The sequence below is a fragment of the Sphaeramia orbicularis genome, chromosome 3 (genome assembly GCF_902148855.1).
Source record: "Sphaeramia orbicularis chromosome 3, fSphaOr1.1, whole genome shotgun sequence".
Taxonomy (NCBI): domain Eukaryota; kingdom Metazoa; phylum Chordata; class Actinopteri; order Kurtiformes; family Apogonidae; genus Sphaeramia; species Sphaeramia orbicularis.
Genome location: NC_043959.1, coordinates 45,511,903 through 45,583,991, shown reverse-complemented (window position 1 = coordinate 45,583,991; position 72,089 = coordinate 45,511,903). Strand labels below are relative to the sequence as shown.

Genomic DNA, 72,089 nt, shown 5'->3' with positions numbered 1-72,089 from the left:
CCTAATATTGAGCCTCACACTGAAGAGACTGTGACTGGCTGTGCTGTAATGCAAAAGAAGCAGAGTTAAGTTTTCTTGTTTGAGACGTGGGATGTAAACAGAATGTGAATCCAGAGATCAGCAGTGCGCCTCTTGGCCTGTGGGGTCACCTACCTGACAAAGACGCCGTGCTGATTCTGACAGCCCTCAGGCGCTACCTACCTCCATAAGGTCTACAGTGGACAGACAGGCAAACACAGCATTTTGAGCGACTTTGAGCCCAGAGGCACACAAACACAGGTCACAGCTCAGTTAGAATTATCCTCATTATGAGTAAAAACTGCAGTGAGCAGCAGAACACAGATGATTAAATTAATAAAAAGATTAGCATGGTTGCAAATATTTAAAAACTGTCTAGTCAATATTTGCATGTTCATTTCTGCACGGGACAACAACAACAACCAGTTCTCTGACACACACACACACACACACACACACACACACACGATCAGAAGTTCAACAGAAAAAGTGTAGTTGTAACATCAAAACGTGTTAAAGCATTTTTAAAGGAAAAGGCCGTGTATGGTGAAAAGAAAAGATAAAAAGACTATGTTTACTCTCTTTGTAGATTCCAGGGAGATCTCTCATTTATCTCTCTCCTTAAACACAGTGGTTCACCCTGCTGCTAAAAGCCCACCTCAGCAGTTTCTCTCCCTCTCCTTACCCTTTAATATTGATGATTCTCACAGGATAAAGTAAGTTAAGTGGAGATATGGTAATCCCTCCTCTGCTTGCTGAACTCGTTTGTTTACTCTGGGGTGACTCTGGTGATGTAGCTACGCCTTTCTAGTCGCATATAATTTCACGTTTAGCAAACGCTCCCCTCTTTAATGTGCCCACTATCAAGGTCATGAATAGCTAAATTTCTTCAGCCTTTGGAATTAATTATTCACAGATAAAAAGCAAACGAGGGTTTCCTCTGAAAATGTGTTAGCATTGCTCACCTCTGTTGTCAAATATATTCAACCATGTTCTCACAGTGGGAAAATACTGAAACATGGAAAGAGTAAATGAAGGTGATGGAATTTATCACAGGCGGAAGGTTTTGGTTATGGCTTTGCGACTGTTAAGATCTACAGAAAACCTATATAGCATGGTGGCTTGAAATCCAATATTCTTCTCTTGCCTGCTTTTCAAAGAATGAAGGATTTTGTGTTCAGTCGCTGTCAGAGTAAAGAACAAACTAATTCAGCGTGTTCATGTAAGAGGAGTCTTCACCTGAGCATGAAATAAGGATAGACCAGATTTATTTTGTAGTAATAGGAACAATTATTGTGGATGGAATAGGTGGATTCCTACTCAAGGTTATAGCAGTGATAGGCCAGGACACCCCTGTGGATCCACTCTGCACAAACATTGGAAATGGACTGTGAATTCACCTAGATTAGGCCATAGCTTCATTGTATAGTCTGTTTGATAAGGGATTAAACTCAGTAAATCCGTTACTTCATATGGGACTCCGTGTTTAAGTTACCCTATGCATTTTTTAGCTGTTATTCTCTTGCTTCTCACTTTACTTTCTTTTTTTCCAGGTTTGGCGGTATCGAATTGATTTAAATACTGCTTTTTCATGTTACCGTTAGCTGCAAAATATGACCAAGAACATGAGATAACTATTTATTGATGTATTTAATATTTATGCACACAAATGCACATAAAATATAAGCAGCTCATATAAATAAAATCATCTCCCCAGCAAAGCTTTTGCCACTGGAGTAAGACCAATCCATTTCAGTCAGTGTTTGCTATTAAATTTCATCTTCACAGCTATGCTATCAAATTCACACACACTGCTTTCTCTTTGGATGAATTACTTGTACAGTTTAATTACTCAGTCTCCATACCCAAGCCCACCTACCATCGTCCTACCTCTAATCAAACTAGAAGCGAGCTACTTCCCACTGCAGCCCCATCTCTAATGCATGGTTGCTTTAAGCAAGACTGATGATAGCCAATGAGGTGGCATGAATGAGTGAAGCAATATAAATGATCTGGAATAAATGGATGTTTTCCAATCCAAACAGGAAGCAAGAGGAGTCTGTGAAAGCTTGGAATCAATGACACCACAACTATTCGATGTATACTGGTTTAAACTGTGAATGCTGAATCAGCCTGGCAGAGATGAGATCCCTGATGTATATCAAAATGTGACTTTAATCAGTTTGCTTACCTGATGTTCCCTTCCTTTACTCAGATTGCAATACACACATTTCAAGTGTTGGTTTTCAGATACAGTCTCACTTTAACCACTGAGTGCATGTCTTTTCATGTCCTGAATTCATTATGTCTGCTTAGGCAGGACCACAGAGCATTGTCACTCTAGAGCTTTAAGGATGGTGTGCAGTGAAAGTGACACCAACTGATTTTAAAGAGAAGAAAGAATCAAAATTCATGTGTGAGTACAGAGGATGGTTATAGTTTTACTAGAATTTATTTGGAAATGACTTGCCAGTTGTGTACACATTGAACATGTTAAAGTGTTATTTGAGGACAGGAACTCTAAAACTATTAAATGAGCCAGACTGTGTACTTTCTGCAAAATGCAGAATAGTGTGAGAATGGCCTGCCCTATGTGTCAATATGTGTATTGTATAAAGTAGACAGCTGTGTATTGTGGTGCAGCATTCTTTACCTCCCCACAGTGAAAGTGACAATGCCATAGATTTCTCAAAGGAACCTGCTGCTTATGTGAGGGATGACAGATACACGTTGTTGAGAGAGTATGTGGAAAGGGTTGCTAATAAGCTTTTCCAGATCAATAAATGACTGCATGCTGCAAATTAAACTGTAAATCTCATCAGAGATGGTGAATAATTCTTATGTCAAGTACAAAGTCTAACAAATGTGTTTGCCTCAAGAGATATACTGAAAATCATAACCATATATTTATTAAAATGAGCCAGTTCTAATGGTAGCACCACTGCTTAACTCTGACTTAGAGAATTTTTTGAAGGACGAAAAGTATAGTACTTTTTTATGTTTAATACCCATACAGGTGGACTTAACCAACTGAGTACTCATTTTATGTCTCTCTTGGAACAAACTCTGGCATGATAACAGAGTATGGCGTCTATTAGCTGAAGCATGAAAACCAGATTCTATGGCAAGCTGGAAAGCACGAAGCACAAACAGAGTTTGATTAACCATGCACTACCCTCTGTGATATGAGTTGCACTGAGAAAATAGTAGTCCTGTATCTTGTTACGTTTGAAGTTGTGTATTAAACTACCAGAACATGTCTTAACAAGGAGAGCATTAAAGTCATTGTGGTGTTCATGCAGAGTAGACTGTAGAAAGAACACAATATTGTGGTTGTACTTGTAAAGTTATGGCCTTATGACTGGAAAGGAAACAGTTTTTGATATGATCTCACATTAGGAGCATATGTATTTGAAAAACTCAATTTCTCAATGCATTAGGCCAATGGTATTGGTGCAACTAAGAGTGTTTCTAGACTTGTGCATTATTCCCCTTTCAAGGATTCACTTTATTTGGAGAAATTACCAATGGCATTGCATTACATTAAGAGAAGATCATGTTCTTAAACGAACCACGAGTACTTCTCACCGTCCCACTTGGGAGTAGCCCTTGGAGCCGTGGTCATGGGACCTAAGAAGAACAACGCTGCCCTGTGGCTTTGAACTGACCAGCAGACCACGAATGTGAACATAGCCAGACAGCAAATTTGGACAGAACTGTGCCTTTTGGAAAGGCTCTACCATGCTCCGTCAGGAGAAAAGAGAAGTTAGCACAATTATATGAATTTTACCATGGCAGTACATATGTCATGTGTTGTCCCACTTACTTTTTGTGGTGCTTGTGATGAAACTCCTTTTGCCTTTCCGCTCTGCGGTGTAAGTCCTGGGTCCAGAGGCCAAATCTCTAGTGGGTAGCCATAAGTCACGTCTGGGTTTAGCACATTGCTGAGGCTGGCTGAGGTTTGCTGAGGAACCACAGCCTAATTCACCCAGCACTGTGAGGAGACGGTCCGTCTACAGCCCAGAGCCATGACCAACCAGTGGCTTTACTGTGGGGCTGCACGCCAGAGATATTATCCCCTTTCCCTTATTACTATATCTTCCCCTCCTTTCTTTTGGGTCTGTCTATTTCATTTTACTCTTTCTATAAATCCTGTTAAGTTTTTATGTTCCATTTATAGGTATTTTCTACTGGATTTCCTTTGGTTAATGTGTTACTTAATGTCCTATTTTTAAATAGTCTCTACAACTGATTAGCACTCGGATCTCCTTGATATTCAGACAGACCGGCTAAGTTGTGCTTTATCTATGACTGTAATAAACACATGTTGCAGGCCTTCACTGCCAAATGACAAGTGAGATAAATGTGTGTGTGAACATTTCACTCAAGTGCTTTACAATACTTGAAAAGATAATCCATTTTCAAGGAGAGAAGAGTGGGCGGGAGAGTTTGGGGTTTAAACAGCACAATAATCTCCCCATATCTCCTCCTCGACACGGCACACTCTCTCTCCGCCACTTACTGTAGATGTGTGGATGTGATAAGAGAGAGTAAACATACTCAGGCTGCATGTTTCAGCACACACACACTATTCTTTCAAATCATTCCCTGGTGCCACCGCAGCTACTTTACAAATAATGGCCCCCATGTGTGCTCAGGCCTCCAAAGCTGTGTGAGGCAGGGGGACTGGGCTCTGTGCCCAGTCTAAAACCCTGTCAAGATCACTGTAAATTTCTCCTCGTTTTCAACAGCTGTAATTTAAGGGCCAGATGTGCAGGAGACTGAGGACAGAGTTGGATAAACAGCTTGTTACATATTTCTTTTCCATTCTTTCTATCTATGGTACAAGGATATCTGTTCGTCACACTCTTTGCTCAGAGCATAATCTTCACTGTCTAATGTTGACAGATAATTTAACCATACCCAGGTGATTTTTTAATCAAACAAAAAGTGCTTGTTTTGAATGTGCTTGGTCTAAGTTTCCTGGGTCTAAAAATCATAGTCGCCCATAAACGCATTGGCAGTGTAAATAATGGTTGCACCAAGGAAAATGTTGTTAAATCCAGAAAATTCATGCTAATTGAAAATATAATGGAGGATGAAGGGACACTGTTGGACTAGGTGGGAGGCCTGAATAATGCATGTAGACTGATCTGCACTGAATCCTCTCATGTTTTGGCAAGAAGGGACTGCATACTGCTTAGATGAACTGTGAAAGTCACAGTTTATAAGTTAAAGTGATCGGGTCAGGACATAGCACTGCAGGCCACAGCAGACTGTCGATATGAATAATTAAACAAAAAGCAGTCCAGATTCATTTGCACAGTTACAAATATGTAAAAGTAAAGGTCTCCCCATACCTTATATTTATTTTAAAAGGCGATCAAGACACTTATTATCCGTACACAGTGAATATTATTAAGCATCTCTGTACAATACAGTAGAATCCTAATGAACCCTGTCTTTGTCTGTGTGTATTGAAGCGTGACCTATACTGAGCCTGGGCCCAACAGGCACATTTCAGTGCCCCCCCACCTCCTCGCTTTCATTTTATCCTGTGGTGCTGCCAGTTTCAGCTCACAGCTTCTACATGCACACAAGATTAATGCTGTTTAATTAAGAGTACAAAGTGACTAATTGGGGGCGCATGTCAGAGGTATATGTGTAATTTGCACATCAGTTATGATAAGTTTAGAGAGATCCCTTGTGTCAAAACATATTTAATCGTAGCAGGGAATTATAGCATTGATTGCTAATGCCAGGGTAATTACAGATGTAAAGAGACACATGAAAACGCACTCACTGCAACACACAGACACGCCTGCTCACTCATACGCTAAGCATTTATCAATTAGGTCTATGTCTTACTCAACATGATCTTTATCACTCTCCGTTTTGTGTTTTACAGACATAAACAAATTAAAAATAGCCTAGTGTAGACTCTGTTGATCCAGTCGACATCATTTAAATATGACTATGAAGGCTATTTAATAAACATTCATTACATGCTCATTTGAAACAGAAAATAGCTGTGTGTAAAATTATTCATTAGACAAACTACATTTACGTTATGTGGAGGCAGAATCTAGTGTTTACGTTTCTTAGTTTTGTGTGAGTCATTTCAATACTGTCAAAATGAAGGAACTGCGGTTTCTGTTGAACAGAAGCATTTTGCAGCCTCAATAACGCCATAGATTTATATACCACACATATGCACACACACATACATATGACACACACACACCCGAGCAACCCTCTGTCTGGTGTATGTGTGCTGTGCTTGATAAATTGTGTACTTGTATACTGTACACGTGTGTGTGTCTGTTTGTGTGTATGCATCCTGTAAAAATGGTTGCTACATCGGCCATGGCCAGACAGTCTGTGGCCACACAGAGAGACGCAGCAGGAGGGCGACACCTCCCTACTTTACAGCCTTCTGAGGATGGAGCCTCATTTTCTCTCGATGTTGGCTTCAGTCTTTATTTTTCTGCTTATACTACGAGCACTAATATTAGCTCAGCCGGGACTACTACTCGATAGAAAATGCTTTATGCTTGTTAAAATAATTGCTCTCAGTTTTCCAAGTCATAAAATTGCCTTTGTAATTCAGTAGGGAATGTATCTTCTGAGACCATCACTCTCAGGCCAGAGCGATGGCAACAGTTTTAATTAGTGGCATCGAATTTCCACAGAAATGAATCCTGGGTGCAGCACAGAGCAGTAATTGTTGAGGTAATAGTCTTATTAATTCTGCCACACTTAAAGGGGCAAACAGTACCTCCAAACACCCCATACACCTCTTTGGGGGCATTTTCGTCGTTCCAACTTAATGGAATTCCAATTCACTGAATACATGGATAATCATTTCTGCGCTTTCTTGCTGTTGCTCTCGCTAGCAGGCTGGTATGGAAACATGCAGTCGGATGTCGACAGAGACCTGCTGCGCTGCTTACAAAGGCCATGGCTCTGTTAGTCCTCGTGAAGAATTCCACCCAGAATTCCACTGTGCCACAGGGCTCCTAGCTGTATGCCGGTTGCTACAGAGGGCTTTCACAGGCATGGACCCTACTGGTGTAATCCTATAATCCTACTGCACAGGGGTCTCAGAACTGAAATGGAAAGTGGGGTGGGGTAGTGCGCTTTAATTAAGATCTGAAGGAGGGGCAATAATGTTGATGAACAGAGTGCATACACTGTAGAATGTATTTATTTAAGACCCTGTTTATACCATTTGGTTACAGTAGACATAGAGCCAGATAACTTACCACTGTAGTTGAAGAACAATCAAAAAATACTGCTGATACTGAATATTTAATTTATTGTCAGGGACTTAAAAAAAAAAAAAAAAAAGCCAGTTCCAAAAGTGATTGTTGCAGGCCAACACTCAAAGGGTCCGTCCTTAATGAAAAGCCTACTCCTCAATACAAATCACCTTATTTATTTCTTTTGTCCTTCCTTGTTGCATCTGATTTCATTTCCTTCAGTTAGCCTGCATTATTGCATCCTCTCCTATGCTATTGATTTTGGTGAATATGGTTATTACAACATAAAACCTCGGAGTCTCCATCCATTTATTGTACTGTGGGAAGCAGACAGACTAAAAAAATGACAAACAGAGAGAGGGACAGTAGTAACCAATCTCATTTCCAATTTACATTCACTTAAGTTGGAAAACATTCATTTCTGTGCAGACAATCAATATGAATTACAGAATAATTGGAACGTTATTAATATAGCAATATTCCTTTGTGGATGTATATTAGCCTACTGTGAGTGTCTGGTGCCAGCATAAAGGGGGAAAAGATTATTAGTTCTTTACAAATGCCTGAGCTATCCTTGAAAACATATTAAAATATACAACATTTACTGGACTGTTTTGCTTGTTGTTTTATAATGTGTATGCCCTCACCAGTAAATAGGATTTAGTCTGTCCCCCAAAATGTGTGCCGGGGCAATTTTGAACCTGGATAAACTGTCAAAGGCCCCCGGGGCCAGGCAACAGGAAGCACCTGGGGTTCTCCCAGAGCTGGCAGCAATGCCAGACCACCTCTAATCCAATCACAGAATGACAGCAGGGTGGCTTCAGCTCTGCCTGATGGATATTGCTCCTGTCAACACACAAGCGCAGCTGTTTGACTGCATCATTTGTATTTCTCTATGTACTTGTGTCTGTGTGTTCATGCCCACATATGGAAAAAGTTTACATGTAAATGTGGATTCATCTACATCTGAAAAAGTCAATCCAAAATGTTGAGTGTTTTGCTGTTTGGTCAATAATAAAACTCCTTTTGTGAGTTTAAGGAGACAGTATTTTTCTGTGTATGTGTTCTGTTTTTTGTTTTCTTGTGTTTTTGCCTAATCCCCCTCTACAGGAACATGCATAAAGGCCTGTTTGGTGCAGATCTTCTGGCTGTCTGAATGTAGCCCAAGTGACAAGCAGCTGTGCACAGAGCATAATGTAGTGTAGCATAACAGCTGATTAGCACCAATTGGGTTAAGTAGTAATTTCAGTTAAAAGCTTTGTCAGAACATAAATGGTAACCATAAATGTTGTAACCTACAAAATAAAACGCTTCAAAATGGCGCATTAGTCAGGCTTCAATCCAAACACCAGTCAAATTTCAGGCCTGATGATGTGAGGAAAGCCCAGAAAACTGCAGAATGTACCAGTCTGTTGAAGAGCATATGCTTCCGCTGTGTCATGATGATGATGACTAAATCAGTTTCCAGTGCACATTTTTTTTTTTTTTTTTTTTGCATTATATTTTTATTGTTTTCCCTTCAGCTGAGTATATGGTTTATTCTTTTTTTTTTTTTTTTTAATTTCCATATAAGACAAACTGATCTTATTCATAAAACTTGTGAAGTGAGTGGATTTTCAGACTTTCAGACTACTCAACACAGTCAATTAAATCTTCAGAATGAAAGAATGATTCAGGACCAAAGGCCAGTGTTCATTCACACTGAAATGCCTTCCTTATCAGAGGACAATGCTGTAATCACATGACATGCACAGTTGACCTGGACAGGAGGTTTTTAAATGATAGATAACATCTAATTACATTTCAAAGGTTCATAAAGTAAGACAAGTGAGAGGAAACACCCCTGTTACAGCTGTGATATGACAGTGTGTGTTTCTGTCTCCCTGTAGAAGTTATATGTGAATGTTTAAGCGAGTGGGAAGGAAACGCTATTACTGGATTGGTTGGAGTCATTCCTTTGGGTTTAATATTAACCATTTGTCTTTGATTGGGTTAATTTTAACCAGTGCCATTTCTAAATAAATATGAAATTAGTTTCTTGCCAAAGTTATATTAAAAGATTGAAATTTTTCCTGCTTTTTTATTTAACAGTAGCTGGTCAATAATACAATCGTGTCTTCAAACCATTTCATAAGGGCTGTCTGTATTTACCTAATTGAAGACCCTGGTGTTGAAAGTACTGAAGTCACAAAAAAGTCTGTTAAATATATTTATGGAGTGGACTTAGCTAAACAAATACAACATGTTTTATGCTCAACTTGAATTGTCCAAAAGTGTGACTTTAGTACTTTCAGCACTAGGGTCTTCAATTCAAATACAGGGTAATGATTAGAACTGCTCACACAACCCAAGTTACCAAAACAATCTTTGGCCTAACCATGTGATAAAGGTAACTGAGCTACATGCAGCACTCAGTATGTAGCATATAATGTAGTATATCTAAAAACGAGTGGGCCTATTTAATTTTTTTAACATGTGCTTATATTATATTAAATGATTCCCATGTAGTTCAAATCAGGAGAAATTTATTTACAGTAACAGTACGTGTTGTTGGACACCTTTCAGTTGTGTCAAATGAAGTATTACTGACATTAATGAAATTTGCTGGTTTTTAACTAGAATGATATGATATAACATGAATAAAATGGACATGAAGACATCACTAAACATGGTGTGAATAAAACTACGTATTTTGATTCATTTCCATCTTAATGAAATACACTGAGTGACTATGTTCAGTCATACAGTGTTTGTAATAAGTGATCTGAAATGTGCAGAAATTGATATGCTCAGCTAATATTTTAACTGATAGTCACATAGGAGCAAATTTTGTACTCTGTATTGAATTATTTTCCCGTTATGAACATTGTTTGCGACTACCTGTAGTAGCCAGGTATACGCTCATACCATCTATTTCAGACCAAATATGATGAAATATAATGACATCTATGGTCATGAAAATTATTAGTTATTTATTTAAACTATTTTTACAGACAGCCACTGACCCTTTCTTGCAACCACAGACAGTCTGGGACAAAGTCTAAGAAATTTAGCTTGACCAACTCATAGTGCGACTGCTGCTACTATCCACGTTTACCTAACAATGACCACGAACTTAGCATGAAATGACACAATAATCAACATGAGATTAAAATAAAAACTAAAAACGCTAAGCATAAAAATACAAAACTCAGCAGACGCAAAATTGTCGTGCAAAGTTGGCCTGTTTTCCCGATTTGTGACCAAATGACATTCTTCTCTTTCCCCCTTGACTTTTTAAATTTTACTGTACGAATAATCACTGCTTTCACAACACATTAGCTAAGCTCCATTTACAGCTGTAGTGGCACAGGAGGTTGATGTGCACTGATGATTTGTACTTGTGTATTTAATAATGTAACATGATATTTAATAATGCTAAAGTCTGCATACACATCAAAACCAAATTGTATTAGATTCATGTCATACAGCGTGTGCAGAGCTGCTGATAAACTTATGACTGCTGAAATCTCACAGTTTATAAGAGCCATAACATAGATGATGGTGGCCCAACCATCAGGAACAATTTATAAGACAGTATCTTGCTCATGCTCAGTTTGAGATTTAGTCAAGAGGAACTACAACCCAATAATGACAGGATGATGTGCTTTACCTGCTGACTCCAGTGCTCCAGATGCCATCACTCCAAATCCAAAGAACATATTTTGTATTATAAAGTAAAGTAAAGTAAATTTTATTTATAGAGCACTTTTCACAGACAGAGTCACAAAGTGCTTTATCAATTCAAATCAGAATCAAATTAAGTTTACAGAGACCCAACAGAATCCTTCAGGGGCAAACACTTGTGATTGGTGACAGTGGCGAGGAAAAACTTCCCTTTAACGGGCAGAAACCTCGAGCAGACCCAGACTCCTGAAGGATGGCTGTCTGCCTTGACCAGTTGGGGTTAAAGAGAGAGAGAGAGAGTAAATGAGGAGAAAAGAGAGAGCGATAGAGATATAGAGAGACTGGGGGGGGGGATGACACATGGAGTACGTTATGATGAATACATAGAGTGTAATCAGTCTGTGGTGGTCCTGGGTCAGGTGGGAGACTAAAAAGCCTTTTTGAACAGGAGGGTTTTGAGGTGTTTCTTAAAGCTCTCTACAGAGTCCATGGACCGTAGGTGTAGAGGCAGGTCATTCCATAGACGTGGTGCCACAGCTTTAAAAGACCTGTCACCGCGTGTGCTAAAACAGGTCCGTGGAACCATCAGCAGGTACTGTCCTGAAGACCTCAAGCTACGAGTCGAGCTGTAGGGCTGGATCAGGGAAGCAATGTATGCAGGGGCCTGGCCATGTAGGGCCCGGAAAGTTAGCACAAGAATTTTGAAATGAAGACGATATAGAACAGGGAGCCAGTGGAGAGATTTAAGGATGGGAGTGATGTGGGTTCTCCTGTTTGTGCGGGTCAGGAGCCTGGCAGCAGAGTTCTGGACAAACTGTAGACGGGCCAGCTCCTTCTTGTTTAAGCATGTAAACAGGCTGTTGCAGTAGTCTAAGCGAGAAGATACGAAAGCGTGAACGATCATCTCGAGCTCATTTGTGGACACCATAGATCTGAGTTTGGAGATGTTGCGTAGGTGGAAGAAACAGTTTTTGACTAGGTGTTTGGAGTAGAATTCTAAAGACATGTCCTGGTCAAAGATGACACCCAGATTCCTCAGTTTTGTCTTTACCGAGGAACTCAGGTCTCCAAGGTGATGTTTGATCCCTGGGATTGCACTATCCGGGGCAATGATGAGGGTCTCAGTTTTGCTGGAGTTCAGCTGGAGGCTGTTATCATTTAGCCACTGCTTCAGCTCTGACAAGCAGTTGATTAAGGAACTCAGTTTGTGGGGCTCAGAGGAGTTAAAGGAGCAGTATATCTGGATGTCATCCGCGAATAGATGATAGGAGACATCACTGTACTGTCGGATAATGTGGCCAAGTGGGAGGACATAGAGTAAGAATAGGACTGGTCCCAGGACAGAGCCTTGGGGCACACCACACATTATGTGTACTTTTTTTTTTTTTTTTTTTTTTTTAAAGCTCGTGGACATTCATCATCATCTGTATAAACATGAACACCAGCTGTGTCAAACACAATGTCAACAACAATATTCAAGATGCAAAAAAATATGGTGAATTCAGCACATTCTTCTAAATCACTTGTATGCTGGTAGCATTTAAAGAGGTCATATTTTGCTAAACCCACTTTTATTAGTCTGTGGTACATTTATTTGTGTATTTGGACCCTAATAGTTCATAAAGTCTGAATTTGAACCCTCCAGGTGCTGCAAAGTTATCTTTATATTCATTTTGGCAAAAATCGAGTGGATTTCTACAACCCATTTTAATTCCTGCTTAATTTGTTATGTTTTATAACTAGTTACGTCACAACATTTGCACATATAAGGTCAAACACTTCCAATGAACATTTCTCTAACTACACCATAATTGTTTGTCAGCAGCAGCGGTTGTAGTCCATTCTGAAAACACGTCCAAACTCTGAGCCAGTTACTTAAAATGTTCAGTTGTTGGTTGAACGGAACAGAGCAGCACAGCCAACAACTTGGAGGGGGTGGGGCATGAAGTGGCTCATTTGCATGTAAAGGGCCAGCGCTCAAAACGACCTTTCTGGTGTCATTACTCAGAAATAGGGTTGAAGATGGAACTGTGGAGTTGAATTAATGAAGAATTCAGACTCAAGTATAGCATTTACAGTTTATGAAGACCACAGGGAAATGTTTTGAAATGCATAATTCCATTTAAAAAGCAAATATCACTCCTTTCAGAAGATTTTTTAAGTGGTTCACTCATCTTTGCATTGAATCTATTTGTTGAAGTCAAATACAATACATCATATCGTAGGATTTTATGTCTGAAAACCCAGCAGCATATAAAAATGGGCCTGACGGTTTTAAAGCATACTTTTGATAGACCAAAATGCAAAAAAAAAATGCATCTGCATATTGTGAACATGCTCTCAAACTTGATATTTGAAAGTCACACTGAAAAAGCTAGGCTCAGGTTTTGCTATCCTCCCGCCCGACGAGTCTAGGGGGTAAAAAACCTTTGACTCACCCAGGAACCCTTGTAATTAGGTGTACTGCTGGATAGGCCTATTGTAATACAAAACTACAAGACTACTTATTCTAAAGTCTTGCAAACCCACAGCTAAAAGGATAATAGCTCAGCCTTAGAATGAAACATAGCTGAGCCACGGAATAAAAGATATTTAGTCCGATTGCTTTACTGAATACAGAAAAAGAATCAAATAGGTGTAAATTAAGAGATTGGTTAATTACACCGACTGTGAGTGTGAAGCAGTTAATAAGAGCAAGTTGAAGACTAGATGATTCCCTGGTGGTCAGAAGGGATTACCTCTGTAATCTCAACTGTCACATATAGTGATGCCCCAAATCTCCCCTTGCTCTGAGGAGCATTCAACCCGTCAAATGAAATGAAAGGGGCTTTAACGAACACCTTTCTTCCACTCGTGGAGTACTCGCATGCACCCACTCTTTAACATGGGCTATGTAGCTCCTGCTCATGTCATGAACACTAAAGCTGGGAGATCAGAGTCCACTGAGGTTTAGGGTGATTCTTATATTCCTTTAAAGAAAATGTGCTCTCTTTTGTGTGTGTGTGTGTGTGTGTGTTTCAGTGTGTGAGAGAGAGACAGCGAGTGCACTCATTGAAAAGGCTGAGTTCCGCTTACTGAAAGCATTAATTTACTGTAAAATGGCTGCTATGAAACCACTCGCAATGTATGGAATATGCATAATGATTTAAATAATTTCTCCCCTCAGATTAAACAAAATAAGATCCTACAGATAAGTCATGTTGAATGTAAACTAAAAAATTGTAACAGTACTGGAAATATGCTAATATTTCAATCCCCAGTTGGAGTTAAGGTACTAAGGGTAGGACCCCTGTTTCTCTTATGCATTATCATAAATCATAGTAGGCCTATTTAGTCATTCAATACCACACTGTCCCCTAGGACCATAATCTGTTTACAGGAGCACTGCAGCTTTGCATAGTACTTTCAAATCCATACCAAATGCATTTTTAATTGGTAAATAAATGCAAAATGCATGCTAACAGGCAATTGTAGCAGTCCTCCTGAATGCTTAAATATGGTTCTAAGCATGATGTTCACATTATGGATTTTGCATCACTGTGTGTTTCCAAGGTGATTTATAATCAGCCAAGCATCCAGTCTGTGTTGTAGCATAATGGAAGGTCTTGAACCAAGCTATGACTTCATCACATTTCAACATGAATATTGACGATTTCATCCAGTCTCTAAAGAAGATTCCTCATACATTTTGTAGAAGATCTATGTAACTTACAGCGTATGTCTTATTTTAAACCACATCCATAAGCAACACACCTCTGTACATTATCAACACTCAAACAGGGTCAATGTCATTGATGTCACAACAGATGAATATACTAACATTTATACACAACAATAACCAACACAGCCAGAGTATTGTCCCAAGTTATAGTTATCTTATCATAATTAAGGTAACTACAAAGCATAATGGGACTTCTTTTTTTTTTTTTTTTTTTTTTTTTTACAATCTACTCATAAAATATATTTTAAATAAAATAAATTCTTTAAATCAGTGTCAGCCAACTTCAGTGTATCTGTTAATCTGTAGTAAATGTATTTAATAATGCATTGCTACTTGATCAGTGTCTGTTATGGACAGATACTTTGTACAGTAATTTGGCTTCTTTTTTCTTTTTTCTTAGTGCCTTGGTTAATTGTTAATTAATTTATTTTTTGATTGAACAGGAGCATGCTGTGAAATGTGACTGCTGTTCCAGAGCCACCCACAGACCAAAGGCCAAGGTACTACACCATGTGCTCTAGCACATGACACTGTCACAGGTAAGGGCATGAGACACGTAAACATCTGTTGGATTGTGCAACACTTCTAACAGATGATGACGAAATGCCATTCAGAGTAATCAAGCTGAACTCCTTTTTCAACTTTTTAACACTTGTCTTCACTGATAGAGATAATAGGTGCAGTTTTCATTTTATTTTATCAATTAAACTTCATAAACAGTAGCGTTAAACTTTAAGCACCTATTTTACACACACAAGTCAGTTTGTCTTTAGATTATGTTTGTTAATAAGTGCAAATGTATATGCACTAAAGTCACAGTGATGTTTATGATATTGAATTTATGAATTCAATGTCTTAAAAGCAGCGTGTTACTATTATGGCACTATAACAATCTCCTGTCAATAACCCTGCTGTATTATATAGAGTATACAGCTTGAGTCCAAAGTTAAATCTATGCTTTTTATTACTTTAATTGAGGGGAAACGGAGAGAGACATTTATTACACGGCAGTAACAGACCACAGTTGCATGATTTTATAATTTAACAACACTTGTGTCTTATATTAATGGACACTTATCATGTTCATGATGAAAAGCTTATTGTAAAAGTAGATTGGTATGAAGTATGACATCACCTGGATTAATAGTAAATGCACTGCCGTAAGGAAGTTGAAATAAAGGTTTGTTACATCAGAAAGGAGCAGGATTGACAGATACCAGAATGTGTTTTCTAAAACTAAAATTGCACTTATGTAGCACAGCTCATTAACTGCATCCAAAATACAGTCGCAGAAAAATTTATTAGACCACCCCTTGTTTTCTTCAGTTTCTTGTTCATTTTAATGCCTGGTACAACTAAAGGTACATTTGTTTGGACAAATATAATGATAACAACAAGAATAGTTCATAAGAGTTTACTTTCAGAGCTGATATCTAGCCATTTTCCATGTTTTATTGATAATATCCAACATCACTTCAGTTCTTACATCAATATCTAGGACATTGTACTGTCAAAAACAGTGCTTTTAGGCGTTCCATGTTTTCTTTTCTGTCTGTTTTAGTCACATGATACACACAGGAATTAGTACTTGATTGCATAACCATTGTTTTTGGTAACATTTGATGGTCTAATAATTTTTTTTCTGTGACTGTTTATAATGAGCATGTTTCCATATGTAAAGATATTGTGAATTTTTTATTTTTTTTTTCTTTTAGTTTGAACCCCACCCCCCACCCGCAGGTATTATTAGACTGCACTGTCTTCAATTGTATCTAAGAAATGGTTTAGGAAGGAAGGAGGCAGTACCATTTGTACACACACGGGCAGTAAATCAATACAACTAAAGATTTAAGATAGTGTTCTTATCATGCTTTTATCACATCCTTATCAAAATATGAGCTCCTTCGGCCTTATGGCTGATCAATGAGCATTGCTACTGAAACACACACACAAGGGCATCCATTCTTATTTAAACAAGTAATCACATGGTTATTTCATTATTTCATCAGTAATGGAATAATAACTCTGGGAATAAGCTCTAAAAATAAAATTTATTAGAAAATGATGTGTCACTTTTCACCTTAAAGTGTGAAATGAGAAATAAGTAAATACTGTTTTTTTTTTTATGTACATGTGCTCATCAAAATACTCAGGGTCACTGTGAACCACATTACTGTAGTATACTGTCTTGTACTCAGTGACACTGTTCTGCTAAGATGCTATCATTACCTTATCTGAAGGTGTGTAAAACTAGTTTTAAGCATGAGATACTGGTAAATGATCAACAAAGACATGACCGTACCATTGTAAACATTCAAGACCAAATGTACATTTAACAATACATAATGACAGATCACTTGAATCATATATCAATGCATGTATGTTCTCCCAAAACATGTCAAGAGGAATATCAGTGATGTTGAAATATTAGCAATTCATTCTTCACGCTTTAATCGAGTATATTTCCATTTATTTTAATATGTTCATTAAATGTAACCTTCAAAAATACAGAATACTGTATATTTTCTGGTGCTATCATGTGACTTATTACAGATTTCAGCGCTCTAGAGTCGTGTTAACCGAGGAGCGAGTGTTTGCATGTGGCAGAAAGGGTGGTAGACAGCTTACACAAACCCAACAGCATATCACCTCGTCTGTCAGTCAAGCAACAGGGGAGGTGAAGGGTAAGGAGGAGACAGGCACGCTGGCTAATCATTTTGTAATCAGGCGTCAAAACAAAACAAAAAATGTTTATCTGATCAGTGCAGGCGGCTGCCAGAGTTGACATGGATGTTTTTTCCTCTTGTGTCATCATGTCAGGGCTAATGGACAGTGGTAAGGAGGGGAGTTAATTACTTTTGACGACGCTCTCCGCTAATTTCTCATTTATATGGAGTCCCTTTTCACCTTTGCCATCGCCCAGGCAGGAAAATAGCTTAGCTGCTGTTTGCACCATTACAATATCTACAACATCTCTGTGTATACCAAAGCATCACAGACACTGTTGTCGCCTTTCTTTGTTTTGTTTTTTTTCCTCATTTATTTATTTATTTTTTTTAAGTGAACGAGGCCAATCAGCATGTTCAATCAGAAACATTTTGTCAAAGACACATCAGATAAATCAGTAATCAATAGTGGAGAACTAACAATATTACATCCAGTTTCTGTTAGTGGAGGCTTTGTTCATGTTTTGCTCATTTTCTATAGATCTCAAACAATTCTGCAGGTTGCCAATCATTGTTTACCATCTCATTATGGTAAAACATATTCGCCCATGGGTTTCTGTTGAGGATGACCAGTACAGTAACTGTGGTTTTTAGTTGTGACACCAACTATTACTTGCATAAACCCAGGTATACACGACACAAAACATAGCAATAAGCTTGATCATGAATTAAAAAAAAAAAAAAAAAAAAAAAAAAAAAATTGTAGTTCTATGTCATACAGTGAGGACAAAAGACCAAAGACAGCCTGGGACAAAATTCTGATTGTCACTGCTGTTACCACCTATGTCAACTTATCAACCAGCAGGAAATGAGCATGAAATGTTGTCCTTGCACTGCAAAAATCAAAATCTTACCAAGTGTATTTTTCTAATTTCTAGCCAAAATATGTTATCACACTTAAAATAAAGCATAATAACCTAAAGAGTAACTTTTCAGTGAGATATAAGAACTTATTTTTAGACAACAGATCTTGAAAATCTTATTTCAAGAAATCTTACCAAGATTATTTTCACTTGTTCCATGGGAAGATTTTTTTGCTTCATTCAAGCAAAAAAAAAAAATCTGCCACGGGTAGGCGTCACTGCACTGATGACGTTTTGTTCTTGTTGTAGCTTGAAATTCAGTAAATGTTATCATTGCACAGTCTGCATACACGTCATACTCAACTTTACTAGATCCATGTTGCACAGCGTGGCTGCTGATAAACTTAAGACTGCTGAAATCTCACAGTCTGCTGGAGCCTTCTGAAAACCTCTTTGACTGTCAGACAGGAAGGGGAGAGAACTTTCTTTCATTGTCTGTGACTGACACTTTGTCATTGCAGACACAGTCACCCCAGTCACAATCTCTGTCACTTTCCTACACTTCAGCCATACTCATGTTGATGCCACATCTATTTGACATAATCCACAACTTTGTTTATAGCCTAGCTTCTTCCTTCATAATTCCTTCAGCTCTTGAATTCTTGTTTGATTGTGACTCTAAGTCTTTTTAATTTTGGTTTTTACTGCTCAAAGTCTCTCTGAATGCTGGTACGTGATAACTAGACATATGAAAAACAAAAACAAAAACGCTGAGGAAATATGGAATATCAATAAAGTAGGAGAGGTGCAGCCTTGTGTACTGTGTATTTTTCAAATGAGCTGACATCAGACAGTGAAAGTGAATGTGGTGTTATTCTGTATCTCAGCTCTGTGGTCTAAATCCATGCTCCTGACAGTTGGCTCTGAGGCCAGGGGACCTTTCCTCAGACCCTTTTACATTATTATATGTTATCCTAATAGAAGCAGTCAGCATACTTAAAACTGTACCAGTATTGGGTATGATAAACGATGGGCCTTCTGGCTGATATATGTGAAAGGGCCAAAAGTGAAGAGGGACATTTTATTCTTGGCTATCAATCTGACTTGGATCTGTGGTCACTACTGAAGAAGGTGGTAATTCATTTTAATAGGGGCTCAGTAGGCTACGAGGGGCCCTAAGGGGTGGTGATGGGTCCTCACCCTATGATTGAGATCCGGAAAGTGGAGCTGTTTTATGGGCTCCTTAATTTAGAGAGGCAGGCACAGCCATAGATACCTTCTCGGTGAGGGAAAGGGGCAAAGGGGCACTTGGGGCTGACCACAGATGGGAGCATTAATTAACCACAGCAGAAAACCTTCCTATGCATTGTCTCTGCATGTGTGAATATCATTAGGGAAATAAAATGTGAAAGATGCTCCCAACACATACTGTCCATGAACTAGGATGCATAGAAGATGGGGAAAAAAAAGACATAATCTGAGGCCACGGAGGTGTATTCATAGAAGTGAATGATTTATATCGGTCATTTATCTTTGATTGGATAGGAAGTGGTGACATCCATATACCTTGTAGGTCATAGATATAAATGATGTTACACAGACAAGCATGTCCCCGGTGTCTCTTCGCAGTCTATATGGGGAATAATAATCGATCTTTCTGCCACAGACTCTTCTAGAAAAGTAGCTGTTGCTTAAGAGACCTTAACTTCACAGCCCTACCTGGAGCTAAACTGTGCCAATGAGGGGTTGATTCTTTTACGAATGCCTCTTAGAAATCCAGAGATTGATGAGCGTTTAAGCATGACACCAATCAATCAGAAAGACAAATCCTCTGCATCACTTTGCGCTGGGTGCTATTCAATGGGAGACAGGCATTCTCCCTGCATGCAAAAGACGTCCCCAATTTGTCAGCGACACAATAACAACGCTGGCAGACCCCATTTGCATCACTGTGTGAACAACAAATGTCATTGATCACAATATTGATTATTGTTTTTTGGAGAAAAGAGATGTCCCTCGAGAGCATTTGAGGCAGTTGAACAATCAGATCCTTAAATTTATCTTCAAAGACCTTTCTGACGGTATCTAAAAATTTATTTTGGTTAAGAATGAGTATTTAGAATGAATTGGCACCTTGTGCTGACTCCTGAAGAATGTAAACAAAGAAAATAAGAATGTGGAGAAAAACACGTTCACAAAAACATTCTCAGGATCTTTCCTCATCTTTTTGTCTTATGAAAGTACCAAAGCAACAAAGAAATTAGTTTGCGATAAACATTTTGGATTATGTAATAAATTAACATCCCTGTGACCTCAAGATGGAGGTAGTTAGAGCGTCAGAGATTAAAGTGATTCCAGACCCTCCTGCTGCAAATTTCAAGTAATGGTTTGAACCCATTCCAAAAAATGTCATAAATTTCCCCTTGCCATAGTGCTGTAAGATGGAGGGATAGACTTTAGTCATTCATCTGTCATTGTTTAAACCCTTTCAGTAGCAGAGGAAAGTATTCATTCTTCATCTATAATGCGCAGGTTTTTACACTGAACAAGGAGGCAGGTTGAGGATTTGAAGACACAGATGTTGTTTTGGTAGTGTTTTCTTTTTCTTATTTTTCACAATAAATCAATGGACTTATTTTTGTGTTTAGGTTATTTAGTCTCCATGTTTGTTATTTAACCCATTTTCAGTTGTACTGGGACAAACACAACTTAAACATGATGTTAAATATAAAATAATTATAGCAAAAATGAAGTAAAACTCTCACATATCCTGTAGTCAACATTCATTTGACCTGTTCTAAACTTTATTTGCTTAATTTCTGAGTGAATACAAATATTTTTTGTAAGAGAGACTGACTGAATGGGTGTGTATTAGTGATGTCCCGATTTTTTTTTTTTTTTTTTTTTTAGGATTAGTTTCGTTGATATTGATCTATACCGATCCGATACCAACTTTTTACAATGAAATTTTTATTTAAATTTGGAGTCATTCTTTCTAGGTTATGCTATTATTTTACTTGAGATCACAATTGGGCTGAATGTGAATCCTGAACTAAAACTGACTCTTAATTTTAGTATAATTTTTGCACTCTCCAAATTCATACTGTGGGACAAATTGGAACCATTGGCAGGCCGGTTTTTGACCCGGGGGCTGTATGTTTTCCGCTGCTGTTGCCGGTCTATGAACAGGTCTGTGCAAGTATTATATGGGGGTGCGTTCTGTGTTGTACGTTAGTGATGCGCGGATCAGTGGGTTACTTGTGGGTCAGGTTTTGGCAGGTCAAAAGAAGTCAATTTATTTGCGGGGTGGGTTGTAAAAAACAGACTCGCGCATCACTACCGAACCTTAAAGTGAAAGTAAAACCTACAGATGTTTTCCTAATTCCTCTAAGCCTCCCGCTGATAATAGCTAATTTTCCTTTTCCCTACCTTCAGAAACTTTAATTTGAGGGAGCAGGACATGTGTTTACACCCCCAGCCCCCCCCAAAAAAAACAACAACAAACAAACAAACAAAAAATGATTGGCGCAATCTTGTGACTATAGCCGATCCGATCTTCTAAAAAATGCCAGATCGGCAGCTGATATCAATCTGTAGATCAGATTGGGATATCTCTAGTGCGTAATAGTGTGTTTCCACTAGTGATGTGACACTCACGAACGAATCGAATCTTTTGAACGGCTCTTTGAAATGAATGATGGGAACTGAGTCTTTGTAAAGAGCCGTTCATTTTTTTTTTTTTTTTTTTTTTTCTAGGGAGGGAGTGTCCGATTGCCTGTCAATTTAGCGTCACTGGGGAGGCACTGGGCAGGAGGAGAAAGTTCGAGCAGAAAAAAAAGAGTGCTTGTGCACTGCGCATGTCTCATGGCAAGAAGTTAGCAAAAAAACAACAGTTTGAAGCGTGAGGTGAGCGTACTGGAGGAGGCGGAGCTGGAAGACTGGTCGAAACCGGAGAAAAGTTTGAAAGTGAGTGAGTGACCACCTGTGAGTAATGAGCCAAAGAAAAAGGAGTAGTATTTGGATGCACTTTTCAGAAAGAAAAGATGGGCACGCAACTTGCAATATTTGCAAAAAAAAAAAAATCTTTCAAATAAATCTTTCTCATAATTTACCGTGATGTTTTTTGTCAAATTCCAGCATTTGCCTAATGTCACCTCTCATGTCATGTATTTATCCCACATTTAACTAACTATTCTTTTTTACGGTAAGATAATATTTACTGCCGCGTCAATTAAACACCTTTAAAATGTTAGGTCAGTCATCACATGTAGCCTATTTAGTCATTAAAACATTGGTGTTTCAAAATAATGCCAAAAACATAAAAGAGCCAGTCTTTTGAACGGCTCTTTTCAGAGAACGGCTCCCTTCAAAGAGCCAAAAGTCCCATCACTAGTTTCCACTGAGTGTATAGTTGGGGTTAGTATGGTACGATATGCTATTTTGTGTTTCCATTGTAAAAAGGGCCCAAATAACTGACCCATACTATACCATTTCTGGGTACCCTTCTGTTGGAAAATACAGATAGGGCGGAGCTACTGCAGGGTCAAACAATAGAGCGTGTTGACTGGGTGGCAGAAAAATGTCACTCCTTGCTGCTGGATGTCCTCTATTGTTGTGATTTGTTATGTCATGTCCTTTGTTGTCGCACCGGTATGACATCACGCAGACATTTGGTCTAAACCCCGCCTACCAAATGAATGAGCGTGTTCCCAGACCTTACCATTCCAAACCATACCAGACCATACTATACTGACTTGAACCACACCATACCATTCAGTGGAAAGTGCTATATGTAAGTCCTTAAAGCTTTGGTGACATTAGGGTCAATTTTGGTCAGAGGTTTGCAAGAGAAAGCCATTTTCAGAACTGGAAAGTTAACAGAAAGCAGACGAATAACCTTCTTCATGTGTCACAGTGTGAAACTTTAATGTCAAATCCTGGTGATGGATTTTCACTGTCATACCTCTATTTGGTCAACTTCAGTTTTTTACCCCTCGGCCAACTTCTGGCCGAAGGGGTATTGTAACTGTTTTATCATCTGTCTGTCCGTCCATCTGTCTGTCCGTCCATCCATGCGTCTGTGTCCATTCAACGACATAATGACATTATCTGTAGGATGCATTTAGATATCTGCACCAAATACTGTGGATGCATCTTGGCATGGAGCAGAAGCCTATTCATATTAGATGACCTTGACCTACTTTTTTAAGGTCCAATGGCCTTGTGTCTTGTGCAGTTATAATATCTGAGTACTTTCAAATATAAATATGTATATAATAAATTTTACACAAATACAATCTAACCAAAATGGAGAGCAGTAACTTTCAACAGAATCTTACACCATATTAGGCTGAGGGGTATTAAAAGTGCACAGCACGTTATGTTCTCAATCCATAAAACATATCCTGAAAAATAAACCCCATAATTCTAACTCTGTCTGTGATTTTGATGTGAATTTTAATCCATCCAGACCAGACACAGGTTACTCAGAGGGAATAAATCTGATTTATTTCTTTTTGTTGTTTTATGGTATTTCAGTATTCTACATTTGGTATCTTTTTCAGGCCCTTTCCACATTAATACAAATATTTGTATGAATAAATATTTTCCCCCTCTATTTTCTGAAAAAATTTGTCTCACATGACACATTACAACACAAAAATGACTTGGTGCGAAGGTTTGGATAAGGAATTATTTTCTGGCAGATGTTAAACTGTGATCAGTGCAGGTAAAACTGGATGTAGCAGATGTAGAAGATCAATTTAAGTTATATTAAAGCAGCGTATGACTTTCATTACAAGTTTTTTTTTGTTTGTTTGTTTTTTTTTTTTAAATTTGTAAAACCTGAGTGATAGCCTAATTATCACTAATCCATTAATCTTTCTGTGCTTACGCACCTGAATTACTTCCCTCCCGGTGAACAACTTCGAAGATGACTCCATCAAAAACAGTCTGCTTGTTTACATACCAAACTGATACGTTACTCAGGCATTTATGGGAATTTTGCCACAAAGTGCAATATGTGAATGGGAATTCCACACAGCAGCAATTTCACTCTCTTTGTGAGTGCTGAACCCAAATGTCACCTTTACCTCCATTCACCAACTATACTCATTCTGTAAAACAACTCTGGTGGACTGTATAATTTTAGATGGCAGTGATCTGGCGCATTTTCTTATCAAATCTCTGAGAAACCACTTTTGCTTGGTCATTGCATGGAATTCCCATTTCCACAATGCACTTTGCAACAAATTTTTAGGTTTTTATATTGTGTAGATTTTATAACAACATATGTACATGTCTGATCTGAACGAAGTCCTGCAGGAAATATACTCATTCACCTGTATTTGATGTTTCAGGTGCGGGACTGGGAAAAGTTAACTCTGGATGTAGACATTTCCTGGTTGATTGAATTGGGTTCTACTTTTAGATGTCTTTGAGGAACATTGTTGATTTTAGTACTTTTTAAATTATTCATGGTGTTTTATTTTATGTTTTATGTCTGTATTTCTGTGGATCTATAGCTGAAATTTCTATTTTTCTGTAATCTTCTGTTGTTGCTGTCTTGGCCAGTACAAATGCAAAAGAGATTTTTAATCCGAATGAGTAATTTTTTCTGGATAAGTAAAGGTTAAATAAAATAATTAAAGGTTCATAACACAAAGCAACATGAACTCTGGTGTGACACCATCATTTTACCAGTTTTTTTCCCCATCCACATAGATATATCCAAACTGGAGTTAATAAGAAACATTACTTTGAAAAGTGTTTTTAATCATTTCTGGTTTTATGATCTAAAATGACATTTATGTGTAGACACAACGTCCAAAAATGAAAACAAATCCCCAAAAAATACCCATTTAGCAATATAACTGTATTGATTTGGACGAGGTGTCACTTTCTGTTTATTTTACTTCAGTACACTGAGGGAAGCAAAATTTTGCATTCAGGTTTTCTGTTATTCATTATAGCAACAGTTTTTCATTATAGTGTTTTGAATTAAAGTAGTGACTTTGTATTTTTGTATTTGACAACTTTACGTGACATCTGAAGGGAAAGTTTGGTTCTGATTAAAAATAACATTATTTTGAGCTGAAGGTTTAGTTTTGACACTGAACTTTGAGAACACTGGCTTCGGGAAATGGATTATAAATTTCAGGAAAACTGTCACTTGAGGAAAAACTCTAATCCTGCCAATTTCACTGTAAGACACTTGTCACGGACATATTTCTTTAGTTTCTTTTGTCAGATGGCTGGCTTTCAACCATTAGCGACTTTGAATATGTGGTGACGAGGGGCTTTTATTACCTCCGCCAAGGAGGTTATGTTTTTGTCGGCATTGGTTTGTCTGTCTGTCTGTTTGTCTGTCCGAGTGCAAGATAACTCAAAAAGTTATGGACGAATTTGGATGAAAATTTCAGGAAATGTTGATACTGGCACAAGGAACAAATGATTAAATTGTGGTGGTGATCGGGGGTGGTGGTGGGGCACTGATCTCCCTTGGCTGAGGTCTGTGCTCTCCAAGTGCTTCTAGTTTTAGAATCAGAATCAGAATTGCCTTTATTGTCATTTGACAGTACAAAGTACATCAAATGAAATTGAGTTCAGTGATTAGGGACATCGGGCCGCTACTCCTTCTAGAACACTACCACAAAACCCTTTTCTTTGAAAATTGCAGTGAAGAACAGAAGATAATGCAAAGCACAAATATAAGACATCATACAGTTTTCACACAGTGCACGTGGACACATGCTGGAATTTTTGCATGGATTTGAAAGGAAATTGGGGGACAGTGTGAACATTACTGTGATGTCACCTGACGACATAAACACACACAGATGCATGCTAATGATAGCAGCTGGATTTCAACTTTATTGAAAATTAAGTAATCAATCACAAAAACGATTAATCTATCATCAGTCTGGTGTGACACTGGACAGCTTACATCAACATAGCTAAATTATCAACAAAACAATTATAAGACTTATGACATGTCAGTGCACGTTCATGTTCTCCCCCCTCCTGCAGTGTAGTCGATGCAGATACTTGGCTAGAACAATGGGTCTGGATGAAGGTTTTGTTGGCTACGCTTCTTTGTCCCTCATTCCTAGAAAAAGGCCTTAAAAGGTGCAGATAATAGTGCTCCTCACATGTGTCAAGGTATAGCAGCTCCACATCAATTATCCACTGTATAAAAGTTGTGGGGTTTCTACTCATCTGTCACTACTCAGTAGAACAAATGATGCAGTCACACCACTTGTTCGAGTCAGTCAGCACTCAGGTTAATGTTGTAATTGAATATGTACGTCACACTGCAACAGTTGCATATTATTAACACACAAAACGAGGGCCAATTGATCATTAGAGCATCAATATGCAGTTTGCATAAAATTATTTCCTTTAAATAGTCTGTGTTTGAGGTGACACAGGGTTGGCTCATCAATAATGCAAATGAACCATTAGGGCATTAAGAGTCTGTCTGTGGTAATGACAGACCACCAGGCATCAGTGAGTTAATATCCAATACAGCATTTCCTGCCACACAGGCCAGTGGTTAGGCTGATTATTGACACAATTCACTGCCTGGACACTTTTTAACTTTTAACGTTAAAATGCAGTATATTGATTCACAGAAGACATAATGTACCTTTTTAAGTGTATACTAATTCACAAAATTGGCACCTTAAAATATAATTTATACTTCTTCCTACTCCTTTTCGACCATGCAAAATTCAGGCTTGTATGTACTTGAAGAAAGATTGTGTTCATTTAAATGTGATTTTGTTTTTGTCTTAATTTGCTTCATTTTGTTTTATTTTGTTTATTTGCATGTTTGAAATAAATAAATAAATAAATAAATAGTAGAAAACACTGTTAACCCTTTCATGCATGAATTATGAGAACATTAATCGAGATAATTTTTTTTCTTGAGTGATTTTATTCCTCTTTAGGCATTAAAAAAACAATGCAATTGAATTTTTTATAGAGCTGCAAAAATGGCCACTAAGCTGGACACCATGCGTTTAATTTATGAAGCAAAGAAACATGTATTTACTGATATACTGTGCAAAAACTATGAAATAAAAACATTTTAATGCTGTTAATCTGATGTTTTCTCACATTTTAACATATTCTAGTAGTCATTACTCACTTCATGGAGATAATATGCAACGAAAAAACGACAAATTTTTGTTGTTAATTACAGTCTAATAACAATAACAAGGAATTCATTTACAGTCATACATGTAAGATCAGGTTTATCAAGAACAGCAAGTTACAGTAATGTTATCAGATGCAGTGAATGGGATGACATATTAGCGTCCAATGTGTTGGCTGATATGGAACTAAAACAACAAAATCCATGAATATACAAAAGAACAGCTGTAGAATAACTGTTCACTGTAAGGACCACTATGCATGAAAGGGTTAATAGGCAGACCTCCGCCACAATGGCTAAATTCCCCAGAGAATATCAAGATTTTATTATTCATTCTGGAAGACAAGGGGCCAAAGATACTTTAAGTTAAAATTTAAATAATATCCATTTACAAAATATTTGACCTGAACATTTTGTGTTCATGATTTTAACTTATTTAATGTACTATACATTGCAAATTATTATTATGTAGTATTTTGTTAGGATGAATATTGTGAACTTTATGTATCTTAAGTCCAAACAAAGTCCTATTTGCCCTTTGAAGCTAAGCCATTGCAGTATATATGGAGATAAAGTACAATAAGGCCAATGCTAAAATAAATAGCTTTACAAACAGGCAAAACTCTGGAAAAGAAATGTGAAATTATTTATCTTGTATTTCTTTCTTAAAGATGCCATTGCTTGGTATAATCTTTATCTTCCAACTGTAAACATGTACAGACGTAGTGTATGCAACACACACTCATATAGACATGCATTTGAATGAGGCGTCACTAAATCTCCCCATTTTCTCCTTTGTTTTAGTGTGTTCTGCAGTAGGATGTATGATTTTAAAGGACATTGCAACAGAGGAGTCACTGAATCATTTCACCCACACATTTTCTATAAAAAGCAGATTGCCAGACAGCTCTGACAGGTTTTAACTCGTGACTGCAAGATTGCATTGTTTTATACTGTAAATAGTGAAGGATGGGGCTAAGTCGTTTGGTGTATACTGTATATTGTACGTCCAAAAAATAACCATATCCTAGTCATACAGTGTTAGAATGAAAGTTTAATTGTGAGAATTCAGGGGGAGAATAAAGTTAGATTAATATCTTAAGGTAATATTGTTAGATAATATCCATAAAATGCTGCAATAATTAAAAATTGTAACTAATAAACAGCAAATATGCTCATAAATCATGTTAACGCTCAAATCATGATGCAATATGTGCTTAAAAATAAGCTTACATGTCATTGCAGAATAGACTTTACTGACGGGGAACAGCTTAGAAATAGATTATTTGATCAAAGTACGTTTTAGTGTCTTTCACATAATGGTGCAGAATCCACATTCATTACTTACATCTTTCTTTTTTCCATGAAGAAATCACAAATTCATTACTATAAAGCGTTTATTTCCACTACACAAATTGCCAGTAAAGAATTATCTGGTCATGCTTGTTTTTAAGGTCAGTGAATGCATTTTACTGACGGGAAATGTTCAGGAGTCTTGTGTACAATATCAAAGGAATGTTTACCATTTAATTTCTGTGTTTAGATATAATTATTTACATAAAAATGAAAGCTGATATGCACTATGTAAACTTGAGTCTGTACGCTAGGCATCGTCACAGAGGTGATGTAAATATGCAGTTTATTTGAGATGTCAATGTGATGATGTACAGTGGAAGTGGAATTATATGATCACGTGTCTCCGTCTGACTGGGCCGTATCACTCAACGCTCGTGCTCTGCCATCATCTCTGAACGCATGCACACGAGGGGGCTCGTTAGCCTACTATTACAGATGTGACAAGCCCACCATAATAGCCCAATTATCCCAAAATGCCAAAATTTCACTCCAAAGGAAAAGGAGTGTGTTGTGATTAATGGTAAACACTTAAGGGGAAGAGTTAGACAACGCTGTTGGATAGGAGAAAATATGTATCAGGCTGCCACCACTACAGATGCTTCCTCCCTCCTGACAACTGCAATTCATTTGAGATGCTATTAACATGCATAATTATGCTAATCAAGCAGTAATTAAGTGCCAATTCATCAGAGACCATTTTTTGTCTGTAATTTCATCAAGGGTGGTTGTTGGAGTTGTTTTTTTTTTTCCCCTTGCATATTTCTTTATATAATATTGCCCAAATGAGATGTTCTCATTCTATCTAACAGCCCCTTTGCTGTATGTTTTTGAAGTTTGTAAACAGGATGGGGGACATTGCGTCCTCTAACACATGCACATTCTTTGCATTTCTGCAAGAGGTTCATAAAACCGTAGTGAATGATACACACCAGTGCAAACACTTCAAAACCTCATAAAGTATCACTAAGTCTTCATGAATGCAGGTATAATGTACACACTGTATTGACCCAGAAATGATAAACCTCAAGTAGGCGATTAATGGTTAATTCACTGTAGAATATATAAACCTCAGCACATGCATACATCTTGTGACTAACAGGACACTATTTCTCAACAACACTTAAGAGTGTTTTGTATTCATTGATGGTACTCTTTGCAGATTGTCCACATTAACCTCTAATGATTGACTTTCTCTTTGTGTCCCTTAATGTGCCCTGAAGGATAAGAATAAACAAAGTCATGTAAAGAAAGTCCAGTACTGCAGTCATAGTCTGTACTCGTCTAAAACAACTTTCCAGCTAATACACAATATATTAAACTCTAACATTATGTGAAGTAACGTCAGAGGGAGTTTTAACATGGTGCTGCGTTCATTTTTAAGGCATTTATTCAGTTTTTCTTTTGTTTGTTTTGAAGATAATACATTTAGATAATACCTTTGTTCATCACAGTCAACAAAAACCTTCATTCCCCCAGAATTATCTCCCATGTTTCTGCCCTTCGATGGGACACGGTGACGCTGTGTCCACTCAGACAGTGCGGCACATATGAAATGTTATTTGCTATGGCATTCCTCTGTCCAGTTTCACCCAGAGAGTCAGACAGGTGTTCTCATCGGACATGAAAGCCTCTGGTGATGCATGTCAGTCTTGATCACCCATGACGACACCCTGAGGTAAGGAAACTGCTTCCATTCCTCTGACATGGAACTCTTTTGAGTTTCAGCACTTTTCTGATAGTTTTGGCAGCCTGAATAACCCTTCAGACATGCAGATGGACAGCGACAGAACTCATGTTGTAGGACTTGTTTGTCCTTAAATATTCCAGATTTCTTTTTTTTATAGTATGATAGAATTGACCATTTTTGCTTTCTCTTTGTACCTGTGTGTGTTTTCGACCACTTACACCTTTTTTCTACTGTAATCTAATCCCAGCAGTGTGTCACCTGATGCTCAGACCTGACCTTTGTGTTGGTCACATCATTGTGAACTTTCAACCATGATTGTGGAGCTTTTTACCTCCACCAAGGAACGGCAGAGGTTATGTTTTCATCTGGGTTTGTCTGTCTGTCTGTTTGTTAGACTGTTAGCAAGATAACTCAAAGAGGTATGGACAGATTTGGATGAAATTTTCAGGAAATGTTGATACTGGCACAAGCAACAAATGATTAAATTTTGGTGGTGATTTTGGGGGGGGGGGTCTGATCTGCCTTGATGGAGGTACTTCTCTAGTTTTGTCTTAAAACGCTAATGACGTATTTTAAAAATGAAAAACTAGCGCCATTATCCTCATGGATGTATTTAACACATGTTTGTAGTAGCTTACATGTCCATATACAGTAGCTTCAGGGTTTTTGCACCATGCTGTCATGATTTAATAGTAATATTCCAGACCATAAAGAGCCCAGAAATAGAATCAGAGTATTTCTATTGGCGTTTATTTAAACCAAACATTTTCACATTGGATTTGGTTTTCAGATTACTAAATGTCCACGTATAGAGTTGCCAGTGTTCTGACAAAATATTATTATATGTGGTTTTAAAGATTCTTGAATATATGTGATTATCTTATCTCATACTGACTGATCTCTTTCCTGTCTCTGAATGGACTGGCAACATTTCCAAGCAATAAAGGATCAGTGTGTTTTCAAAAACTTATGAATGACATGACAGTGAGGGAGTTATCTTGGCCTTTTGGGTTCCATCATTGAGCTCCTCACTCTAATACTTCAGCCTCCAAAGTCTTGTCTCATCATACTTGTTTTGGGCTGGAAATGTCACAATGTCTTCTTTGCGGTGACTTCAGATCATCTGCAGATAATTCAAGGGAATTTCTAGTCAATGAATGTGAGGGTAAATATTAAACAACAGCATCAGAGCCAGATAAGACTGCTACATGGGGATTCACTCAGCGTGGAAAGAAAACAGAGAGAAACAGCCTGGTTGATGGTGGTTGGATGTACAGGATGAGATGGGCTCTGAGGTTTGATGGGGCAGAAGAAGGCTCATGCAGACGGCTGGCTGCTCCTTTTGACGGCGTGTCAGGGTTGGCTCGCAAGCTGCTCTGCCGCATCTGGGTGATGCAGTCATCATTGTGGCAGGCCTGTCAGAACAAACTGGTGTGCTGGAGACAGATACAGCTTTAGTGGCTGGATGGGGAGTATGCAACACATGCATCACCCTAACATCGAATATGTTCCCCAAACTGGCAAGCTGGTGGCAAGTTAATGACAGGAACGACCAGTGACATCATATAAAAACATGATTACGCTTCACTAAAGACATCTGAGCGAGTCCATAGATCAAATAGACAGGGTGAAGCACTACCACACTCACTGGCTACTGGCATTACTTTAAACAGGAGCCTTGGTAATAGAATAAAAGTCTGTCTCTAAAATGTTACTGAAAAATATCACCACTAAATACGGGATAAACATTACTCACACAAACACCAAAACCAGATGAGACATTCACAGGGAGAAAAGAGAGTTCATGCACTGCCAAGACAGGGTTGCATCACTGATTTTATTTGTGATTTATTCAAATAAACTGACAGTCACATTGGCAGAATAATGTGTAATCATTAGCAAAGGGTTTACAAATTATTTATGTAAAAGCAAACCACCATCATTTACTTCCACTTTTTTTCATATAGTGTCATTAACAACTAACCTGGAAACCAATAAACGTCACAATTGCTTTCACTTAATTAAAACAATTGATATCATATTGCAAGGTAAGATGTCAGTCATCCCACAGTCTCCTGCCCACAGCAATTTACTGCTAAAACGATAGGAGAGGGGGGGGGGTGACACAAATAATAGCTATTAAACTGTCAGCTAGTGGAGGCTGGATCACATTACTGGAATTACCTAAGATGCACGATTATAAACAATGCCATGCCTCTTTTAACACGCGCATACAGATGTGGGAATACACACAGACACACAAATAAAAAGGGAAAACTTAACATTGTGCAGAAATGCACCCTCTGTGTTTCCTTTTTCCCCCCAAACTATTATTATTTTCACTCTGTCTATTCAGCAGAGTCTAAAAGCAAATCCTAGAAAAGTTAATCCCAGACCCATCTGACCAAAGTCCAACCCAAGTCCAATATTCTCATTTAGAGCCACATCTGACTAAGTCCAGTAGGTTACTTGGTTTGATCGATTGACTTGACATGATATCCTCATGGCTTGTGCTGGCACGATACCCATGATGCAGTCTGTTCAGTTGAAATAGTAATCACAAATGTATTAATAGATGATCAGATGACACTCAAGTATTGCCCATTATGGGGTCTAAATGTAAATACTGCATCACCTCAATCCTATAAGAGAAATAAGAAATGACTGATTTGCAGCTTTTTTTTTTTTTAATCTTAGTGCTCAGTGTTGCATCCTACGGAGCTCAGTGTGGTGCCCGTCTTTATGGCACCGGTGTATCCGCAGACAACACTGACATCTGCTGGATTTAGAGGATTCTTCTTTTCCTTATTGTTGTTTTTTTTTTATATATAAAACTTCATATATGCCACCTTTTATGAAATTCATACATAGCGTCAAGTTATTAATTTAACATGTACTTTTAAAAATTTGCAGAAAGCATGACTTAATTCCTCGTCCTTCTCGTTTTCATTTAACATGGATCAATTGAGTAGTGTTACACTCTTATCAGGAGGACTAATTTATTTATGAACCTGTCATTTGTAATCATTGATTGGGATGTTGTTCGTTACGGAGGTAATGATATGCGGAGGTAAAAGATTCCCTAATTATTGTGTTTGGTCTAATTGAGGCTGTGTGCTTCTGCAAGAGGGTTCAGAGGGGAGCTGACTGCTGCCCTGTCTACCAGACACGCCAGCAGAATGCCGTTAGATTCACAAAGACTGAAATTGATGAAAAACACCCACACACGTATCAGTTACTGCAGAGACTTGTTTCATTATGGCAATCAGTCTGTGTAAAATAGTCTATCACCACTGGACTACACGATAATTGCAATATAATGGCATTAGATAAAGTGAACGTCAGACCTGCAGTAGGCAGATCTAGCCTTAATAAACCTGAGGTGAGACAGGCCAAACCTTCTTCACAATAGTTTTCTTGCATTTTTAATTTCTTGGCAGTCATTGGCAGTCTTGGATCAATTGACCATTCAAGGGCCCGAGATGCATCTTCAGGAAGTGTCATCCTGAAAAGTCCCTTATCTTCCAGCACTGTAATGAATACTGCAGCTACAGTATGTATTTTTTTTTCATTTGCCAGCATTAAAGGTTTAATACTTAACCTTGAGAATTGCATACTGGTATGTTACTCATAAAAACAGCATAGTGTAATTTAAACAGGATTGATTTGTGAAACAGCAGTAAACACTTCAACACCGTATGGCAGCAAAAGCCAAGATAAGTAAAGTCTATACATTCTCTATTTTTCCTTCTCAAAAAGTCAAACAAAAGTGTGTTTGCTTTAGGTTTATTATATTTTGAAGCATTCATCACCATCAATATATCATCAAAATCATTCATCATTGGGGTTGTCTTTAATACTTACAAAAAAAAAAAAAAAAAAAAACAAGTACTGGATGTATTTCACAAAGAGAATCTTAAGTTATACAAACAAGCCTTCAATAAAAGTGCAGAGCTAGGATAAGTTAAATATGTCATTGTGTCATATTTCATATCATTTCTTTTTTTTCTTTTTTTTAGCAAAGAGGAAAAGAGAAACATCCATGCTTAAAGACACTGGTGCCTGGTCTTAAACTGCACAGAAAATCAACAAACATGAAAGAAGAAGACCATCAACAGACTAAATTAATCTACAGATGCAGAAATACAAAATGAAAACTGAAACACATGTTTTTTTTAAAGCAAAAACAAGAAGCTTTGGAATTTGATAGAGTAAGGAATGCAAAGAGCAGCTTCATTAAACATTTCGCACAATGTCACTTTACATCACTACTCTACATTAATCTCGTGTTAACAACATGTGGTTAAACATACATTTACAATAATTACAATCATGTGCTAAACACAAAACATTTGCAGCCCGTCTAACCAATTGCCACGTGGATGCAGCTTGAGTTGATTTCTGCATTCGAATTTCCAGCAGTTTCCAGCAGAGGGTGTAGTATTAAGCATGTTTTTTTTTTTTTTTTTTTTTTTTAATGATTGTTTAGCAAAATCAGCCAGAGGTTTTTGTCCCCACCTGCTCCCGCCTTTCAGTCTGTCTTTCCAAGTTGGGGCTGAGGCCTCTGAGAACTGCAGAGCGGGAAACACCATTCACTGTCAACGCTCCACTGTCTATTGGACAGATATAGTCTGCAGCGTCGTCAGGTTTCCGCTTCCTTAGATGACTGAATTGAGTAAATCCCAGCTTTTTTGGCTGAAATGACATAAAATGGAAATCTATTAATGAGTAATTTAATATTTGTGTGAGAAATGACCTTGTTTATTTTCATGTGTTCTAACCTTCACTTTGGCAGTGGTTGTGAGGGGAACATGGCCTGTTGCATTTCCATACTCTCGTTTCTCCTGAGTGGCCTGAGTCCCCACCAGGGCTGAGAAGGCAGTGGCGAGGTGGCGTCTCAGGAGGGTTTTCTGAGGTGGAATATTTAACAGCAAAGCCAAAGTCTCTGAACTGAAACGAGGCTCCAGGATCTAGTAAAGAGCACAATCACAGCATCCATGACAGTAAATTTACCGGACTAGGCTTAGTGAGCAGGGAAGCTAAAAAAAAAAAAAAAAAAATTAAAAATCAAGATTTACTTACAACCAGGCCACCATGAACACCACTGCCCCGTAGATTGGGAGCATACTCAGCCAGATCTACTGCTCGAAGCCACTCCATTACTCGATGGTTAGACCACTGCACCACTTCTGAGGGAGAGGGCTGTTTCTGAAGTGGAAATTAAAATAATATCTATCATTATACCCCTTCCACCTCACTCACAGCTGAAAGAAATTTTATTAAAGGAAGCTATGCATTATATATTTGTGTTTGTCTCCATCTAGTGGACTTCTGATATAACGACACCTTGTCTAAACGAAGACCATACAGTATAATCTCAGTAAATATTTCATATCTCAGAAAAACTCACAATATCAAAAAAAAGAAGACACGATTATTGAGTCTTTACATTTACAAATACACAAATCGTCTACAACAACCAATTCAAGAGTAAATCCGCTGTAGTTTGTCAAATGGCTGCCGTAGTGTATGCTTTTCGTTATATTCAGTTAATGACGTATTTTCTGTAAAAGTTACATTTGCTTCAGTTTTGCATTCTAATGTAATCCACTTTTTATTTACTCTGAGCTTTCATGAACATCTGCATGTCCAGTAAATTAATTACAGGTTAGATGGAAGTCACATCAATATAGTGTTTGGTCCTTAAACGTTAACATACATTATGTATTATCTGCCACTAGAGGTCTCTGTTAAAGCACTGAAAAAAAAAGATGCCTCAGTAAATGATGTTGTGAAGTAGTGCGGGATCACACCTGAGTTGTTTTCACCACAGCGGATATGAAAATATAGGCAACAATATCTATAAAAATTGTATAAAACATTGTATAACATAATTTTAACCCTTTATCAGGCAAGTTACTGTTTTTGGTAATTTCCACATACACTACGAGACAGTGACAACAACAGTTACAGTGAGGACAGTGAGTCAACAGTCTCAGGTCCAATGTGGTCTACAGGGTCTGTAAGATCCACCTCTGGATGAACAGTGAGTGTACCTACTTTGTTAGGTACCATGAAGTAATGGTATACTCAGTGCCAATGAAAACGCAACACTTGAATGTGTTTTATTGTTCCTGAGCTGCATCAATATGTTTAAGTTTCATCTGTATAAGATAATCCCAGACAGTTTCTTAACAACCTGAGACGGGTTGAGCTATTGTCACGCTTGAATGAACTTGTCTGCATTCATAAGACTTGTTTTTCTCATTGCTCAGCAACGAACTGCTCAATTTCAGGAATTGTGGTCAGTTAAGGAGTGGTCATGTTCTGTATATAAAGGCAAGCTGAAAAACACGAAAATCATTTGCAATAACTCAGCGATGCCTAGACTGACACGTGACCAAAGATGCCATGCTATGGGGCTCCTGGAGGCCGGAATCTCTGCTCGGCAGGTGGCACGCCATTTTGGATGCAATGTGTCCACCATAGTCAGGATGCAACAGAGGCATGAAGAAACTGGCTCAACTGCAGACAGACCTCGCCCTGGACGAGCACATGTGACCACGCCACAGCAGGATCACTACACTGAGCTGCAGCACCTCCGGGACCGCTTTGTGACTTTTGGTTTTGGGGGTCCTTGAGTTTCTTTCTTTATCCTTATTTTTTTTTCAACAAATTTGGATGTGATTTTTTATTTTTACTGTATAGAAATGGCCCATGATTAATTCCAAAGAGCTTATGTAATAAAAATCCTCATCGATTTTAAAAAAAAAAAAAAAAAAAAAAAAAAAAAAGAATCTTCAAGTGTTGCGTTTTCATTGGCACTGAGCATACTAATGTAAGGAATGATGTTCAAAGGGAGAATGTGGATGTGGACAGGGGTCTGGATCAGCACTTATGTTGGTCTAATGTTCTAAAAGTAATGTTCTTTTCACCTTACAAGTGCTTTTCTTGTATTTTTTTTATATTTACTTCTTGGATTTTATTTCATTTTTTGCCATGTATGGGTAAGGAACCAAATTTGGTAACTTCACTGATCTTGATTTTCTACATAATAAAAATGTGTGAAAAATGTCAAAAAAAAAAAAAAAGGAACATATTCTCATTTTGTCCTCCAATAACACACTAAAGCTGAAATATAAAGGGTTAATTCACCTTTAGTGATGTAAATTAATATACAGTTGCAAAATAAATTATTATCCAGGCCCGCACCTCCAGATTTAGCAGTACGTTTTATCCAGGTGCAATACGGGTACTGAACACACTGCAATGACAATACCTCACACAGGACCTATACTTAACATAAGTCATAGTGTTCAGCCAGGGTCAAAGTGCAATATATACTTAGCTCTACTGTTTCCTTTTTGTTTTGTTTTTTTTCTCGGTTGGTGACATGTCTGTTTTTATACTGTATATATATTTACACTTCCTTTCTTCTTTAAACTTTTGCACTACGCATCACCAGAAAGTTGTCACTTACAATTTCGTTGTACATATGTATAATGACAATAAAGGCATTCTATTCTATTCTATTCTATTCTATTAGACCATCAAAAGTCAACAAAAACAATGATTATGCAATGAAGTACCTCCTCCTGTGTGTGTCATGTGACTAAAACAGAAAAGAAAACATGGAATGCCTAAAAGCACTGTTTTTGTCAGTACAGTGCCATAGCTATTGATGTAAGAATTTAAGTGATTTTGGATATTATCAAGAAAACATGGAAAATGGATAGATATCAGCTCTGATATTAAACTCTTATGGGGTATTTTTGTTTTTCATTATATTTGTCCAAACAAATGTACCTTTAGTTGTACCAGGCATTAAAATGAACAAGAAATTGAAGAAAACAATGGTGGTCTAATAATTTTTTCCTCAACTGTATTGTCATTATAACTGCAGGAAACATTTAAGGGTCCAAAGGGGATATGACTGACATCTATTACACCGAATAACAGATTTTATCTGAACATAAACACATACGCAAGTAAACAAGTCAATAAAATGTGTATATAACATAAAGCTTTTTAGATATTTTAATGCAGAAACGTGACATATTTTGCCTTTTATGTTTGTTTTTGTTTTGCTTTACCTCTTCGCCTGGCCTGCGTCGTAGACAGTTGGGGTTGAACTTATTGGCATGGAGAACATGAATGGCACATTTAATACTGAGATGATGAAGTTGGCTGGTCACTTTTAAGGTCAACAGGTCATTCTGATAGGAAAAAAAAAACCCAAGATGATCTGTAGGTAAGATTGCGAAGCCATGGTATTGTTTTTCATTTGTATAAAATTATATGTAAAATCTACAGCAGTTTATATCATCGAGTATCGTAGTATATTTTACTCTATACTGAAATCTTACCACTGTGAGGTATTGAATCATTCGACCGTCGACTCTGGCTTCATGGAACTGGTCTTTATACTGAGGCAAACCAATATCATCTAACCAACCTGTTCAAGAAAATCAAACAAGGTAAGTTACTTCAAATGATGCACATACATACACTGTTAAAACATTTTCATAACAACTCAATACAATATAGTTCAGCCCTTGTTTTAATGTCAGGTCATATTTGCATTTGCACTGCTAAAATCAAAATCTTACCAAGTGTATGTTTCTCATTTCTAGCCTAAATATCTCATCACACTTTAAATAAGACATAATCAACTAAAGAGTAACTTTTCAGTGAGATATAAAAACTTATTTTTAGACAATAGATCTAGAAAATCTTATTTCAAGAAATCTTAACAAGATAATTTTCACTTGCTTCATTGGCAGATTTTTTTTTTTTTTTTTGCTTAATTATTATTATTATTATTATTATTATTTTTTTTTTTTTTTGCTTAATTAAAAAAAATCTGCCAATGGAACAAGTGAAAATTATCTTGGTAAGATTCCTTGAAATAAGATTTTCAAGATCTGTTGTCTAAAAATAAGTTTTTATATCTCACTGAAAAGTTATTCTTTAGGTGATTATGTCTTATTTAAAGTGTGATTAGATATTTTGGCTAGAAATGAGAAAAATATACTCGATAAGATTTTTATTTTAGCAGTGTGTCAAGTATATTTATATCTCACACATTGTTCTTCTTTGCTTGGTCTATGATAAGATACCCAGTAAACTCTATTAGTGGATCTGATTCAAATTAGTACACAGGTAGCACAGTTCAGCAGGGTGACAGTGTCTTACGTGTGACCCAAATGTGATCCAGCTCTGATGACTTTTCTATAACCTTGGTGGTGAAAGCCCTCAAAGCCAGCTGAAGTTTTTTCCTGTGCAGTGGGTGCTTCATTCCCATCTCCTGGTGACAGAGAGGACATTCTATTGTGAAATAAAACTTCTCCCTCCACTTAAAAATGTACTTTGTTACATCACATACTCTGATCCTTAGTGTGCAGAATAATGCTTGTGCAGAGACAGATAATAAAAAGAACAATTTGGACTCATTTTCTGAACTGAGGTTTGCCTATGCTAGCTTAAATTCAGTATACATTATGATCCCAATTTAAAAAAAAAAAAAAAAAAAAAAAAGTTTGGATGTGTAAAATGAACGTAAAAAACTAAATGCAATGTTTTACAAATTGTGTAAACCCATACTGTGCTCTATAATCAATGCAACAAAGAAAACATATCAAATGTCTCAACTGAGACTCTTTTTGGAGATGCATTGCTGCTATCAGATTCAACACTGACTTATCTTTTTTTCTTAGTATTGTACATTTTGTCACTTGAACCATTTGAAGTGTTTTCTGTTTTCCATTGTGAATATGATTATCAGAACATTTTACACTCAATGCCAATTTACAAAAGCATCACATACCCCAGTGCCTTTTAAGATCTGATAAGATCAAACATCCAAAAAAGTCAAACATGAGTTTATTGGATGTTTGATCTTATTGGGTGTTTGGATTGTATTAGATGTCTTATTTGTTGCTATTCATCATTTTATTTAGTGGCACTGAAGAGGGCAAGCTCTACCCAGTATTGGTGTATAGCAATTGTAAATGACAATAAACCTATTCTATTCTATTCTATTCTATTCTATTCTATTCTATTCTATTCTATTCTATTCTATTCGTATACTTTTCTTTTGTTCAGACAAGGTATAGTTTTTAGATGTTACCTTGTCTGACAAAAAATGTATAATTACATTAGAGAAAGACAAAATGAACATCATTAGCTCTATTCTATTCTATTCTATTCTATTCTATAATTATACTTTTCTTTTTGTTCAGACAAGGTATAGTTTTTAGATGTTACCTTGTCTGAACAAAAGAAAAAAGAAAAGTATAATTACATTAGAGGAAGACAAAATGAACATCATTAGCTCTATTCTATTCTATTCTATTCTATTCTATTCTATTCTATTCTATTCTATTCTATAATTATACTTTTTTTGTTCAGACAATGTATAGTTTTTAGATGTTACCTTGTCTGAACAAAAGAAAAAAGGAAAATATAATTACATTAGAGGAAGACAAAATGAACATCATTAGCTCTATTCTATTCTATTCTATTCTATTCTATTCTATTCTATTCTATTCTATTCTATTCTATTCTATTCTATTCTATAATTATACTTTTCTTTTTGTTCAGACAAGGTATAGTTTTTAGATGTTACCTTGTCTGAACAAAAGAAAAAAGAAAAGTATAATTACATTAGAGGAAGACAAAATGAGCATCATTAGCTCTATTCTATTCTATTCTATTCTATTCTATTCTATTCTATTCTATTCTATTCTATAATTATACTTTTCTTTTTGTTCAGACAAGGTATAGTTTTTAGATGTTACCTTGTCTGAACAAAAGAAAAAAGAAAAGTATAATTACATTAGAGGAAGACAAAATGAACATCATTAGCTCTATTCTATTCTATTCTATTCTATTCTATTCTATTCTATTCTATTCTATTCTATTCTATTCTATTCTATAATTATACTTTTTTTGTTCAGACAATGTATAGTTTTTAGATGTTACCTTGTCTGAACAAAAGAAAAAAGGAAAATATAATTACATTAGAGGAAGACAAAATGAACATCATTAGCTCTATTCTATTCTATTCTATTCTATTCTATTCTATTCTATTCTATTCTATTCTATTCTATAATTATACTTTTCTTTTTGTTCAGACAAGGTATAGTTTTTAGATGTTACCTTGTCTGAACAAAAGAAAAAAGAAAAGTATAATTACATTAGAGGAAGACAAAATGAGCATCATTAGCTCTATTCTATTCTATTCTATTCTATTCTATTCTATTCTATTCTATTCTATTCTATTCTATTCTATAATTATACTTTTCTTTTTGTTCAGACAAGGTATAGTTTTTAGATGTTACCTTGTCTGAACAAAAGAAAAAAGAAAAGTATAATTACATTAGAGGAAGACAAAATGAACATCATTAGCTCTATTCTATTCTATTCTATTCTATTCTATTCTATTCTATTCTATTCTATTCTATAATTATACTTTTTTTGTTCAGACAATGTATAGTTTTTAGATGTTACCTTGTCTGAACAAAAGAAAAAAGGAAAATATAATTACATTAGAGGAAGATAAAATGAACATCATTAGCTCTATTCTATTCTATTCTATTCTATTCTATTCTATTCTATTCTATTCTATTCTATTCTATAATTATACTTTTTTTGTTCAGACAATGTATAGTTTTTAGATGTTACCTTGTCTGAACAAAAGAAAAAAGGAAAATATAATTACATTAGAGGAAGACAAAATGAACATCATTAGCTCTATTCTATTCTATTCTATTCTATTCTATTCTATTCTATTCTATTCTATAATTATACTTTTCTTTTTGTTCAGACAAGGTATAGTTTTTAGATGTTACCTTGTCTGAACAAAAGAAAAAAGAAAAGTATAATTACATTAGAGGAAGACAAAATGAACATCATTAGCTGTATTCTGTTCTATTCTGTTCTATTCTGTTCTGTTCTTTGTGTTGAATTCGTTGGTAGGATGAGGTCTCGTGTACCTGATCCAATAGTGAGATGTTAGTTTAAAGTGACATGATCTGTCTTGTTTGATCGTCTCACCTTCTCAAAGTCCTGTGGTGTGGCAGACAACAGTGTCTGACCATTTTCAACCCACTGTCTGGTCAGACTGACATACTGGCCGAGGCCATAGTCCTCTAACCAGCCACACACCTGCTCCTTGGTCCACTGGCTGAATGGAATATTCATATCGCTGTGGGAAAAACGCACACATCAGAAAAACACTTAAATATGTTAAATGTGCCATTCATATAGTCATTTTTACTAAGGTTCTCGGGACTGCAGCCATATAAAGCATTTTGTAAACGCTAGAATTTAATGAAACAGGGAGAGCAAAGCAGCAACAAAGAGAATCAAACTCTTTTAGTAGACGTTAATAGTAGAGGCAATTCGAGTCTTACCGTTCAGAGTCATGAGATTCAGGGGTACGAGTTAGTCGAGGTCCTGCTGTAGCACGCAGTCCCCCTCTCCTAAACTGACCAGCATCTGAATCTGCTCCCTGAAACCCTCCAGACTGGGTTCTTCGAAGTCTACACAAAGTTAAACAATGTGTGAGAAGGTTTTTAGATCTCGTTTCATTCTCAGCATAAACAGTGCAAGCTCTTTTGCTCAGAAATTATGTTTATTTTCTTTTTATTAGTGATTTCACACTCACTTCCCCCAGAGCCTTTTGAAGCTCCTGTTATTCTTCATATACTCTGGTGAACCTATAGTACGTTGGCCAGTCTGTGAATTTGTCCCAGAATGCACCGGAGAAGCATCACTTGAGATGCTGTCATCAGTTTTCTCTGGCTTTTCTATAAAAAACACACAAAAAACATAGTTAATGAACACATTACAAAGTACAAGTGTGACTGTGTAAATATAGACGCATGGTTGAATCCCACAATCAGTATTTTAACGATGTGCATAATTATTATTCCACAGTTTCCTTTTGCTTGACCCATAAAGACCCAAACATCCACTATTGACAAAAAGCATCTACTGACCTAAACTGTGCATGCACTAATCCTATCTATACATGTAAATAATTGGTGTAAAATATAGTTTGTCCTCTTTACATGGTCATCAGATATGACCCATTTGGATGTTTAGAGGCTCTGTAGTTACCGTGGAAACACTATCATCTTCTACAAAATTGATTCACCAGTAAAACCCATGGAGTTGGATCAATGACAGTGGATGAACACATTGGGCTTATGTTCAGTTAATGATAGATTTTACAGAAAAAGTCCCTTTTTCTTCAGTTTTCGCCGTTTCAATATAATAACCTTTGACTTTTCTTTGAGCTTTTATGAACACCTACATAATCAGAGAATTAAGTATAGAAAAATAGAGGAATTTCACTAAAAAGAAATAGCATAATTCAGAGGGTAATAGTATAATAAATCTTGATAAATCACTTAGGAAAGGTTAAATAGAGAGAAAAATTCATTTGGGAACTGAGACTAAAGTCACACTGGGTCCATTTGAGTTAAAATACTTCATAGTAATTAATTTAGACAAAGCCTCATTGTGATTTTGCCAGAACACACAACACAAAAACTCCAAAGAAAGCTATTAAAAACACACAGAAAGAGCTCAATTTAACATGTGCGGTGGTCTGACTTTCTAAGGTGCACAGATTACAGACCACCGAATTCAGCAAATAATTAATTAGGCTAATACCACATAAAAAGATAGGGTTTCAGCTAAATTTTACATGGTACAGTTTTTATGAGCAGCCTACAAGTCATGCTCCACTCTATAGATTAATGTAGCAGAACAAAAATCAGGGAGAGGCTGGAGTTAAAACTGGTCAGTTAAACTGAGATAGGGTGGAGCTGGGATGAATGTGGTCAATCACAGAAAGAGAGAGGGTGTGTTTGGGATGAAAGTCTATCCCACGATCCCTCTGCCCTGTCAGGGCCTCTGCAATTAGCTATGATCAAAGGTACAGTGGTCGTCTGGTCGAGCGAGGTCGGTTTGCTCCAAATATGATCGCTGCCTCATGGGAATTACTGTGCTCACGTCTGCCTCCATATGTAATCAATGACAGGGTATGTTACTGCACACTATCCATCATATCATCAAATAACACCATTTATAGCTTGACTTAATATTTTTGGGTTTACTTTGGCTGGAGTCTCCATCTTCGCTCCCATCTGGAGACCTTTGACTGTGGATTTCACTGCTGCTGCCTCCAACCCCATTCTGCTCTAACAGAGAGGAAATGACAGGCAGCGTCTGACTTCTGGGGTCATTCACACCACTCTGGATAAACCACGCAGATACAGACACAGAATGTCATCAGGCATCACATTTGTACCAAGCAGATGTAAATACTATACATACATAAGGTTTTATTTATTTGAAGTCTTAACTCTGGGAAGCAGAGTCATATATTAAACATACTGTAGAATTGTAAAGGTGAAGATCATTTAGGATTGAATATAATCATGTAAAGCTAAGTGATTATAATAAATGAATCAAGAGTTGAACATTACCTTTTGTGAAGGCCCACATGTTAAGTCATTCATGCTGCTGGATAATGTCTGTGGTTCTGTTCTGAGAAAATGAACACACAATACCCTTAGTAAAATCTGATTCTGAGACATTAGAATTTTCCCTTAGCAAAAAATATTTCATTACCTGCATATGTTGTCCTTCTGGACTGATGAAAGAGATGTTTGTCGTGATGAAGAACTGTTTGTAGAAACCTGTGGATAAAAAAAATAATAAGTAAAAAATAGATACAGTATATATTTTGAAACAACAAGTTTAACTCATAAAGACCCAGTGTGACTTTTATGTCAGTTCCCAAAAGATGTTTTCTCTGTATTTAACATTTCTTAAGTTATTTACAACTATGTATTGTAATATTATTATCTGTATTTTGCAAATTTTCAGTGAAAATCGTGTATTTTCCTATATTTAATTTACTGATCATGTAGATGTTCATAAAAGCTCAGATTAAAGTTGAGGGTTATTATATCAGAAACAGAAAAAACTTAAGAAAAATGGACTTTTTCAACAAAGATGTCAATAACTGAACATAAACCCAGTGTGTGCATCCACTGTCACTGATCCAGCTCCATGGGTTTTACTGGTGAATCAATGTTTCAAACTTTTTTAAAATCATTTTTATTAATATAAAAAAGAATCTTCAATTTAGTTCAATTTGTAGCAAATTGTGTTCATGTTACTTATTATTTTGTTGATTTGCTATTATTTTTTGTTCATTTTATTCATTACTTTGGCTGTTTTTTTTGTCATTTTGTTGCTTTTTTATTGTTTACTTTATTTTAGTAAATTGTTTTATACACACACACACACACACACACACACACAACTCTATGGATTTTACTGGTGAATCAATGTTGTAGAAGAAGACAATGTTTCCACAGTGACTACGGAGCCTCTGAACATCCAAATGGGTCATATCTGATGACCATGAAAAGATGACAAACTGCATTTTACACCAATTATTTGCATGTATTAATAGGATTAGTGGATCAACAGGTATTAAACAGTTTAGCTCTGTAGATACCTTTGGTCGACAGTGGATGTTTGGGTCTTTATGGATTAAACAGCAAAGAATGGTCCTATTGTGACCCATTTTTGTCAGACTGGGTAAATACTGTAATATTCTAATCTACAGAGCAGAGTTTCAATAATTACTATTGTCAGTAGTACTTCTAGGGTGATAATGGTAAGGGTAAGGGTAATAACTATTATTACTGGTTTTATTGTTGTTATGGGTAGTTGTCATTGCACACACGCACACACACATATGCACACACTCACTCCCAGATAATATCAGTATACAACCACCCAGGGTCATTTAACAAGGTCTCTGCAATGCCATCAATCTTGCTTCACTTGTTTATTTGTCCCGCTACCCCACCATATATTACTGGTAAGGGATATCAGTAAATATTAACACACTGTTATGTGTAAATATATGCATTTTGCAAACAAATAAAATATAATAAAATAAAATAAGAAAGAAACAAAGGGCAATTGAACAACTACCTAGTAGCAGACATGTTTTGTTTCTTTTTGTTTGTTTATTTATTTCGAATATAACATTAAGACCAAACCACAAAAAGACTCGCTTAAAAAAAGAAGAAAACATTCAAAAAGGAGCGGGATGAAGTTTAATTTATAGTCTCCCTCCCCCTTACACCATCCTTCTACCTACCCTAAATTCCTGTCAGATCCCATAAGTAACTCAGAATCTTACACATATCAGACTAAATTCTGACATGTCATAATCCCTGTAAAACAGAATGAACATGGTATGCACACCTCTGACTTTAAATCCTCGGATTTTGCGCTGGCAGAGTCTGCATTCTTCATCTGTCCATGCTCTTCTTCTTCACTGCTTATTGATGAAGTCCTTCCATTTGATGTCGAACAAACAGCAGGTGGAGCTATAGTAACAAATGATCACAACATGTTTTCAGCGTCTAAAGCAATGCCATATTTTACTTTAAAATAAGGAAGCAACGTGGCCTTTATTCGTTTTGTTCATAATGTTGTTATTGAGATTAGAAAATGAGACCAGGAACAACGAGTTCTGTTGTGGATTAAGGAGGGAAAAGCTGATTACCTTGCCTTGTGTTGTGAGGAACCTCTCTGAATTGCTTACACTGATTCAAGAGCAGAGTGAGCTCCTCAATACGTCGGTCCTGAAGAAAATGGGATCAAGGTCAACGTAACTCAATTTAGATGTTGATCTAAGGTTAGGAAACACACATATGGACTATCTGCTTCAGTCTATTACAGAGCAATACGCCACACAAACGTCCCTCTTTCACCATATGGCCTTTACATCAAAGTAGTGGATAGGGAGGGGATTGACAAAAGCCTGGCTGGAAATCTTAGTTGTGGTAACCAGCTGTGTGGACTGTGTGCTATTTGAAGTGGTGCCCATGCCTGGTTTTGCCATGGTTCTCTTAATGCATCTCACTCCAAAATTAGGCCTGGCAGATCTAGGCCTACTTAAGTGTGGCTTTGCCTGAAATGGCTCGCCTTGGGGTGTGTGTACGTGTGTGTCCTCACTCGTGTGCCACATGTAGACCCACGTCTGTAAGTCTTTAAAGTCCAAGACTCTCTGGGAGGGGGAATACAAAAGCTCCTCTGTACTATAAATGACTTGAGGGCGGTACCTCTGAGAAACATCTAAAAGAGCTACCTACAATAATAATAGTATTTTTATATGCAGCCCAGTAACACTCTTTAGTAACCTGACCGCAATACACTTTGCACTCGTCTTAAACATAGCCATTTATAAAGAGAAAAAAAAAAGATGTTTTAATTTTTTGGCACCTTACCTTTTCATCATTGGCAGCCACCAGTGTTTTCATTCCACTCCGAAGCCTGTGCAGTTCCTGGTCTAAAAGACAAGTCCATTATTGAACATTAGTCTGTACAACACATGTTTATGTCTCGTAAATTACATATATTGTAAAACCCCCAAACTGGCAAAGAGTTAAAGCAAAAAAAGCGTACAAACATGCTAGCAAGTTGCTGATTTATTCCTCACTAGAGTGCCATCTATACCACATATTTTTAGAGACCCAGCCCTTTTTATCTACTAATCATAGCTTTAGCCATGTCAGCTTTTACATAATTGGACCGACAGACCATAGGCTCTTTCTTTGCAGATATTTGCAGGCACAAAAAGAGGATTGCTGGTGAGTGACAGTGATTACACAAAGCAAGTAGCCCATATTGTGTTTATCTATGACAGACATAATTATGAACACATGAGATATTGTGACATTTACAGTCCATAAAGGCAGCAAAGGAGCCAAAGGGAGGAATGATAGTGCATCAAGTCACTGTGGAAACCAGTTGATGACTGTCAAATTTGCCCCTCAGAGCAGAAGGAAACAAAAGATAAAATAATGGACTTGTCAGGAGCAAAGAAACAAATGGAAAGATCAAAGAGCGACATGGCCCATAGGGTTGAAATGATTTTCATTAAGCGCTGTCAAAGCTTACATTTGGAGTTTAGCCTCTTCCTGTACATCTCCTCTGAGAGAGAAGGTAGAGAGACAGAAACCCATTATAAGACAGTTTATTATGGTTTATTAAGGGCCAAAACAGACTTTTCCCACAGCTGTTACTGCAACTTAATAAATGCAAAAATGACTCATTAACTGTGTCACCTATCAGGCTTGGTAACTCTGAGCGAGTGGCTGTTGGCAACTTAGTAGGAGGCCCGAGGCTGGCTGCTTTGCTTACCTCTCTCCGTGCTTTCAGAGGAAAGACATGGTCTGGCCAGTAGCTGAGTGTGCAAGCTCTCGATCTCTGCGTTCTTACTAAACAGAAGCTGCTGAAGGCTGCCGATCTCTGCCTGTGGGTGTCACAGAGCGAGGAATCTCATCAGAAAGAACATGCAGTTCTGCAAAAGTCTATATGTGCCTCCACATGTCTGTTTAAACAGCACAGATATGAGCTCACATCTATGAAAACAAAGAACCTCCATCAGTTTTACTTAAAAGGGATCCTGACACTTGAAACCCCCTCTTTTATTTCCAAAGCAATCTGTAAAATTTATAGAGCACATGTATAAAACACCCACAACAAAGAAAGATTCTTGGATTTGAAGGGGCTGAATATTAGGCCACTCTGTGGTTTGTTTGGAACTAAGTTACAGAGAGTGGCAATATAGCAATGCAGTAAAGTTATACTGAGTCGGATTTATTTACCAGTGTGTCAGTGTGCTTTGGTTGCATGGGAGAAAATAGTAAATAGCCGCATATACCACATTATATTTGAAATATTTCATCAAAAGCTAAGTCTGGCAATAATATGCTGGAAAATGAAGGGTAGATGAATGAACTCACAAAGAACAATTACAGTATGTGTGGAAATAATATAACATTATATAAGTAAATATTACAATTTGAAAATAAAAGTAATTGGATATTTCTATAAAATCAGTGCTTGCAATCCTTAGTAAGTATCCAGTTGACAGAAATGAAAATAGGATATCTGATGAATGACAAATGCATTGTACTTAACAAGGAATGTATACTGAACAACAAAAGAAACGCAAGTATGTTTCGGTATTGGTTTATATGGGAGTTTTATTATGAATATTGGTTTCATATGAGATATTTATATCCAGCTGTGAAATTTACAGTGGGTCTCTCTTGCTGTCCTTGTAGCACTGAGTTGACGGTCATGGAGATGGGCCAAGTGAATATGGCGATCCTGATTACGGGTGGTCACACGCGGTCTTCTGGATCTTGGTCTGTCCCGAGTGGTCCCTGTGTCATGGAATCATGTCCTCAGCCTACTGATGGTGGACTTGTGCACTTGCAGACGTCTGGCAACGTTGCGAGCCGTTAAACCAGCATCAAGCATACCAATGGCGCGTTCTCTCAGATTATCGTTAAGGCGAGGCATCGTGGTAATGCAGTAACTTTTGAATCTTACCATTTCTTTTTATAGCCCCCGGATAAACAAAGGGAATTGCCACTCCCATTTGTTGCTCCCACTACCATATCACTCAAAACGTACCGCACTTCCGATACTTTGTACACATGCTCAACACCACTCGTGGTCGTGTTTGCCTGCAAACACACGCTCCAATGGTTACAACTCACTTATTGTAATGTGTATCTCAGTTGACAACTCAACAGGACAGCTGAACTCTTGCCTAAATTAACGACCAAAACTTGCGTTTCTTTTGTTGTTCAGTATATATATATATATATATATATATATATACATATATATATATATATATATATATATATATACACACATACATATGCAGTCGTGGAAAAAAATATTAGACCACCCCTGTTTTCTGGAATTTCTTGTTCGTTTTAATTCCCTGGTACAACTAAAGGTACATTTAAGACAAATATCATAACAACAAAAGTAGCTCATAAGAGTTTAATTTCAGAACTGATATCTAACCATTTTCCATGTTTTCTTGATAATAACCAAAATCACTTAAATTCTTACATCAATAGCTATGGCATTGTACTGCCAAAAACATTGCTTTTAGGCATTCCATGTTTTCTTTCCTGTCTGTTTTAGTCATATGATACACACAGGAGTTAGTACTTGATTGCATAACCATTGTTTTTGATGGTCTAATATTTTTTCTCTGACTGTATACTGTTCAGAAATGTCTTTTAGAAACTATTAAAATATTATTGTGATTTGTTGATAATATAAAGATGAAAATGATATAGAAGATTTGGTACAGAAGCCTAACTGTTGTGAAGGAAGTTGCATTTAACAGCTGTTAGTGTGAGTAGATAGGAGAAGAAGAATAGTAATATATCCAACAGACAAGCAGTAGAGACATCAGACAGCAAGAACAGTCAAAGAAATGTGTCAAAGTAATGGGAGGGAATGATATGATTGAAAAAAAAAACAAGGGGTGGGAGTCAGTAAAAGAACTTATGAGGGCTCAACAAGTTATTGGTATGACATAATGGCAAAGTAAACAAACAAGACATAAAAAAAACAGGCTAAAACATTGTTAAATCTGTTTCTACAACACATGTCAAATCAGTGACAGATTTCATAGGGAAACATAGGTGTCCGTGAATGAGAAAGTGTGTGTGCAGAAGAAAATGACTCACTCTTTTGGCTGGAACATCAGATTGGACAGCATTTAGGAAAGTTGAGTGGACAGTTAGCAGTGGAATTTGGGCACAGATTGTGTGTTTCGAAGACTAGACGCTATGAAAGTCAAAACTTAACTTTACCTTTGTTGCTTTGAGTTTCTTCTCATACTGAATTTTCTGATCCTCCAGGTGCTCTACTTTGTCCTTGAGAATCCTGAGCTCCTTAATTAAACTCTGCAACAGAAAGCGTTGGAAAATTAGCTCCGTAATTTCATTTGCAACCTTCAAACAAGCAGAGCATCCCCGCAGCTCGATCAAATACCTGGGTTCTGTTAGTGAATCTGCAGGATGTTTTCACATAACACTCACTCAGTTAGACTGAATAAAATGCATTAATTAGTTTTATACACACTAGAAGCAATCTCTTAATCCCCCTTTATGCTCAGGTCAAATATAAACTATTAACCCAGTTTCACTTTTTTTTTTCCTGATCAAAACAAGGCATCATTGCATCCTCAGCAATGACCTTCTGAATACAATAATAATAATAATAAAAAAAATATTGAAAATCCACACAGCAAAAAGTCTATGGTGTTATGGTGTTATTTAATTATGGGAGTAATTGTGGATTGTTTATGCAGAGAAATGCTGCCAAAGCTGAATGAATAACAAAAATTATAACCAAAATACACATGTAATATGTAATAGCAGGAATATCACACACATGCACTATTGGATGGAAATGAAACTGGTTCATAAGTCCTAAGTATTGATTTTAGAAACTAAATGGCAGGGGTATTTGACCAGTATCCTAACAGATTTAACAATAAGTATGCATTTTACTTAGAAAAAGAAAGGAAAAGGAAATATTTATTCCCATTAGTTTGTGATAGTCTTTTAAAACATTTGCCTGTTCATAAGAAACATACACGTTTTACATAAAAGTCAGCATAAACAGCACATTATGGCCATGGTTGAATAATAAGTTACTCAACAGATCAGCCCTATCCCTACATGTCTTTTTAAAGTGCTGGGATTAAATTTGCACAAAAGCGATGTTAAATTTTAAATATCTATGCATTTATGTTTTTCCAATCCGACTGACCAGCTTATAGGGGTGGTTCTATGAAACTGGGTTTATGTTGGTACCTGACACTTTGCAAGCTTTTTAGACCCAATAATAAAAGTAAAATGTAGACATGTTTCCCCCCAGGATGTACCTAATGATGACCTCAAATAAATGCAAAAAAAAATTATACCTATGCTCTGAGCCATCCCAAAATTAATGATTTTTAATAAAATATCGGGGCCAAAAATCGGACCAAAATTGGGACATGAAAAGCAACCTAGGAGTCAATGCATTAGATCTGGCAAACATGGCTTGAAATGGTCTTATATAGTGCAATAAATAAAGACACTGTGTTAAATATGATGATCCTAGTGGTTTTTCTAATCCGGACATGTAGGTTTTGCATGAATCTGCAGTCTCATTCCAAGTTTCATGCATAACCCCCATGGGTGTAACCCATTGTGTCCACTCACGTTACATGCGGAACTTGCCCATTTAAACACAAATAAATTGCCAGTGATTTTGCAACAGTGGCCATTTTTGTTCGATTTCCAAAATGTACTTAAGAGAGAATAAAAAGATATTCGAAAAAATAGTAGCGTGTAATCTCTGTGTCCTTTTTAGCATGTTACACATGGATTTTTGTATAAAAATAGTATAAAAATGTGTTTTATCTTAAAAATAGTTTCTCTTTTATCTAAGTAAATATTTATTTTTAAAATAGACCCAGAGTGCTTCCAAACTTGCTTCATAATATTAGTCTACATCTGGTTTGAATTGTTGTCCCCCATGTCCTGTTTTTAGGGACCAGTTTCATAGAAGCACCCATAGTCAAAGAAACATCTGACTGTACTAGATTATTGCATAAATCAGTTTGCCTTTGAATGCATCATAAGTGTAAAAGTGACATGACCCATGCGGTACAGTTGGACAAAAATCATGCAGACGGGCCTCGCCTACACTTTGTCCATCACAGTGGCACTGTTGGTCTGCATCTGAGCTATTCTCTCCGAGGCTGTGTGCGCTCCCATCGGACCCATCTGAAGCCTCTTCTACTGTGTTCATTACTCCAAGGCTTCTGTCAGAGGAAGGACCAGGGTCTGAGCCCTGCCCCTCAGTGGACCCAGAAGGAGATGCTTCTACAGAGCTGCTGTCAGTGGGGATCTCCAAGGCTTTTTTCTCCTGGATCTTGTTATTGATCTCCTTCTGAAACCTACACATCTGCTCCTGCAGCTCGCTAATAAAATTCACCACACTCTAACAGTTGTGGTGAAGTGGAAAGAAAAATAATAACAATTCTGAGAATGAACGGAAATACAATAAGTGTGTGTCATTTTCATACAGGTGACTTCTTCCATCAGTTCTGTCATTACCTCATGTTTAACCCTTTCATGCATAATGGTCACTACAGTGGACTGCTAATCTACAGCTGTTTTCTTGTATATTCATGGATTTTGTTGTTTTACTTGGATATCAGCTAACACAGTGGACGCTTATTGGTCAAAACACAGTAATCCCCCATCAGACAGCGAACTTTCATTAATTGCCATTTCAACATTTATTTCAATATAAAGTAGCTCCTTGTTTATTGTCCAACTGAAGCAAAAGGAATTTAAAAGTAAGACTGTGGGTCATTTAGCAACACTAATCTGTCAAATTGTCTCTAAAATGTCCCGTCAGAGAGATTTCGAATACTGTGTACTGTAACTTTCCTGTTCTTGATAAACCTCATCTGCAGTAAAATATTTGAGTGTAAATAAATTGCCTATTGTTATTAGACTGTAATCAACACGTTTTGTTTTATTTTGTTTTTTTTAACAAAAAGTTGTTTTTTTTATTGCATATTATCGGAGTGAGTAATAATTAGTATTATAGTATGTTAAAAATGTGAGAAAACTTCAGATTAGCAGCATTGAAAAAAAATTATTTCATAGTTTCAATAAGTAAATGCATGTTTCTTTGCTTCAAAAATTAAACGTATAGTGTCCAGCTGGGTGGATATTTTTGTAACTCCATGAAAAATAGGTTAATAGAAAAAATTTCAATCACATTGTTTTTTTTTATGCCTAAAGAGGAATAAAAACAGTCAGGAAAAAAAATCTTGAATAAGGTTCTGATAATTCTTGCATGAAAGGCTTAAGTGTTCTCCTGAATCATAAAGCCATGTGAACTGTATGAGGATACTAATAAATATATATCTTTGCTGTTTTCCATATAGATAAACTGGGTCAGCTGTCTGGAAATATAGAATACTTTTGTTTAGCTACGTTCAGACAGCAGGTCATAATGTACAGTTCGTTTTTTTTTTTTTTTGTGAAATCCAATTTTTTTTGTGTGTTCGTTCATATTACACATTAAATACGACTTCCATTAGTTTTGAGTATGAACTGAATGCGACCCCGAAGTGACCCTCATGCGCAAAAGAGGTCCTGACGTAATACGTGACCACGCAGGCACGCACTGTGTTTACAGAAGTAACACTCCTGGGACGCAGAATTGTGACGTTTGTCGCATTTCAATTACGGAAAGGTCGGATAAATGCGACCTGGCTGTTCAGACTGAAGTTACATTGCAAAATACCAGATACGTATCAAATTTAGAACCACATATGAAAGTGGCCTGGGTTGGATTTGTGCTGTTCAAACTGTCTTTAACAGATCGGATACAGGTCACATGTGGGCAAAAAAATCCGATTTGGGCCACATTTGCCTGCAGTTTGATTACAGAACCTGAACAACCATTTTGTTTTCTATTATTATTATTGCAATTTATCAAGTAATCTGATATATTTGCAATGCGGGTGAACAGGCTTTCTTTACTTTAGACGTGTTCTAGTCCATGTTCGTGCAGAAACAGCGTAAACAGCAGCCAAGTTATGCTCGGACTGTGGACAGAGGAAGTCTCACTTGGAGTCCTGTACAGAGGATGTGACAGATGATATGGAGTGCTTCTGTGGCTAAATTTAACTGTGAGCTTCATGACTCTACAGTGTCTATGTGTGTGCAATCACAAGCGTGCATACACGTGTGAACATGTTTGTGTAGTACAGGCAGCACGTGGCTCTGATATTTTTTTTTTCTCTATTTTTGCAGATGATGAAAAAGAGTGTATGATTAAAAATGATTTTGTATAATGTATCCTTTCTTCCTGCAATACTCAAAGGAATGTCTTTTTTTTTTCTTGTATAAATGTCAGTACATGTTGTAGATAATATGCCCTCAGTGGGTGGGGGGTTTTCTTTTTACAGAATGGTCACCTCAATCTTCAGTCATCAGCCATAACCAGAGCAGAACTCTCTGGGCAGGAGCCTACACACACTCATATTTGGCTTGCCATCCATCATGCCAGCTTTGCTATGCCTGAACTCTATTAACCTAAGGACACAAAGACTCTTTGACCAGCAGTGTTTTGAGAGTAACTACATACACTTCAGTATCCTGTCTGGTACTAGTGTTGCAAAGAAGTTTTCCTTTTCTCCTATTCACATGGTCACAAAGTGCCCAGGATGTCTGTAAACCAACACAGCAGTCTTATAAGCTAATGATTCCGGACAAAAAGTTTAAACCCCCGTGAATGTTTTTTTTTTTTTTTTTTTTTTCCTATAGACTTTGCCCAGGAATAACACAGTCACAGTCTGGGTGAATGTTACTCTCCATCCGTTCAGAAAGTGTTTATGGACTCCAATAAATTCAGCAGCTGACTTCAAGGTTAAATCCGTCAGAACACAAGGCAGATTTTTGTGTGTACCCTCATCACTTTTGGCAGAGTTAGGCTCAAATTTCCTAACCCTGAAGCAAAACAGTGTTCCTGAGGATTCTGGCTAAACCAAGTCCTCAATGAAAACAGTCCTCAATGTGTCAAAATATGAAGTCATTTGCCTGTGAGACTGCAAAATAATACCAAGAACTGAACTTTTGATAACCCCCAAAAAAGACAACCTACTTTAGATAACTAAGAATTAGCTGTGAACCATAAATATGTCCCATTTACTTGACAATAAATATTCAAACATTATATAAAAAGTCCTACCTCTGCTTTGTGTTGCCTTTCAGTCCCATGGTTCTGTTTTCCCTCCATGTCTGCCAGCTTCAGTTTCAGGTAGGACACCTCCCCCTTAAGACTTAACTTCTGGCTCTCCAGTGACGTCCTATGCAGGAGCTCCTGTCATCAACAACACAGCAATCAAGAAAGCATGAAACACAAACTGACACACTGAAAGTACAGGCTGCATATAATCCACTCGGTGCATACCTTGCTCGATACTTACCGAACAAAGGCAGCATTAAGTGTGAGTCACAGCAAGCTACTAGTTCTGTAATGACAGTCGCCTCAGACAAACCCAGTGGTTTCAGACGCAGTTTGAGCGGCTAAATATACACAACCCATGACCACTATTTATAATGCCTATTTCACAGCTCTCTCAAAGTACACAGCAGAAGGGGAGAGAGAGAGGGAGAGAAGTACCGGCGGCTTGCGAAGTATTCTTAGAAAGAATATTAAAATAACTTCAACAGGTGTATTTTTCTGTCATTGTGAGCTGCTGTCACTCAGACTTGGCACCGAGGGAGACTATCATGAATCTTCCACCTTTCTGTGAATATTTACTCTCCTGACATACAGAGAACGGTCATCAGAATTAAGTGCAGAGCCAGACTATGCAGACATATGTATTACGAATTTAGCTGAAGCTCAAGCAGGTGTTAAATCACTTAGAAGCCATGAAGAAATGAGCATAAGAAGAAGACAAACCGTACATATGGATATATCCATTTAAAACTCTGGCTTTGGAAAATATCTGGGCTTCTTTTGGAGTGCACATGGAAAATATTAGAGCTTTGTCACCAGGAAGAGATTTACGGCTCAGGTCCAAAGCCTCATAATGACCATGTCTCCAAGAAACCAGTCCTGGCTGCCCTTTGGTATACTCCACACATATAGCGCTGCACATAGTGATAAACTCTGAGCTTTACTCTAGAATCTTATCAGAGAGCAGATTTTAAGTACAAGATAAATTTATTCTGCATAATAATACCTTATTCATTCTGCTCCAGTGTCTGTCTGCAGCAGATGAAAAGCAGAAGTACCTCCCTCATGGATGTGGTTTAAATGTCTTGTAGTTTCAGTAGATTAAAGTTTCATACATCCATTCCGTTCAGTGTCCTTGTCAGTGTTTAGCAAAGTCTCTGTTGTAGTATTAAAGTCAGGAGCGAAGAGTAAAATGTCAAAGGCATACACTCATACAGTCTTGTAGGAGCACCACCCCTACGCTTTTTCCCTCCCTTCTGCAACGTTTTCAGCTGTTTCTAAACTCTAAATTTACTGTATCTGTCTTCCCTTTCCTCTGCTGTCTGTCTCTGTTGACGTAGCTCGCTCTCTCTCTCTCTCTCTCTCTCTCTCTCTCTCTCTCTCTCTCTCTCTCTCTCTCTCTCTCTCTCTCTCTCTCTCTCTGTGTGTGTGTGTTTGAGCATGCAGTCCTCAGTTGTGGTTACAGGTTGTGGGGGTGTGGCTACTTCTGCTGTAATCACCTGCCCAGACAGAACCGTCTGGCCTTGCACAGACCACGCAAACACTCTGAGACACTGTCCTGGAATGAGTCTGGGCTTCCTAAATATTTTGGTTGTCAAGGCAATCTGCTGCTTGATATATTGGAATCTAAGCAAGGAATTTCTTCCCAGGGAGCAGAACTCATCCTGAGCTGCATTATACAGCTTTTGAGGAAAGACTGAAAAAGGACAGTCTGAGCCTTGTCATATTTCATTACATACTCATCAAATAATATGAACATACAAGCCTTAGATATCTGAAAATAGTTTCCCTGAGGTTAATCCGGTAATAGATGAAACATTTGCTTTTGAGAGGCTTTTGATATAAGTTGTCATTGTGCATTACAGTCTGGGTTTTGTGAAGCTGTGTACCTGCTGTAGCATCTCCTCTGTGGAGTTGAGCTTGTGCTGATGCTCCACCAGAGAACTCTCCAGATCATTGATCTTCACCCCCTGAGCCTCCACCTGGTCTGTTAGCACACTCACCTGTGGTATTAATGAACAGAAAGATAAATGAGATTCATTTTTCTACACTCAAACTAGACAATCATTATTTAGTTTCACCTTTTTCTTTATCTCAGCACTGCATCGTAGTCACATATTTCCTCTTCTAACTACAACACATTACACATGAGGGAACATCAGCTATTTAATTTAATTCCTGGTGTTTTGTTGAAACTTCCTCATCTGTGCCAGATCAAACAGTACAAATATTTCCTCTGAGTTATAATGATCTTTTGTGCCTCAGTAGGCACTTGTCAGACTCCATTGGCTCAGTGTGTCAGCAGAATGCAGGTTAAATGTTAATCTGGAGAGAAACTATTAAGGCCACATATTAACAAATACACTGCTAATACACAACCGAACCAACAAACAGAAGCACATTTGACAAAAGTAATATTTTTCCTGAGACCTCAGCAAACAAGAAAGGCACCTGTTCACTCACAAACATGCTAAAGCAGTGCAGTGCATGCCTAAACGTGCATCAGATAATCGCTCGTTCAGCAGTCCATACACCTAAACACACAAAGACATGCATTACACAAAACAAGACATTCTAGTGTCGTAAGTTCACCCAACCTACTTTATTACTGTTACTTGGCCCATGCAGTGAAACAGAAAGATTGTAGTTGCGAAATCTTTACAACACAATACTTAAGTCTACCTTTGGCCTTTCACCCTCTCTTCCTCAGCTCTAACAGAGTAATGTGATATGAGCAGTGTTCAGAAGCTGTTCCCACTGACAGCACAGTGTTATATATCCACTCTTATTTGAGCAGGCTCCTAGCCAGTAGAATTCATTCACCTATATGAGCGGATATTCAGGAATGCTAAAGGCAGTGGTTCCCAACCTTTTTTGGCTTGTGACCCCATTTTAACACAAATTTCTGGCGACCCCAGACATTGAAAATGGAGTCATTTTTTTGCTAAAATTAATTTGTTTTTGGGGCGACACGGTGGTGCAGTGGTTGGCACTCGTGCCTCACAGCAAGAAGGTCCTGGGTTCAATTCTAACACCAGTCGACGGGGGGGTGGGACCTTTCTGTGTGGAGTTTGCATGTTCTCCCCGTGTCTGTGTGGGTTCTCTCCGGGTACTCCGGCTTCCTCCCCCCATCCAAACACATGCACTGATAGGTTAATTGGTTAATCTAAATTGCCCATAGGTGTGAATGTGAGAGTGATTGTTTGTCTCTATATGTCAGCCCTGCGATGAACTGGCGAAATGTCCAGGGTGTACCCCGCATTCGCCCGTAAGTAGCTGGGATAGGCTCCAAGTGACCCCCGTGACCCTAGTGAGGATAAAACGGGTTCAGATAACGAATGAATGAAGGAATGAACAATTTGTTTTTGATCCTGTAATAGTTTGGTATACTATGATGCAAATAAACATTAATTTTAGACAACATTTAGTCTATATAATGTATATTATTATGGACGGAGGCAGAAAAGCCAGGTGTAGATTACTGCACAAAGCGAGAATTTTATTTTCCTTGGTCAGGATATGTACAGTCAGTCCAGCTTGTATTTACAAGGCTGACAATTAATACTGAACAAACAATAACTCAAACTATGAATTATGAAAGGGCTGCAGCATCTTAAACCGACTGCAATGAACATTTGACAGATAAACAGAACCACAGTGCTTCAGTTTCAGCTTCAGAGTTTGTCATGTCTTTTATGTATTATGATTGTTAAGTTTATTTCAGACACAAACTTAATACAAAACATAGGAAAAAAGGAGAAAAAACAAAAGAAACAAAAACAAAACTAAAAACAATAAATAAAATAATTGAAATTGAAATTGTCTCTCTCAACACACCATATATTTTTCATTAGTATGTTTTTATTTTTATCAATTACTGTAAAATTTCAGGCGACCCCATTTGAATTCAGGGTGACCCCACGTGGGGCCCCGACCCCAAGGCTGAAAAACACTGGCTTAAGGTTTAATATGACATGTCACCATTTATTTTAACACATTTAAAGGTTATCTTACACAAACAAGGAGGGAGATTAAGTCAACAGCAAGAATAACAAAAAGGCGAAACCATTCAAAGCAACTACATGACAAATCTCACCTGCAGAATTAGTGACTCTTTGTCTCCCTCCAGGCGTGATAACCGCTCCTGGTAGGATTCACTGCTGCCAGGTGAATGGAGGTTAACCTTCAGAATAAAGGTCAAATATTAGCATGGAACGTTTGCCAGTGGGTTATTTATTATGCTTTAATGATGTCACAGATTCAGAAATACATTCACACAGAGAATCGTACACATGTAGGTTTGGTCTTGTATTGTGTCAGTGGATAGGATATGAACAAATATGTAAGTGGTTTACAAGTCCTAATCCAGCATTAAATGTTGTACAATATTTAATACCAGTTTATTAACCCATACAGACCTGAAGATCCACTGTCAACCAAAAGTATCTACTGATCTAAATGGTTGATCCACAAATCCACTAACAAATAATTGGTGTAATTTAAAATACAGTTTGTCATCTTTTCATGGTCATTAGATGTGACCCATTTGGACGTTCAGAGCCTCCGTAGTGAACATGGAAACACTGTCATCTTCTACAACATTGATTCGCCAGTAAAACCCATGGTGTTGAATCAGTGACAGTGTATGAAGACACTGGGTTTATGTTCAGTTAATAATACAGTATATTGTACTTTTAAGTCACTTTTTCTTCAGTTTTTTTCTGTTTTGATATAATAACCTTTGACTTTAATCTGAGCTTTTATGAACATCTACATCACAGGTGTCAAACATGCGGCCCGGGGGCCAAATCCGGCCCGCCAAAGGGTCCTATTTGGCCCCTGGGATAAATTTGTGAAATGTAAAAATTACACTGAAGAAATTAACAATCAAGGATGTTAAAATCATTTTAGGTCATTTCAGTCTAAAGTGGATCAGATCAGTAAAGTACTATCATAATAACCTATAAATAATGAAAACTGTAATTTTTTTTCTATTGTAGTGTAAAAAAAAAAAAAGTAAAATTACACAAAAATGTTTACATTTACAGTCTAGCCTTTTACAAAAAATGTGAATATGTAAAATGTCTTAAGAGAAGTATGTGGAACTTTAATAATACTCTGCCAGTTATTAGATGTTTTGTGTTTCTGTAGATCCACTGTGATCTCTAAGTTGTGATTCACATGTATAAATGATAAACTAAGGTGGAATATCGTTAGCATTGCACTTATTTTACTAAAAAATTTTCAGGTTGTTCTTATTAGTTCGTGTTATGTTTAAGTACAATTCGTAAATTTAAACATTTTCATTGGGAATTTACTTTTTTCACTCAAATGTTCTTATCCTATTATTTATATTATTTTATTGGTCCGGCCCACTTTAGATCACATTAGGCTGTATGTGGCCCCTGAATTAAAATGAGTTTGACACCCCTGAGCTACATGATCAGTGAATTGAACATAGGAAAATAGATGATTTTCACTGGAAAATATGCAAAATTCAGAGGATAATATTATAATATATGGTGATAAATCTTTTAGGAAAGGTTAAATAGAAAAAAATGCATTTGAGAACTGACACAAAAGTCACACTGGGTTCTTATGGGTTAATGGGGGGGGAAAAAAACATGTTGGTTGAAATCTTAGCTCAGAGCTGCTTGTGTAGTCAAGAATATTTTAGACCAATCAGTGTGCTAGAAAAGTAAAATCACAACAACATAAGCTTCAACTTCAGAAATTTAACCTTTTTGATCACAATCATAGAAACTTCACATAACCCAGCACCATCACCGTGATCAAGTGGTTTGCACTGACTTTAAGATACCATCAAGTCTGTAGTTGTTTATGCACCTCAGACTTAACTGCTGAAATGATGTGTTTTAGAAGTACAATATTATGTGTACAGTCATTGCAGTAAGAACAAAAATAAACAACAACAGGCGAACGAATGCATGCGATTGCTTCTTCTATGGGTCTAGCAGTCTATAAGAATTATAACTTAATGGAAGGACTCAGGAATAATGACTTCTTAATGGCAGCATGATGGTATGTGTTGTCCAAAGGTTCCCTATAGGTTTAAGAGGCAGGAAATGATCTCATCTGACATGCCTATCCATTTATCTTCACCCTCAAACGTTTCACCTTATGGGCAAGCGTATCATGCGTTCAACAATTCACAATACGTCACCTTAGTGGCAATGCAATGCATGAGAAAATCCACTGTGTATAATGTGTAGAAAAATGGATTTACACTAGTCTGCAGAAATGTTTTGCAGAGACATTAAAACAAGTTATGGTAAAAAAATAAAATAAAATAAAATCACTGCTCCACAAAGCTCAAATTTTGCCATCAAGCCTAAAGCGAGAATTGCCTCAAGTTTGCAACAAATGAATATGCTTTTATTATATATATTGTATATGTGTGTGGGTGTGCATATGGCATATTCTACAGCACACCCCCGTAGTCCACAAACAAAACATATGTATTCCTCCAGTGTGCACCATAACAGTAATACAACAGTTAAAGCATCAACAATGCATAACCAAAATAAACAGCAAAGTTCATTTTTGCAGTTGTAATGAACTATATAAGTATCAAAAATCTAGTCGTTGAAGATGAAAATGTCTTACCTTCCTAAGCCAGGCAAAATGTTTGTAGAAATCAATATCATACTCCATCCTGCAGGCCCATTGCACAGTCGGTCTTAATGTTAAATACCAACAGAATTTGACAGTGCTATGAATTGCCAAGTAGGAAAAACAGACAAAAATCCACAGAAAGACCTAACACTGACTCCTAATAGTGGTGCACTCTCGATGCAGCTTTTCTCCATTTACAGACCCACCATACTGCAGTTGTAGAAAGAGCAGAGAGGACCTTGGTCCCTGTGGTTTAAAGTCTGGGCAGTCTGAGACTTTCAGAGCCCAGCCAAATAACTTCAACTATGCCAGTTGGCTCGACTCCCTTTCTTTCTTCTCTTCACTTTTCATACCTCTTTCAGTCCCCCCCTCCCTTTTCTCCTGCTTTCTCTCTCAAACACACTCAACTCAAACTGCTTCATAATTTGCCACATTTCTCCAGTGCTGCATCTAATAATCTCTCATCCTCTTTCAGTCCTTCCTTTCTTCTCCTGTTCCTTTCCCTGCATGTCCCCTATAGCTTCTCCTCCTCTGTCTCAAGTACCTTTCAGTCAAGCTAATTTTTACGGGGCTTTCTAAAGGGGCACAGAGGAAAGAAAACTTTATGCAGCACATGCTTGTCAGATGTGGTGCAGGGCAAGAAGTCAGTAAAGACGACGCAAAAGGGGAGGAGGAAGCTGTGGAGGAGACTGAAAGGAAACAAGAGTATAAATCTGATAAGGGCAAATGGAGAGAAAAAAATAAAGAAATTTGGGTAGGAGTGTGGACCATGCAAACAAACACACAAACTGTAGTTGGAGAAATTAGCGGGGATTAATGTAGAGATGTGAGGGTGAAAGGAAATAAGGGAGAATGGGACAGTGAAAGGGGGTGTAGCCTCTTGCACTGTGAACAGAAGCTCTGGATCTCATTACCGGTGCAGTTTGCAGCAGATCCAGCTTCCAGCTCCCTACTTCAGACAGGAAAGGCCATCCAGATGTTGATGACCAGGATCAAAGACCATAATATCACGCAACTAATGAAATCTAGGACTCTGTATGCTTTAGCACAGCTTTGTAGTGGAATCTTTATGACTTTGTGTCTACACCATTTATTTATTGTGAGCTCTTTCAATCTGAGATGTTAATTTTGTGGCGTGTTGTTGTCTGGGATTGGGTTTACAAAACAGAAATGTTTTTATGAACTGAAATGGTTTCATGTCTGATGGTTCTGTGTACTCACCTCACCACTCACCAGCCATTTCAGTATAACATGTGCTGCTTCAGTGGAAACTTGCTTCGTGACAGAGTCGTGCTCTTTGTCACTCCCCTGACCCTCCAGCACTGCCCTGAGGGCCTCCATTAGCTGAAGAGCCTTGAGGGAGGGGTTGGTGGGAGAGGGAAGAAGTAACTGTTTGGTACACTCAGAAGGATGATAATCGCGGCCACTTACATGCATGAGGATGCTGAACAGCCCCTCATTCGATTTGGAGTCTGAAGGAGGAAAGACAAAGAATTAGAAATGAAAGTAAAGGTGAAAACTTCATTTTTCAGGCATTGTTATTCAGTGGGCGTCAGTATGATCAGTGATTGAGAAGATGACAAACAGGCTGCAGTAAAAGTTCCTGACCTGTTTATAAAATGACCTTTTGGGGGCACTATTGTGCTCCAGGCTCACAGTTTACAAACAGCATCAAATGGCATTGCACTGTGCTTCTGAAAACCATAAATTACAGATCCATTCTGTAGGTTACTGTAATTGTCATGTTTGAGTTGAGTAGTATACAACTATCTGAAGTCAACTCAAAGACACAGTTCACAATGCAATGAAGAAATGCACATTTTGTCTGGAAAATGTTTGTATTTTCAGTGACTGTTTGACATTTTTACTAGAGTAGTTACTTTGTAGCTGTACAAATGGTTGGACTGCTGCTTCTATTTTTATTTTCCTGTCCTTTGACCCTGAAAAAAAAAAAAAAAAAAAACTCTGACAGCCTGGTGTGGTTGTGACAAAAGAATGTGTCACCAGGGCTAGAAAATTACAGGAAAACAATGCAATGTAACTTCTAGATAAATAATAGAGCTATTTTATACAATTAGTGTATAGTTATATTAAGATGTGGCAAAGTAAATTAAATTATTAATTACATTAGGTTTTTTTTTTTTTTTTTTTTTTTTTTACAGGAAAAGTTCAAAGCAGTCTTTCCAGTTGTTCCTGACAAGCCTCCAGCTAAAATCCACCCACCTACAGCTGTCAACAAAGGTTTGACTTTTGTACTTTTTTTAGTTATGAAATTGTCATGAATTACAATTTAACACCCCCTCCTCCAAAAAAATAAAAAAATCAAAAAAATCAAAAAAAAAATCACTCTTTATTGGGGTGTTACATGGGTATGCAAACATCCGTGAGATAAATAAGGTGCAGGTCTGAAGGGATGTACTTAAAAGTCTTATGAACATCTGCTAATGAAAGAGACACTCTTACCAGCAATAATGTCATCCATTTGTTCCAAGGCAGCCTCCAACATGTGGCTGGCATTTGACGCCATAGCAACGCTCTGTGTTCTGAAGCAGCCCCAGTACTGCCTCTTTCACTGGCATGAAGAAGACGGAGTGTTAGCCAGTGGAGTGAGAGGGAGAAAGATTGCCCTCAGTGTCATAGACTACTCCCATTCTTTACAGCACTTAGATCCTTTTACAGCAAAGCACCAACAGCTGTCCTGACATCTGAGTAAATTACCTCCTGGATGTGGCTTTTGGTTTAAAACTCTCCTTTCATTTTGTGGCTGGAACCTTATCCATTGTCAGCATTATTCTGTGAGGCTAAATATTTCATTTATTCAAGTTTTTGATTACTTTTTGTATGTATTTACACCATAAAACTATATTTGCAAATTAATGTTAGTGAGCTGGTCCAAATGTAAGAATGTGTAAAAATAATAATAAAATTTTAAAAAGGTAAAAAATATAAACAAACAAGAAAATATATGAAACAAAGAAGTAAACACATATTTCTGAAAGTCTAAAGGGTACTTTGGTGGAGCCACATGAGGTCAAATCAACACATTGGACTATAATAGTCTGAGTGTGATTGATGATGATGACAGAGAATATACTTCGTAATGATATGCAGTGCAAAATGAAGCTGAAAAAGGCGGCAGTTGACAGCGCTCACACCCAGGAATGCTTGGGGTTTTATCATCTCTAATTCACAGGACCAGATTACCATCAGTGTTTTGACTCATATGGTGTGAAAACAATCCCAGTAATACTGTAACGACATTTAACACATTTTATCAGCAGCGTCAATAGGATAAACCTATGAAATGGGGATTATAGTGTATTTCTAATGTCAGGTTAAGTATTCCTTGGGTTGGACTTAATCTGATACCTGAGGAGGCCAGTAATCTCCAACAATGAGTCAGAGATGTCATTTTATCACTATCAGCTCCTATAAATGTATTTAGTATTTCACTTTATATTATCTCATATATAGGTAAATAGCATTGCACAGATAAAACACTCATTGACAATACTAAGCAGGGACTGGGGATTTTATTTATTGATTGATTTTCTAAATTACATGCTTTGTTTGTATGTGATCTCATTTTAATATCTTACACCTATGCACCAATTCTAACATAACTTAATGTATTTTTTTTCTATATTTTATCAGCAAATCAATGACAATTTTTGAAGGAGGAGGTTGATTCTTTCTAAAGTCACTTTCCATCAGTTAAGGATTTATTTTTATCTTTTAGTTGTCTTACTTTCTACTTATTCTGACTTAGTTTTTTTACATTATTTTTGCAATATTATATATGGCCAACAGGGGGCATTATTGGGCCAGAAAACACACCTCGCCTACTTATGCATAAGCAGTAAAATGTCAATGAAATACTTGAAGATAAAGACTAAATTAAGTGTGACAAGTGATAATAGTTCACATGAAATGTTCAGTACAGTTCCAACATCTAATAGAAACTGGACAAATCTGTTTATGTCAACACATTTTTTTAACAGAAATATAAAGGATTATCATTAAACAGAAAATTAAAAAAAAATATTTAAAAAATCCTGTAATAAATATGCAAATCTAATTTAGTTTTTAATTATTTTAATGGGCCACAGAGCTATTATCTTCACATCCATGCCCCTTTTAGCTTTACACATGTAGATGTACATAGCGTAGCTCTTGTTTTATTATCATTCGTATAGCAGTGCCATTAAAGCTTTGAATTCCTGAGGCACAGGCAGATGTTAGGTGCTGGCAGGTCACAGTGCTGCCTTATGGTTAATAAAGCTGAACAATCATGTTCAATCCCCCGGTCAAAAGGAAGTCCACAGAGGAGAGAGATAAAAACAGAATCATAAATTAGAAACATGACTGAATATTAAAATTCACATAGACTGCACAGGGAACACATTTCTCTGCCAGCTGCAGTTTATCTGGATACTCTTTGGAATGCAAAAACTGAAAATGTCAAAGTTTCTAAGAAAAAACGTCTTTTTTTTTTTTAAAGTGTGATATGTACTAACAACTGAAGTTGCAGAGCTAACTGAAAAAAACATCAACACAACCATTACCACTGGTATCCCCTTTACCCTTACTGGCTGCACAATATTTCCCTTTGATGGTGTTTGTCTTGTCTGCTTTGGGATTTTAGTTCTGCAGATGGTAACGTACCATAACACTGAAGTAGAGTATGTCCATTCTGAGCTATTCTGAGCAGCCCCACTTCCACTAGATATAAATGGCATATACATTTATTGAATACTTTTCCTTCTATGTGTTTTTTCTTCTCTTGATCATATGAAAAGTTATTAATGTTCAACATAATTTCAGTCCATGTGCTTATGCCCATGTTAGTCTCCTCTATGAATACCATTTAATTGGCCTTTTAAAGTCACTCCAGTGTAGTGACACACACATCTACCTGTATTTGGTGCATAATGTTGCACAATGTTGCTCAGTCACATTTTTAACTATGGAGTATTAACGGTGCGGAACAGCATCCCTGTGGTACTCCATGTGTGGGCTTAACAATTTTCCACTGAAAGTCGCTGACTTTGGTCTGAGCTATAGTGACCAGGCTAATGCAGCTCCCACAGAATGGGGAATCGATTGTGTTGAAGATGAGATACCAACCCACGGTCAGTTTACGGATTGCTCTCAGTGGATCCTGTCCCATCTGATGGGAACAATTATTACACTGAGGGTGAAGTGAAATGCACTAGACCAGAGGTTAGACTGATGTCTTGCAGACTGCAACCCAAACCCCAACGTCATCCAGTAGCCCTTGAGAAGACCGCTCCTTATTCTTTAAGTTTTATTTATGTGTTTTTGCATTTTATCCTCGACTGTTGTCTTTTTTCTCTCTCTGTCTTTCCAAATTAATCACAAAGCAGTAACATAACTGTGATCAGATAAAAGGATTAGGGTCAGAAACTGAGATAAAAACAGATGTTCAACTAATTATACCACTAACACATGCCAGCACACTAAACACCTTATTCAGTTAAAAGGTACCTTTAATAAGAGAGGGAAGTCACAGTTGTTGTAGCAGTACTTCGATACCATTAACATCAGCGGTATGCTATATGTTTTTCATTACCCTAGAGATCTGGCAAGTTACAAACTTAATCTTGTTATATTCTTATTTTGTTTAGGATTTTGGCTCGTCACATATGTATCCCTGCTTGCCAACTTCCACAGGGGAAAATGTATTTGGTGTCCATGTGTTAGTAGATTATACATAATCCTGAAACCCAGTTGCTTCTTAGAAGTCCTAGTGGTATTAACATCCTGTCTCCATCCCATCCTTTGTTCCACTGCCAACAGGATCAGTATGATGCATGTGATCTTAAATTAAGTCCATAGGTCCAGTTGAGGGTGCATACATGATGTGAAAATGTTAAAAAGTTATAAGTTGTAGTATGTGAGAACTTATAGGTGTCACAGTGTTGACCCATATGGAACAAATGTCGAACAGATGATTATTACCTAGTAATATGTGTGAGAGGAGTGCTCCTAGTTACCGCCAGCCTAACTGGATCAGAGTATTGCAGCCTACTAGAAATGTGTCATACTCAGCACCCACTAACAAGACCTTAACAAGCAACCCACACACCTCTGTCTCTGCAATGACAACCCACACCCACCCTTTCTATTCCTCTCTGTTGGATGATATACCATCATGATCCACATATGGGCTGAGGTATAATCGAGAGAGAACAGGATAAGGTCATGTTGTTAGCCACATGGCAGAAATAGAGGACTGCTGTTATGACAGTACCAAGAGACCCCTGACTTTCGCACCCTGCATTATTCATCTGCGGTCCTACAACATCAAACCAGCCAGAGAAAGCAGTCTTCATGAAAACCTGACTCAGATTACTCATCAATGAGACTGACAGTTGAGCGGTCACACAGACGTTTTGGAAAATAGGACTGGAAAGGAATCTACACTGAAACACTCTCAAGCCTGCAGTCTGAAGGATATAAACTGTGCATGTAAAAATAAATGAAGGACATTATATTGCAGTTACAAATTTTATTGTAACTTCCACTCACCGCCAGGGCTGGGATTTCACCAACACACAAGGCAAATAGAACAGTAGAAGCCTAAATGCAACATCAGTATAGGCACAGTAGAGAGTAAAGTGTTAGTCTTAAGCCATTTAAATAAATGGAGTGAGAAATGAGTACGAGGGGGACTGTTTCAAATAAGGGCAAATGGGGTTGTTTTTCTTTTCTCCTAAAGCCAGATAAATTCCAGGCACATTTCTGAGTGAACATCCAACCATGTGCTGATGTGCAACATGCAAAACAGGGTCATAAAAGGGGCCGTGTATACAATATTTTCTGAATTTAACTGACTACTCAGTGCAAGGGAAATCATTGCAAATGTATGCTCTGATTATGTATTTCCAAGATGTTTTTTTTATCTGCGTTAGAGAAGTTGTTAATTTGGCAAAGGTTCATTTGTTAGCTGTGCCTCCAGGCATACATAATCTGCTTACACAAGCAGCCTTTCTTGCCACTTTCAAAAATCCACTTGGCTGCCTTTTTATTGAATGCACTTCTAATACACTAATCTTTACCACTAAAAATAAATTTGAAATGCTACCAATAAATTACACCTTCCTTACAGATAATTTTTTTTTTTTTGTATTATTACTTGACTGGCTTGTTCTGGTTGTTTTATAATTTCAAAAGTCTGACAGTGGGTTCTTTTTATTATGATTCATGAGGAAAGGGAAGGGAAGTTTACCAAAAAAAGTACAGAAAAATAACTGTATCGCACAATTACATTGCACACAAAAACTAAATTGGCAAAGACCAACAGTGGTTGTTTTTTTTTTGTTTGTTTTTTTTAATGGAATAATATTTATTTCTAACATTTAACATATTTCCTTACAGGTACTTTGTCTAGAAATTCACTGCATATCAACCGACAAAACAACACATCTTATTCCCAGAAAAAATAAAATATAAAAAAAACAAAAAAACACAAACAAACGAACAAGAAGATATCCAAACCATGACCTCATGCACCAATTCACTACCAAATTAAAAACAGTATGGCAGTTCAACTGGTTCTAAGTACATCGTGTTAATACAGACTCACCTCTTTAAAACAATTAACAAGACTATGTAAAAAACAAAAACTGTATAAACCCAGGAATAGCAAAGACTTAAAATGTCTGCATATGCCTGTCGTTTTTCTTAAAGAAACATTGTTAGAAAAGAAAACATCCATCTTTGCGGCCATTCAACATGCAACTGATCCAACTGAGCAGAGACAGTTTCTTTTTTTTTTTTTTCTCCGTCGTAGCTTGTGTGGATGTCTGCGTTCTTCTTTTAGAATCATAAGTCAGCAGTGCTCGGCAGCACCACTGTCCAAAGGTACAGCCGAGGCTTCAGGTTGATTGGTGACCTTTTGCAAATTGATGCTCAAGGCTAGGGAGAAGGCGGCGTCTTCAGGGAATTGCAGGATCCTCCCTGGCTGCTACCTGTGGTTCCCTGGTACTGCAAAGGACAAGCCAGAAACAATGTTAAACCCTTTCAATTTGTTGCATGCATCCTCAAACAAATGTTCAATTAAACCGTGTGATCGCCAAATTCACAAAATGAGACTGTCCTGAATGCCTCAAGCAAATTTAACCGCCACCTACAGAGTTATAATCGGGCAGTGAAATAAAAATGCGACCGCCTTCCATTTCGTTGTTGAATTTTGCGAGGTTAGTCTATTTGTGTGTTCATATTGGAATTGATTATGTTTTTGTGATTGCTTTGTTTGCCAAATGCAAGCAAAAATGATGAGAACATTTTCAGACAACACGGCTTACTTGGCAAACAAAGATGTAAGCAACACTGTGTTTTGGGCTCTATTGCTTCTATACCGAATGCACTTTGCAGTTTGTGGGGTAATGACAGGATGGAAGGTCGAGGAAGACAGGACTTCGATTCAGATGTCTTGAGGTTTCTGTGAAGATTTGAAAGTACATAACAGTTCTTCAAAAAAGCATCCAAAAGTTCAATTTCCAGGTTCCTCTGACTCTCCCTGGCCTTTTGTGTTTGTAGTTACAACACAAATAGGAACAGTGAAGCCATTATTCCAGGCTATAGGTGTACAGGTTACAGATATCATCCTTCCACTTCACAACATGATTTCCTCATCTCTACTGTCAGAATAACACTTGTATAGCTCTCTGCTTCTCCACTGTTTTCTGGAAAGTCTTTTTTTTTTATGTAATTGTACTTATTTCATCTAACCTATATTAAATGTGTGAACTTCCCACAGAGTGCACGTCGGCATTCTGTAGGAAACACACGCATCCCCACATGTCTCAGGTGAATCACATCAGAGCTTTGTGTTCTTATATACTTTATCTCTCCTGCCTTTGTCCCAGAAGATGAGGGATAGAAGTGAACTGGCACACATTCAACAAAGTCTGTTCTGTATGAAATTCAATACCAAGACAGCTCTAGACTTAAATGGATTAGTCCGAGAAGAAGAAAAAAAAAAAAAAAAGCTGCAGTTTTGCACTAGGTGTTGGACATTGACACGTTAAGATCGCTGAATCTTTTTGGCAGCAGGTTTTACTTCATCCGTCAGATTCAGGTATATACAGTATTTTCAACTGTTTTCATTTCTACTGGTGGAAAAACCCTTTGATAGTGTGATTTTAACAGTGCACTTCTGTGACAGTGAATACTAATGAACCTGACTGTGCTTTAATACATGAGGGGCGATAAACTTAACTGCCTTTGGATTTATATTGATGGAGTCTGTGACCTTATCAATACAATGTTGCTTTTGCAAATAAACTAGTGGGTTCTTTTAAAGCTTTTTCGTTATGAATTAATGTCAGTAGTCC

General features: G+C 37.3%; 2 protein-coding genes across 6 annotated transcripts in view; both read right to left on the bottom strand.

The window, feature by feature from the left end:
- Positions 1 to 34,168: 34,168 nt before the first annotated feature.
- On the bottom strand, positions 34,169 to 62,998 carry ppfibp2a (PPFIA binding protein 2a). Of its 5 annotated transcripts, XM_030129946.1 has the most exons (22): positions 62,719 to 62,998; positions 60,188 to 60,274; positions 57,981 to 58,094; positions 56,095 to 56,226; positions 51,138 to 51,230; positions 48,646 to 48,757; positions 48,403 to 48,435; positions 47,730 to 47,791; positions 47,006 to 47,084; positions 46,702 to 46,826; positions 45,043 to 45,110; positions 44,898 to 44,958; positions 44,526 to 44,664; positions 43,067 to 43,208; positions 42,813 to 42,941; positions 42,454 to 42,604; positions 39,592 to 39,703; positions 38,763 to 38,851; positions 38,490 to 38,612; positions 35,479 to 35,604; positions 35,178 to 35,366; positions 34,169 to 35,091 (listed from the first exon to the last, which is right to left on the bottom strand). In XM_030129946.1, the coding sequence occupies exons 1-22, from the start codon at positions 62,764 to 62,766 to the stop codon at positions 34,891 to 34,893; spliced, it is 2,415 nt and encodes an 804-aa protein (XP_029985806.1). In that variant the 5' UTR covers positions 62,767 to 62,998; the 3' UTR covers positions 34,169 to 34,890. The 5 variants fall into 5 exon arrangements, with proteins under 5 accessions (XP_029985806.1, XP_029985824.1, XP_029985816.1 ...); XM_030129964.1 differs by lacking the exon at positions 57,981 to 58,094; XM_030129956.1 differs by lacking the exon at positions 48,403 to 48,435 and having other exon boundaries at positions 62,719 to 62,996.
- A 6,973-nt stretch (positions 62,999 to 69,971) lies between these two features.
- Positions 69,972 to 72,089, bottom strand: part of syt9a (synaptotagmin IXa) — a 21,149-nt gene continuing 19,031 nt past the window's right edge. Inside the window, exon 7 of the mRNA XM_030160795.1 lies at positions 69,972 to 70,737. Coding sequence (XP_030016655.1) covers positions 70,669 to 70,737 — 69 coding nt within the window. The 3' untranslated portion in view covers positions 69,972 to 70,668. The remainder of the gene's footprint in view (positions 70,738 to 72,089) is intronic.

Coding starts and splice junctions, on each gene's coding strand:
- ppfibp2a (XM_030129946.1), bottom strand. CDS start 62,766: ATGGAGTATGATATTGATTTCTACAAACATTTTGCCTGGCTTAGGAAG. Junction 51,231..56,094: donor AAAGGCAACACAAAGCAGAG/GTAGGACTTTTT, acceptor TTTCTGTTGCAG/AGTTTAATTAAGGAGCTCAG. Junction 42,605..42,812: donor GAATCTCATGACTCTGAACG/GTAAGACTCGAA, acceptor TTTTTCCCACAG/CGATATGAATATTCCATTCA.